Source organism: Triticum urartu, chromosome 1A, assembly GCF_056163025.1.
Source record: "Triticum urartu cultivar PI428250 chromosome 1A, HENAU_Tu73, whole genome shotgun sequence".
NCBI classification, from domain to species: domain Eukaryota; kingdom Viridiplantae; phylum Streptophyta; class Magnoliopsida; order Poales; family Poaceae; genus Triticum; species Triticum urartu.
In genome coordinates this window covers 24,210,513-24,282,023 of record NC_141873.1, presented here as the reverse complement: position 1 = coordinate 24,282,023, position 71,511 = coordinate 24,210,513, and the positions used below count along the sequence as shown (strand labels likewise).

The following is a 71,511-nucleotide window of genomic DNA, read 5'->3' as shown; positions in this document are numbered from 1 at the left end:
AGCAATACTATAAACATAAACATGATTGCTTGTTATTGCTCATGCTGATCTGCAGCACCAGCAAAAGAGATCGGTGCGCAGGATTCCTAGGCACGACTAGACAACTAGATGCTCGTGTACGCAGGATGCTATGGTGCCTTTAGTTCTGAAATCATAATCTTTCCTGCTTTCTCCTTTTGTCCCCATTTCCACGTCCAGGTTCATTTGAGGTTAATTTTACAGTTAACATGCTTGATATTTCCTTTGTCAGAAAAAACTTGTCCCTCAAATAAATGTATCTAATATCAAGTTAGTGCTAGATTCATCCATTTGAGGAACAAGCATGGGACAAGCTTTTTTGGATGGAGGAAATAGTATTATTGTCATGTAAACGGGACCACATTGAGATACTTAAATAAATGTAAAGTAGATGGGGGAAATCTGATCTCGCCCTTGCGTCGTCCAAAGGAGACTCGGGCAGCAAACCCTCTACTTCTAGTCACCGCTCAAGGCTCCTCCACTTCATCAACTCCCTCTTGTGGTCGCTACGGATTTCCGATGGGCAAAGCCCACGGTTGATGTGCCGGCGGGGCATCCCTCTCCCGCGAGTCAAGGTGTCGTATACCATGGTCAGCATGCTGACGCGTCATACCTGGGGCCTCTAGGGAGCAGCAAATAAAACCCCTCACTGGAGCGAGTGGTGACACTACCTAGTTGCGCGCGGATACGATATGCGTGCCACACCAGGCGCAGCAGGAAGACATATTGCTTCGGAGAGATAGCACCAGATCCAATATTGCATCGATGATTCTTGAGGCCGATGGTATCATTTAAGGAAACCCGACCATCTTCCTCTTGCCGCCAGCGATAGAGGTGGGGACTTTCTCTTTTGTAGGTGGTCAACTTAGGCATGAAGGCAGACGGCGTCCGCAGCACAACACCATAATTCACATGAATGCATATTACAGTGACACGAATTAGCATTTTTCCAACAGGGCGGGCTCGTGGACATTGCCCGCTTGCACCCCTAGGTCGGCTCCATGGCGATTCCCATTTGTTGCATCTGGATTTTTTTTCCACCAGTTTTGGGAAGGTTCTAGGAACTTGGGAAAGTATCTGGTGCACCGGTGCTTATGGTGCTACCGGTGGCACGTTAAAAAATGTTTCAAAAAATCTGAAAAAAATATAATACATTGACACGACATCGGTCTATGTTGTCACAAAAATTTAACTCAAAATTTGAAACATTGAATGGGATACATAAATGACAAATCTGGCATCAATGTGATAATTAGCCAAATCTAAAGCCCAAATTATGTTTGTACTATTTAGTATCAATTTTGTGATTTTTTGTATCTCGAGCAATGTTTTGAATTTCGAGTTAAAATTTGGCAACAACATAGAATGGAGTTGTGTAAATGTGCCAAAAAAATTCAGATTTTTTCGAACATTTTTTAGCGTCCGGTGCACCGGTAGCACCACAAGCACCGGTGCACCAGATACTTTCCCCTAGGAACTTGCCTAAACTGAGATTTTTTTTTCTTTTCTCTGTTTTTCCTTTTTTTTTCTTCTTTTACTTTTTTCGTTTTCCCTTTTTCTTTTGTTTTCAATTTCATTTTTTATTTCCATTTTTTTTTCATGTAGCATGTTTTTATTTTCTTTTGTATTTCTACCTTTATTTTTTTATTTGTTTTTCATTTTCTGAACATCTTATGGAATTTTGAACATTACTACCTAAGAATGACGATTTTGTCCGAAGTGTTTATGCCTTGTCGTTTCATAATTCTGCCATTCTTGTGTGAGACACATAATTCAACCTAAGAGGGGTCGAACTCATGCTGGCTAGGCGAAACCACAGCGGCACCACCACTGGGCTATGAGCCCATCCACCATTCTTGTGTATGTAGTGTACTCCACCTCTAATTATTGATGCTTTGGGCTTATTTCCTGCAACAAATTTAACAAAATTATAGTTATGTTCATTCGCGGATGGAGAGAACAGGAGATAGGACCTTCCTTTTGGAAAAAGAAAAGCTTGATAGTATCATTGATGGATCAGTATGGTTTTGATAGTCTGGTTGCAACTTCAGCATTCCAAACATGGTTGCTTACAAAAACTCATGCTGCTCTTGCGGACAGTGATCAGTCAATCCTCAAATCACGGTGTATGACGTGTACCTCATATCTGGTACACTAAATTCATACTACTACCCATGCAACATAAAAGCTATAGTACGTAGATGATCAATGAAATAATAAACCTAGAGCAAACAGACATAGAAATCGACATAACATGCGGACATAGATATCGACATAATCCAAACATAGACCAAAGAGCACCACAGTTCACCCGACGGACATAGTTTTAAATTAAAATTACTAAAAACAGAAATAAAGACAAAGAGGACCGAGCTTCTTCACCACTTTCCCGCCGGTCCTTTGCCCTTCCGGTCACTGGCGTGATCGTTTGTGTAGGCGTTGACGGCAAGATGGGGGTCGCCTGAACCATCTTCGGAGCCGTCGGTGACGTCGGAGAAGGACGAGGACTCGATGTAGCCGGCCATCCTCCGAACAGTGGTTTTCTGCTGCCTCGCGAGCTTCATCGGTCTCGCATCAGCCGCCTTGCATGTCGATTGCTCGAGACCGAGCCAGAGTATCTTGGCGTTCTTCAGATGAAGCCGCGGCGTCTGTCTCCACCGTCATCGGTGAGCGGCGCTAGACATCCGCGAGGAACTGCTCCCGTTCATTGGGCATCGCTGGTAGTCCGCGTCAGCTGTAGGATAACTGTGCGACTACGTCCGCCGCCGCCACCCTCTCACTAGCCCGCTACCTCTCACGGTGGGGGGCGCACACCTCTTATTCAAGCATCCGCGTCTGCAGTGCAGGTGTGGCGGGCCCGAGCACCCACCGATACCCTAGAGGAGCAACGGGCGGAGGGTTAGGGCATCTCCAGCCGTTGGCCCCCCAGGAGGGGCAAAAAATCGCCCCCTGAGGGCGCACCGGCGCTAAACCGCGCACTGGGGGCGTGATGCCCCCAGTCGCGGCGCCCACGGTTAGTCAAAAAAGTCAAATATGGCGCAAAAACGACTCAAATTTAACGCAAACATCGGCGAGTTCGTTCAAACTTAAACATATTTTGCAAAAAAAAAACTACCGCGGGCTACCCCGCCGTCTCCCTCGCCGCCCGCCTCGCCGCCTGCCCACGCGGTTCTACATGCCGAGGAGGCTGTAGAACCGCGTGTAGTCACCGCCGTCGTCGTTGTCGTCGTCGTCGTCGCCGCCCCCGCCTACGCCTCCGCCGTCCTTGCTGCATCCCTCCACCGATTGGCGCGACGGGTTGGATGGTCCGGGGGCGGCGTCGTCGTCGTTGTCGTCGCTGTCGAGGACCACGACGCAGTGCTCGTCCTCGCGCTCACGCTTGCGGGGGGCGATCTCCTCCAGGGCCCGGCGCTGCCGGACCATCTCGTCGTGGAGGTAGTCGTCCCGCGCCCACCGCAGGGCGTCCTCGTCGGAGAAGCCGTGTCGGGTTATCTCCTCGTACTCCGCGAGGAGGCCGGGCTCCGGTTTGGGCTCGACGAGGACGAAGCGGCCGGTGGGTGGGGAGGCATTGGCGCCGATGCGGACGCCGGAGCTGCGGGTGCGCGTGCTGACCGGCGTGCCCTGGGGCTCCGGCTTGATGGGGCGGAGGCAGGGCGAGCCGCCGGACGAGGAGGAGGACCCCCCGGTCTCCATACGCCTCGGGGTCCAGGAGCTTCCCCGGCGGCGTGAGAAGGAAGGGGAGCGGGGTACTCGAGGCGCGGCGTGTTGCCGTCCTCGATGTACTCGAGGACGGCCTCCAACGTGCGCCCGGGCACGCCCCACCACCGACGCCGGCCGACGGCGTTGAGCCTGCCGGAGGGCTCTACGCCGTTGGTGGCCTCGAGTTGCTGGGCGTGACGGCGGCGGAAATAAGGGTCCCAGAGCGGGCTGTAGGGGACGTACCGTGGCCCCTCCCCCGCCGCATGCGGCAGGTTCGAGCGGATGCGTGCGATCTCCGCACGCCGCGCCGCGCCGGTGGGTACCGGGGGCACCGGACGCCGCCGGCGCTGATCCTCCACGCCCCGGGCACCCGCATATCCGGCGGGACCGGGTACTCGGCCTCGTAAAGGAGGCGAGTCTCGTCCTCGTGAAGATGGCGGCGGCCGAAGCCGTTCGCCGCCGCGCCGTCGCCTGGGAAGCGCTCGGCCATGGGTGATGAACTGGAGACGGCGAGAGAGAGGAGAGGGGGAACGACGACGGCGAGAGAGTGTGAGATCACCGAGCTCGCTGGGGCGCGTCTTATATAGACCGAGGCGCCGCCCGTACGCGTGCCCGCCGTGTGTACGTGTGGCGGGCGAGGGAGGGCGAGGGACGCGCGTCATCCGGCCTTCACTGCGCCGCCCATGAGGCATCAATGGCGCAGGCTGACCGACGCGGCAGCGCGGCAGCTTTGGCATTGATTCGCCGCGGGAAACGAGGCGATGAGGACGACGAAGGGCCGAGAAGAGAGCCGTGTCGCTGACGCGGCGGGCCCGCAGCTTTTTCGTGCCAAAACAGTTTGCCTGGCGCCCCCGGGCGTCCCCAGCGCACCAGGTTCGGCCTGGGTCCGCCGGCGCTGTTTTCGGCTCAGGCCGGCGAAAATCGGACTCCTAGGGACGCGACTGGGCCGATTTTTCGGCACCGGCACAAAAAATACGTATGGGAAGATCTTCCTGGTGACGCGGCTAGAGATGCCCTTAGGAGGGCAGCAATACAATGGCACAGAGCGGGCCGAGCAAGTAGAGATGTGCGTGGTGCGGGACGAGCCTGTGTTGACGTCCGCACTGCGGCTTCGGGCGACAGGGGATGGAGTAAAGTCGGCATTCTCAAGTTTAAAACTAGTCTCCTACAAATCACACTGCATCTCTCTCTCACACAACTGCCCGTGTCCATCCTATGAAAGCTCTCTCAAGTTTTTGTTCGTGTTTCGTTTGTTCTCGCGAGTTAGGTGGGTGTGCGACATAACATGTGGCCTCTCAGACTCTAGCCTACTTCATACTTTCTCTGTCCCAATATAAATGACTCAACTTTATACTAATTTTAGTACAAAGTTGTAGTAGAGTTGAGACACTTATTTTGGGAGGGAGGGAGTACGTAGAAGCTAAAGGCGTCACCGTCACCCCTGTCCATTTCCATGTCCTTATTTGAATCATCACCTATTCAACTATTTTATCGGTAATCCACTTCTGAGCCCAGGCTCAGCTGCACCTGCCCTTACGAAAAAATCAAAATAAATAGTAGAAAAATTTAAAAAAATTCAAATTTTTTGTGTGTGGTAGATAATTTGATGCGTGAGGTATGCTCTAATTTTCAAATCATTTGGACATCTGAGCAGCTCTCGGCAAAAAAAACAAATTCGGAGTCTGTAAAAATATTTACTGTTCTGACCCGATTTGTCTTTTTTGCTGAGAGCTTCTCATAAGTCAAAATTAGCTAAAATTTTGAGCGGGCCTCATGTGATAAATTGTCTACCATGCAAAAAAGATTGAAATTTATTAAATTTGTTTTGAATTTTTTGTGATTTTTTTTCTGGACGGGTGCAGATGAGCTTGAGCACCAAAATGCCGAACTCCTATTTTATACCATATACTGCATGTTTTTCTTTCGAAAAGAGGGGAGCACCCTCCGTCTCTGCATCAAGGGATACTGCATGCATGCCTAGCGCCTAATCATCATAAGCATAGGTGATTATGTCATATCTTGTCATGGTCCTGCCATTGTTTTATATTCCCTTTGTTTCATAATGTAGTGCGTATAAATTTTTGAAGTCAAACTTTGCAAAGTTTGACTAAGTTTGTAGTAAAAACTATTTATATCTACAATGTTAAATACATAAAATATTAAACTACTCCTTATGATGAATCTAATGATATTTGTTTGGCATCCCACTACTAGAAAAAAGGCTGTTAGTGGCGCACCTATTTTGGCTACACTATTACCACGCCACTAGTAACAAATACTAATGGCGCACCTCTGGTGCGCCATTAGTATTGCAGGTAACAGTGGCGCGCCTTGTAGTGCGCCATTACTATTCCTACAGGTGCGCCACTGGTAACTTTCTTTATTTTGATTTTTTTCTGAATTTTGAAGGCGGGAAAATAGTTGTGGCGCACCGTCTAACCCCCACCGTGCGCCATTGCTATTTTTGAATTTTGAATTTGGATCTATTTTTTTGCTCGTTTTTTTGCACGATATTTTTTCAAATTTTTTTCTCGTTTTTGGATCTTGTACGTTCTTTTGCCGGAGAGGAGCTCGCCTACATCGTCTGAGAGGAGGAGGAGGTCACCGAAGAGGAGCTCGCCTACATCGCCGGAGAGAAGGAGGAGGTCGCCGGAGAGGAGGGAGGAGAAACCGTGAGGGGAGGGGAGGAGAGGAGAGAGGAGGAGCTCATCGGAGAGGAGGGAGGGGGAGATCACTGGAGAGGAGGAAGGAGGAGCTCACCGGAGAGGAGGGAGGAGAAACCGTGAGGGGATGGGAGGAGAGGAGGGAGGAGGAGATCGCCGGAGAGGAGGAGGAGGAGGTCGCCGGAGAGGACGAGGGGAGTATGGTGGAGGAGAAGAGGAGATATGGAGTGGAGGAGAGGAGGGGAGATGGAGTGGATGAGAGGAGGAGAAAAATGAAGAGGTAAGGAGGAGAGGACCCCGCCCAGCCATATATACGGCATAGTAATGGCGCATCGTGGGCAGGTGCACCATTACTAACTTCTTTTTTTGATTTATTTTGAATTTTGAAGGCGGGAAGATAGTAATGGCGCACCATGGGCAGATGCGCCACTACTAATTTTTTTTATTTTTTCGAAATTTTTTGCCTCCAGATCTTAAAAGCCTCGTAACTTTTTTCTGTTAGTTTTTTGAGGATTCTAGAAAATCGAATACAGGCATAGCCTATCAAATTCGGATTTAGTTTTTCAAGTAGATGATTTTTCATATAAAAAACTTTTTCATCGGAGGTCGTATGCAAAAGTTATGGCCATTTTACCGAAACACGGCGGCCTTTTGCAAAAAAAAAAATCAAAATTTATGTTTGTTAATTTTCCTAACAGGTAGAACACATAACATGTGGGCATCTATTTTTTCGAATTTGTTTTGAATCTTTTATCATTTTATTTTATTTTTTTTAAAAACCTAAAAGACGATCTAGGGTGACATTTGCTTTTAAATGATTCTTTATATTATTACCGATGGATCAGTATAATTTGGTAGTCTGGTTGCAACTTGAGCAGTGCAAATATGACTTCGTACTGTTTACTGATGCTGATCAGCAACAAGGCAAAAGAACTCGGTGCACGAGTGTACCATGGACCAGGATTCCTAGACACGATTGGACTACCGGATGCTAAATGCCTTGGTTTCTTCCATCGCATGTTCTTGCTTTCTCCTGGTTGTCCTCTCTTCTGACTCCACGTTCATTCCAGATTAATCATGTTAAATGATTGCGTGGTGGGGGAATCGGAGATGCGAAAGCAAACCATTTTCTCTGGGAATATTGGGAACTGGCCCGGCGGATAATTAAGTAGAACATAGACAGGGTTGATCGCCCAAAATAGCAACTGTGAAGTTGCACTTGGGTGGAACAACTTTGATTTGGAGAAACAGCTTTGCAGCAGGGGACGAAAGCATAATTTTCCAAAGGTTTACTTTTCAAGCAGGTCATGTGGTAGACGATTTCTTTTACTTATTGCAGACGATCGCAGAATAAAGTTAGTCATGAGCTAGTCGCGTGTGGCCGTAGTTCCTCCGTCACTGCAGTGTGGTTGCGCTAGGGAATGAAATTTGTTGTAAATTTATCGAAGGCTGACAAGCCTCCTTGGGTAACGAAAATCTCCTTTCACCCCGCAAAAAAATAAAAAGCCGGTCATGTGGTTAATTAGGTTAAAATGATTAATTAGAAATAGAAAAAAAGAAGAAGAAGCAGAAGCGGTTGGGAAAAACAAAGGGCGCTCATAACTGGCGAATGTTTGCCTGAGAGGATGGCATTTGCGAACGTTTTAGATGATATTTTTGATTGTGCATGGATGGGAATGGCAGTTTCTTCAGAGCGACACGACAGTTTCTTCAGAGAAGACATTTTTCGTGTTGTTGTTTGATCTTTCTTCACAACTAGGACTGTCATCAGTGTTCGCTTGCCACCCTCCTCCCGCCGAACGTCAGCTGGGTAACACTACCAAAAATAAAAAAGCTTTCTGAAGAAAGAAATTCTGCAGAACAAGCGATGGGTTGAGGGAGGGTACGCCACCCGCCCGTGCACGTCCGTCCGATCGATGATTAGGTTAGGAAAGAATGCTCTCCCAGAAAGACTTTCCGTTGGTGTTTTGTATGTTCTCTGAGTTAGGTAGGCGTGCGAGTGAGTGCGACACAGCATGTGACCTCTACCTCTGCGTACCTCCACCTAGCTAGAGCTCGAGAGGCGTCGCCCTCGCCACCGCCCGTGCCCATGTCCTTATCCCAATCGTCGCTGACCCAGCTAACTTGTCCTCACCGCACCGCACTGCATGCACTCCTAGCTCCTAGCGCCTACTCACCACCATGATCATGATCGTCGTGCATGAGTGCATCGCAACTGTACACAACCAGCTGCTCGGCACAGCGTTCACTCGATCGACACCTCTTCTGCAATCTGTTCGTTCTTGCCATTCGTTCAGAGTTCATCAAGGTTGAGCAAGCGAAGAGATCGATCTTCAGGTAGCCAACAGCATGCAAGAACTCCTCCCACACACCAGATCCGTTCGTTTGCACATTCATATCGATCAGGATCGCTGGATCAGAGGAGCTAACTGGTTTTCCATTTGCTGTTTATTTGCACATTCTTTTGCCAGCAGTTTCCTTAACTTGCGTAGTGAGTAGTTTAGTTCTTAGCAGAGGCGTTCAGATTCAGAGACAGTTGGAGAACAGAGACAGGATCGTTCAAAGTTGAGGCGCCATATATTCACTAGAAGTGGAGGCATGAGGAGGGACACTGGTCGAACACTACACGCGAGGCGTACAGAACTAAGGAACACATGACGGTTTTATTTTATTTAGCGCGCGCGCGAGCGCATGCGGCGGCTAGTGGTACTGATATGCTGGGTGGTGGTGATGATGATTGCTTGCTTCTCCTCCTCATCCTCGTGCTCGCCTCTGCCGGCCGGCCTCCTGGGCGCCGGCTCAGTTGCAGCTGCAGCAGGAGCAGCCGCACGCGGTGCCGCACTTGCAGGTGGTGCAGTCGCAGCCGCCGGTCTCCCCGCCGGCCATCTCGAACCCGCCGGAGCTCCTGCGCGCACGCACAACCAGGTCGATCGATCCGTCAGTCAGTCAGTCAGAGATTCATATCCATGCTTTCAGTGAAACAAGAGCGGTTAGTTTGCTGGTGCATACGTACCCCTTGTGGGAGGCGGTGGGCATGACCATGGCGGCCGCGCCGGCGGTGGCCTCCACGTCGGGGAACATCTTGCACCTGCGTACGCACACATGCATGCAAACGAGCAGTAATCAGTACCTACTATGAAACGTTAGTTTAGTTCAGGCGTCGTTCTGTGTGTAGAGCAGCACGGCCAGTACGTACCCGCCGCAGCCGTTGCCGCACTTGCAGCCGGCGCCGCACCCGCAGTTGCCGCCGCAGCAAGACATCCTCCTTGGCTGTGGGTGGTGGCGAGGGAAGGAAGCTAAGGACTGAGAGGATGCTGTGAGGAGTGAGGAGGCTGGTGTGCTTGGTGAGGAGGAAGAAGGCGAGGAGGGGGCCTATAAATAGGCCGGGCGGGGGGCGGCAAAGGATGGAGGGGAGCGCGCGGTGCCCCACCGCGCCAACTTTAATCGGGAAGAGGAATCATCGTCAACGTCGGCGTCGTAGCAGCAGTAGACGCCGGCGGTACGCAACTACGCATACGCCTTCCCTTTCTGCCTGCCCGCCTTCGATTCCATCGCTGTAGGTAAAAGAAAAGAAGAAAGATAAAAGTGTGAGAAAGATACGGTGAATGAATCACAAATCACAATGGGCGGCCGGCCGCGGCGCACTCCACTCCACAGTAACATGCATGCATGATCATCATCCTACGGCGCCACTAGCAGGAGCAGCACGCACCGAGTAGTAGTAGCAGTATTTTCGGATCAGATGAAACTTTTTTCCGGAGTTTTTATTGACTTCTAATAAATGTCAAGGGATGCAAAACACAATGGCAATATGTCCAGTCTCTGCATAATTAAAATGCACACAGCTAACACCAACGCACACACAACGGACTGGCAAAAACAAAATCATACGAGACCGAAGCTATGTGCCTAGGTGAAGGGGACACAAAATGACCATCAGCACTGATCATCTCTTAACACTGGATCAAGATGAAACCGGAGATAGATAACTGACTCACGGATTGGGCAGAGTTGCAGTGCTTAAACATTGGAGAGAAGGCTCGCCCGCTCACTCATTGAAGCGCCAATAATGCACTCACGCCCAAGGCTTTCACTGTGCCAGCCTAGTCTATATCATCAGATCATGTCAGTCACTTCCAACAGTTTTTACAGGCGAAAGCGTCACGCGCGGACAACAATTGTCAGCAACAGCGTCGGCTTTTCACGCTGTTCATTAAGGTTGCTCGCAGTGACAATTACTGTCGTTCGTTCACCGCTGCCGACGGTCTCATTCCTCTCTTTTACTTGCTCGTGCCGAACATTTCATCCTGACATTCGACAAGTGGATGGATGGATGTTGCAGTGCAGGTAGATGATGCATCATGCCACCGTCGAATCGGAGCGCCATTGTGGGTAAAGAAAAGCTTGGACGGGTGAAGGGGAGGCGGAGGGAGGACGGCTCGTCACGGGCGAAAACACTGTCCAATGTCCATCGACGTCGAGTTGCTTGCGGCAAGGAAACTGTACTGCTGGTGCGCATCAATTATTGCGTCCCGGTGGAGCATCACGCAACTGCTACTCCGTGGTGGAGTGGAGTGGAGTGGATATTTGGAACAGTGAGGCGATTCGCCACCGCCACCCACCAACGCGTACTGTGCAGTTGATCTCACCCCTTGCTTGGCCTGACCCAGCAGCACACGTTCATAATTATTGGTGCCGTTCCTGTTTATTATATACTTATGTCCCATCTCCTATGCAGCGGTTGAAGCGGAGCGTGTTTAGGCTGAAGAATAGAGTCCAACGGAACAGAGGAGGCAGAAACTGAACCCCGGAGAGGCGGAGACGTTCGGCACGCGCATAGGAAGTCAGCCGTCCGATGTGCGAGCAACGGTCTGGATAACTTCCTGATGAGGTTTATAGGGCTGGCTGGGGAAAGGAGTTGGGCATCTCAAGATCACACCACGAACTGAACCTGGAGCACCCTGTCGAACTGTGCCCTCCTCCTTCGATCTTGTATCCAAATCCACTATACACACTTCCCCACAAGAATATCCACCATATTAAGTAAATGTTTTATATTAAGTTACAGAGGGAGTATTTGAAAGCCAATGTCCCGTACTATGAGAGAGGCAAATTATAGAAGTGGGTATCAGTGTCAAAACCGGCAGATCTCGAGTAGGGGCCCTCGAACTGTGTGTCTAAGGTCGATGGTAACAGAAGACAAGGGACACGATGTTTACCGAGGTTCGCTGGTTTTGACACCGACATTGGTGCTTTCATTGAGAGTTCCACTGTCCCGTCACCAAAAGGTTTGATGGCCCCTTCGATCGTCAATAATGACGCTGTCCAGGGAGGAATTTTCCTCCCCGGACAGATCTTCGTGTTCGACGGTTTCACACTGCAATCCAACTCGTTTGGCCATCTTAAACAGATCGAAAGCTACGCCCCTGGCCATCAGGTCAGATTTGGGAGCTTGAACTACGTTGCGGACATTCGTGGAGACTTGATCTTCGCCGGATTCGAGACCGCGGTAGCTGCTCCCGGTCACCCCGATGATCATGACCTAAATCTGTCATCAGGCCGCATCCAGGAGATTGCTCCTGTAACCACTCTGGTCCTAGATGCGCCATCCAAGGACGGGAGAATCAACCTCACCACGGAGGCCACAGATTCCACGGCGTTGGAGCCGCACATAGACTTAACCTCTCACGACGTCTTTGTCACCGGAACTCCGGACTCGTCTCTGGCCGTAAGTTCCGAACCACGTGAGCCCGCGGACGCCGAACTTGATCGTTTATCGATATTCGAGTTCAGCGCCGCAGACATCTTCCAACACTCACCCCGGGGCGTTGTGCTAAACTCATTAAAGAACCTGTCCTTGGCGGAGGACTCACAGCCGAACTATATCCGGCTCGAACGAGGGGCTGACAGTGGAGAATTTTGCTTCCCACCCACCACCCACCTCATAGCCACGGTCGAGGATTCGACCGATACAGTTGATTACGACTCCGAGAACATTGACGGTATGGACGACGATGCCGAAGATAACGAAGACCCCGTTGATACAGCTAATGAATAAGACTAACGGGAAGATGGGCAGGTTAGCCCTGGTAAACAGGCCACGCACGAAGATTCGGAGGACGACAATTACCTTCCGCTCTCTGAGGATGAGGTGAGCCTCGACACCGAGGATTTCATCGTGCCTGAGAAACCTCATGAACAGGAGCGCTTCAAGCGCCAACTAATAGCCACTGCAAGGAGCCTGAAAAGAAGTAGCAACAGCTTCAAGCTGACCAAGATCTGCTCAATGATAGATGGACCGAAGTCCTAGCCGCCGAAGAATACGGCCTTAGTGGCCCAGCCAAAAGCTACCCGAAGAGTAGATTGCTACTCGAGGGCGACAACAAGGCGCTCGAGCCCGTGCCATTATCGCACAAGGCATCAGGTCGACCACAACTTGGCCCGGGTAAAGCGGCAACTCAAGCCGAACACCAGACCGCCCCACCTCGCTGTAAAGGCAAGAACAAAACAGTTCGGGGTTGTGCATACGGCCGTCAACAGGACTTGGGTAGCAGAGCAGGACACTCAAGAGCGACCTACGGATCGTGAGGACATACCTCGACACGCGACGATGGTCACCTATTCGGACGTGAGAAACCTAGCCATGCCCGGGCCGAAAACCGCAAACGGACTCCATCGGAGGTACGTCGTCGTGTGGCCCAACATAGAGACGCTGCACACCCTCTTTGCTTCACAGACGAAGTAATGGAGCATGAATTCCCAGACGGGTTCAAACCTATGAATATCAAATCATACGATGGAACAACAGATCCCACGGTATGGATCGAGGACTTCCTCCTCCATATCCACATGGCCTGTGGGGACGACCTTCATGCCATCAAATACCTATCACTAAAACTCAAAGGACCAGCTCGGTACTGGTTAAACAGTCTGCCGGAAAATTCTATTGGCAGCTGGGAAGATTTGGAGGACGCCTTTCGCGATAACTTCCAAGGAACATATGTCCAGCCACCGGACGTCGATGGCATAAGTCACATTGTCCAGCAGCCCAGAGAATCAGCCAGGAAGCTCTGGACTAGGTTCTTAGTTAAAAGAACCAAATCATCGACTGTCCGGACGCAGAAGCCCTTGCTGTTGGGTAACGTAGCAGAAAACAAAAATTTTTCTACGGTTTCACCAAGATCCATCTATGAGTTCATCTAGCAACGAGTGATCGGATGCATCTACATACCTTTGTAGATCGCGAGCGGAAGCGTTCAAAGAACGGGGATGAGGTAGTCGAACACGATGTGATCCAAATCACTGGAGATCCTAGCACCGAACGGACGGCACCTCCGCGTTCAACACACGTACGGTCAGCGTAATGTCTCCTTCTTCTTGATCCAGCAAGAGGGAAGGAGAGGTTGAGGAAGATGGCTCCAGCAGCAGCACGACGGCGTGGTGGTGATGGAGCTGCAGTACTCCATCAGGGCTTCGCCAAGAACTATGGAGGAGGAGGAGGTGTTGGAGAGGGAGAAGGAGGCAACCAAAGGCGTGGATCAAAAAGCCCTCCTTCCCCCACTATATATAGGGGTGCCAGGAGGGGCGCCGGCCCTAGGAGATCCAATCTCCTAGGGGGGCGGCGGCCAAGGGAGGTTTCCCTCCCCCCCCAAGGCACCTAGGGGTGCCTTCCACTTATGGGACTCTTCCCCTTTGGAAACCCTAGGCGCATGGGCCCTTGGGGCTGGTGCCCTTGGCCCATGTAGGCCAAGGCGCACCCCCTACAGCCCATGTGGCCCCCCGGGACAGGTGGCCCCACCCGGTGGACCCCCGGGACCCTTCCGGTGGTCCCGGTACAATACCGATGACCCCGAAACTTGTCCCGATGGCCGAAACATGACTTCCCATATATAAATCTTTACCTCCGGACTATTCCGGAACTCCTCGTGACGTCCGGGATCTCATCCGGGACTCCGAACAACATTCGGATTACTGCATATACATATCCCTACAACCCTAGCGTCACCGAACCTTAAGTGTGTAGACCCTACGGGTTCGGGAGACATGTAGACATGACCGAGATCGCTCTCCGGTCAATAACCAACAGCGGGATCTGGATACCCATGTTGGCTCCCACATGCTCCTTGATGATCTCATCGGATGAACCACGATGTCGAGGATTTAAGCAACCCCGTATACAATTCCCTTTGTCAATCGGTATGTTACTTGCCCGAGATTCGATCGTCGGTATCCCAATACCTCATTCAATCTCGTTACCGGCAAGTCACTTTACTCGTACCGTAATGCATGATCCCGTGACCAGACACTTGGTCATTTTGAGCTCATTATGATGATGCATTACCGAGTGGGCCCAGTGATACCTCTCCGTCATACGGAGTGACAAATCCCAGTCTTGATCCGTGTCAACCCAACAGACACTTTCGGAGATACCCGTAGTCCACCTTTATGGTCACCCAGTTACGTTGTGACGTTTGGTACACCCAAAGCACTCCTACGGTATCCGAGAGTTACACGATCTCATTATCTAAGGAAAGGATACTTGACATTTGGAAAAACTCTAGCAAACTAACTATACGATCTTTAAGCTATGTTTAGGATTGGGTCTTGTCCATCACATCATTCTCCTAATGATGTGATCTCGTTATCAATGACATCCAATGTCCATAGTCAGGAAACCATGACTATCTGTTGATCAACGAGCTAGTCAACTAGAGGCCTACTAGGGACATGTTGGTGTCTATTATTCACACATGTATTACGATTTCCGGATAACACAATTATAGCATGAATAAAGACAATTATCATGAACAAGGAAATATAATAATAATGCTTTTATTATTGCCTCTAGGGCATATTTCCAACAGTCTCCCACTTGCACTAGAGTCAATAATCTAGTTACATTGTGATGAATCGAACACCCATGGAATTCTGGTGTTGATCATGTTTTGCCCTAGGGAGAGGTTTAGTCAACGGATCTGCTACATTCAGGTCCGTATGCACTTTACAAATATCCATGTCTCCATCTTGAACATTTTCACGAATGGAGTTGAAGCGACGCTTGATGTGCCTTGTCTTCTTGTGAAACCTGGGCTCCTTGGTAAGTGCAATAGCTCCAGTGTTGTCACAGAAGAGTTTGATTGGCCCCGACGCATTGGGTATGACTCCTAGGTCGGTGATGAACTCCTTCACCCATATTGCTTCATGTGCTGCCTCCGAGGCTGCCATGTACTCCATTTCACATGTAGATCCCGCCACGACGCTCTGCTTGCAACTGCACCAGCTTACTGCCCCACCATTCAAAATATACACGTATCCGGTCTGTGACTTAGAGTCATCCAGATCTGTGTCGAAACTAGCGTCGACGTAACCCTTTACGACGAGCTCTTCGTCACCTCCATAAACGAGAAACATTTCCTTAGTCCTTTTCAGGTACTTCAGGATATTCTTGACCGCTGTCCAGTGTTCCTTGCCGGGATTACTTTGGTACCTTCCTACCAAACTTACGGCAAGGTTTACATCAGGTCTGGTACACAGCATGGCATACATAATAGAACCTATGGCTGAGGCATAGGGGATGACACTCATCTCTTCTATATCTTCTGCCGTGGTCGGACATTGAGCTGAGCTCAATTTCATACCTTGTAACACAGGCAAGAACCCCTTCTTAGATTGATCCATATTGAACTTCTTCAATATCTTATCAAGGTATGTGCTTTGTGAAAGACCTATGAGGCATCTTGATCTATCTCTGTAGATCTTGATGCCTAATATATAAGCAGCTTCTCCAAGGTCCTTCATTGAAAAACTCTTATTCATGTAGGCCTTGATGCTGTCCAAGAGTTCTATATCATTTCCCATCAAAAGTATGTCATCTACATATAATATGAGAAATGCTACAGAGCTCCCACTCACTTTCTTGTAAACGCAGGCTTCTCCATAAGTCTGCGTAAACCCAAACGCTTTGATCATCTCATCAAAGCGAATGTTCCAACTCCGAGATGCTTGCACCAGCCCATAAATCGAGCGTTGGAGCTTGCATACCTTGTCAGCATTCTTAGGATCGACAAAACCTTCCGGATGCATCATATACAATTCTTCCTTAAGGAAACCATTAAGGAATGCCGTTTTGACGTCCATTTGCCATATCTCATAATCGTAGAATGCGGCAATTGCTAACATGATTCGGACGGACTTTAGCTTCGCTACCGGTGAGAAAGTCTCATCGTAGTCAACCCCTTGAACTTGTCGATAACCCTTAGCGACAAGCCGAGCTTTATAGATGGTCACATTACCATCCGCGTCTGTCTTCTTCTTAAAGATCCATTTATTTTCTATGGCTCGCCGTTCAACGAGCAAGTCAGTCAAAGTCCATACTTCGTTTTCATACATGGATCCTATCTCGGATTTCATGGCTTCTAGCCATTTGTTAGAATCCGGGCCCGCCATCGCTTCTTCATAGTTCGAAGGTTCACCGTTGTCTAACAACATGATTTCCAAGACAGGGTTGCCGTACCACTCTGGTGCGGAACGTGTCCTTGTGGACCTTCGAATTTCAGTAGGAGCTTGATCAGAAGTATCTTGATCATTATCATTAACTTCCTCTCTAGTCGGTGCAGGCACCTCAGGAACATTTTCTTGAGTTGCGCCATTTTCCAGTTCAAGAGGTAATACTTCATCAAGTTCTACTTTCCTCCCACTTACTTCTTTCGAGAGAAACTCCTTCTCTAGAAAGGATCCATTCTGGGCAACAAAGACCTTGCCTTCGGATTTGAGGTAGAAGGTATACCCAATAGTTTCTTTAGGGTATCCTATGAAGACGCATTTTTCTGACTTGGGTTCGAGCTTTTCAGGTTGAAGTTTCTTGACATAAGCATCGCATCCCCAAACTTCTAGAAACGACAGCTTAGGTTTCTTCCCAAACCATAATTCATACGGTGTCGTCTCAACGGATTTCGATGGAGCCCTATTTAAAGTGAATGCGGCAGTCTCTAAAGCATAGCCCCAAAAAGATAGCGGTAAATCAGTAAGAGACATCATAGATCGCACCATATCTAATAGAGTGCGATTACGACGTTCGGACACACCATTACGCTGAGGTGTTCCAGGCGGCGTGAGTTGTGAAACTATTTCACATTTCCTTAAGTGTGTGCCAAATTCGTGACTCAAGTATTCTCCTCCACGATCTGATCGTAAAAACTTGATTTTCCTGTCACGTTGATTCTCAACCTCACTCTGAAATTCTTTGAACTTTTCAAAGGTTTCAGACTTGTGTTTCATTAAGTAGACATACCCATATCTACTCAAATCATCAGTGAGGGTGAGAACATAACGATAGCCACCGCGAGCCTCAACACTCATTGGACCGCACACATCAGTATGTATGATTTCCAATAAGTTGGTTGCTCGCTCCATTGTTCCTGAGAACGGAGTCTTGGTCATTTTACCCATGAGGCATGGTTCGCACGTGTCAAATGATTCATAATCAAGAGACTCTAAAAGTCCATCTGCATGGAGCTTCTTCATGCGTTTGACACCTATGTGACCAAGGCGGCAGTGCCACAAGTATGTGGGACTATCATTATGAACCTTACATCTTTTGGTACTCACACTATGAACATGTGTAGCATTACGCTCGAGATTCATTAAGAATAAACCATTCACCCTCGGAGCATGACCATAAAACATATCTCTCATATAAATAGAACAACCATTATTCTCAGATTTAAATGAGTAGCCATCTCGAATTAAACGAGATCCCGATACAATATTCATGCTCAAAGCTGGCACTAAATAACAATTATTAAGGTTTAAAACTAATCCCGAAGGTAAATGTAGAGGTAGCGTGCCGATGGCGATCACATTGATCTTGGAACCATTCCCGACGCGCAACGTCACCTCGTCCTTTGCCAATCTCCGCTTATTCCACAGCCCCTGCTTTGAGTTACAAATGTGAGCAACTGCACCGGTATCAAATACCCAGGAGCTACTACGGATACTGGTAAGGTACACATCAATTACATGTATATCACATATACCTTTTGTTTTGCCGGCCTTCTGGTCCGCTAAGTATTTGGGGCAGTTTCGCTTCCAGTGACCACTTCCCTTGCAATAAAAGCACTCAGTCTCGGGCTTGGGTCCATTCTTTGGCTTCTTCCCGGCAGCTTGCTTGCCGGGCGCGGCAACTCCCTTGCCGTCCTTCTTGAAGTTCTTTTTACCCTTGCCTTTCTTGAACTTAGTGGTTTTATTGACCATCAACACTTGATGTTCCTTCTTGACTTCTACCTCTGCTGATTTCAGCATTGCAAATACCTCAGGAATGGTCTTTTGCATCCCCTGCATATTGAAGTTCATCACAAAGCTCTTGTAGCTTGGTGGAAGCGACTGGAGGATTCTGTCAATGACCGCGTCATCCGGGAGATTAACTCCCAGCTGAGTCAAGAGGTTATGTAACCCAGACATAGTGAGTATGTGCTCACTGACAGAACTATTTTCCTCCATCTTACAGCTGAAGAACTTGTCGGAGACCTCATATCTCTCGATTCGGGCATGAGCTTGAAAAACCATTTTCAGCTCTTCGAACATCTCATATGCTCCATGTCTCTCAAAACGCTTTTGGAGCCCCGGCTCTAAGCTGTAAAGCATGCCGCACTGAACGAGGGAGTAGTCATCAGCACGTGTCTGCCAAGCGTTCATAACGTCTTGGTTCTGTGGGACGGGTGGATCACCTAGCGGTGCTTGTAGGACATAATCTTTCTTGGCAGCTATGAGGATGATCCTCAGGTTCCGGACCCAGTCCGTGTAGTTGCTGCCATTGTCTTTCAGCTTGGTTTTCTCTAGGAACGCGTTGAAGTTGAGGACTACGTTGGCCATTTGATCTACAAGATATATTGTAAACAATTTAGACTAAGTTCATGATAATTAAGTTCATCTAATCAAATTATTCAATGAACTCCCACTTAGATAGACATCCCTCCAGTCATCTAAGTATAACATGATCCGAGTTGACTAGGCCGTGTCCGATCATCACGTGAGACGGTTTAGTCAACATCGGTGAACATCTTCATGTTGATCGTATCTTCTATACGACTCATGCTTGACCTTTCGGTCTTCTGTGTTCCGAGGCCATGTCTGTACATGCTAGGCTCGTCAAGTCAACCTAAGTGTTTGCATGTGTAAATCTGTCTTACACCCGTTGTATGTGAACGTCTGAATCAAACACCCGATTATCACGTGGTGCTTTGAAACAGCGAACTGTCGCAACAGTGCACAGTTAGGGAAACACTTTCTTGAAATTATTATGAGGGATCATCTTATTTACTACCTTCGTTCTAAGTAAACAAGATGCAAAACATGATAAACATCACATGCAATCAAATAATAATAGTGACATGATATGGCCAATATCACATAGCTCCTTTGATCTCCATCTTGGGGCTCCATGATCATCTTGTCACCGGCTTGACACCATGATCTCCATCATCATGATCTCCATCATCGTGTCTCCATGAAGTTGCTCGCCAACTATTACTTCTACTACTATGGCTAACGCGTTTAGCAATAAAGTAAAGTAATTTACATGGCGTTTCTCAATGACACGCAGGTCATACAAAATATAAAGACAACTCCTATGGCTCCTGCCGGTTGTCATACTCATCGACATGCAAGTCGTGATTCTTATTACAATAGCATGAACATCTCATACATCACATATAGATCATTCATCATTCATCACAACTTTGGCCATATCATATCACAAAGCACTTGCTGCAAAAACAAGTTAGACGTCCTCTAATTGTTGTTGCAAGTTTTACGTGGCTGAAGTAGGGTTCTAGCAAGAACGTTTTCTTACCTACGTGAAAGCCACAACGTGATTTGTCAACTTCTATTTACCCTTCATAAGGACCCTTTTCATCGAATCCGCTCCAACTAAAGTAGGAGAGACAGACACCCTCCAGCCACCTTATGCAACTAGTGCATGTTAGTCGGTGGAACCGGTCTCACGTAAGCGTACGTGTAAGGTTGGTCCGGGCTGCTTCATCCCACAATACCGTTGAAGCAAGATAAGACTAGTAACGGCAAGAAAGTTGACAACATCTACGCCCACAACAAATTGTGTTCTACTCGCGCAAGAAGAACTACGCATAGACCTAGCTCATGATGCCACTGTTGGGTAACGTAGCAGAAAACAAAATTGTTTCTACGGTTTCACCAAGATCCATCTATGAGTTCATCTAGCAACGAGTGATCGGATGCATCTACATACCTTTGTAGATCGCGAGCGGAAGCGTTCAAAGAACGGGGATGAGGTAGTCGAACATGACGTGATCCAAATCACCGGAGATCCTAGCACCGAACGGACGGCACCTCCGCGTTCAACACACGTACGGTCAGCGTAACGTCTCCTTCTTCTTGATCCAGCAAGAGGGAAGGAGAGGCTGAGGAAGATGGCTCCAGCAGCAGCACGACGGCGTGGTGGTGATGGAGCTGCAGTACTCCGTTAGGGCTTCGCCAAGCACTATGGAGGAGGAGGAGGTGTTAGAGAGGGAGAAGGAGGCAACCAAAGGCGTGGATCAAAAAGCCCTCCTTCCCCCACTATATATAGGGGTGCCAGGGGGGGCGCCGGCCCTAGGAGATCCAATCTCCTAGGGGGGGCGGCGGCCAAGGGAGGTTTCCCTCCCCCCCAAGGCACCTAGGGGTGCCTTGCACTTGTGGGACTCTTCCCCTTTGGAAACCCTAAGCGCATGGGCCCCTTGGGGCTGGTGCCCTTGGCCCATGTAGGCCAAGGCGCACCCCCTACAGCCCATGTGGCCCCCCAGGACAGGTGGCCCCACCCGGTGGACCCCCGGGACCCTTCCGGTGGTCCCGGTACAATACCGATGACCCCGAAACTTGTCCCGATGGCCGAAACAGGACTTCCCATATATAAATATTTACCTCCGGACTATTCCGGAACTCCTCGTGACGTCCGGGATCTCATCCGGGACTCCGAACAACATTCGGGTTACTGCATATACATATCCCTACAACCCTAGCGTCACCGAACCTTAAGTGTGTAGACCCTACGGGTTCGGGAGACATGTAGACATGACCGAGATCGCTCTCCGGTCAATAACCAACAGCGGGATCTAGATACCCATGTTGGCTCCCACATGCTCCTTGATGATCTCATCGGATGAACCACGATGTCGAGGATTCAAGCAACCCCGTATACAATTCCCTTTGTGAATCGGTATGTTACTTGCCCGAGATTCGATCGTCGGTATCCCAATACCTCGTTCAATCTCGTTACCGGCAAGTCACTTTACTCGTACCGTAATGCATGATCCCGTGACCAGACACTTGGTCATTTTGAGCTCATTATGATGATGCATTACCGAGTGGGCCCAGTGATACCTCTCTGTCATACGGAGTGACAAATCCCAGTCTTGATCTGTGTCAACCCAACAGACACTTTCGGAGATACCCGTAGTACACCTTTATGGTCACCCAGTTACGTTGTGACGTTTGGTACACCCAAAGCACTCCTACGGTATCCGGGAGTTACACGATCTCATGGTCTAAGGAAAGGATACTTGACATTTGGAAAAACTCTAGCAAACGAACTATACGATCTTTAAGCTATGTTTAGGATTGGGTCTTGTCCATCACATCATTCTCCTAATGATGTGATCTCGTTATCAATGACATCCAATGTCCATAGTTAGGAAACCATGACTATCTGTTGATCAACGAGCTAGTCAACTAGAGGCCTACTAGGGACATGTTGGTGTCTGTTATTCACACATGTATTACGATTTCCGGATAACACAATTATAGCATGAATAAAGACAATTATCATGAACAAGGAAATATAATAATAATGCTTTTATTATTGCCTCTAGGGCATATTTCCAACACTTGCGGCCTTTAAACACAACGTCCGGGATGAATGGCTTGCACGCCACCTCAGTCAAGAAGGACCTAGATCCAGGACAGCCCTTACCGCTCTAATGACCTGCTTTTGCGCGGGAGAAGACAGCTGGCTCGCTCGTAGCAATAGCGCCAGCGATTCGGGCACTTCCGAAATCCGAGACGGCAATGGCAAGCCACGATAAAGCAAACAATACAGTCGCAATGATAATGAAAGATCACGCGACACAACGGTCAACGCCAGATTCAGCAATCCCAAGCCCGGTCAACGGAAAAAGCCATTCAAGGTGAATAGAGACGGACCATCCAACCTAGACAGGATACTGGACCGACCCTACCAGATTCACGACCACCCCAATAAACCAACTAATCATACCAACAGAAACTATTGGGTCCTCAAGCAGGCCGACAAGCTCAACGCCGAACACAAGGGAAGGGGGCCGCCAGGCAATAGGGACAACGGAGTGGTTCACCAGCCAAATGCCGGGGGCCAGAAGCAATTTCCCCCCGAAGATCGATCAAATCCGGAGCAGAAATAGCAGTTCAGCTTCCGTTGCCCATCTCATATACCCGTTAAAACTATACCTCGCATACATAACTACGCACTTAAGATACCATGGGCATTGGCGGAAGCATAATACGGACAAGTCTGCAAGCACTCCGGTAACATTTTTATCTACTTTCCTTTTTCTTTCTTAATTATCTCTTAAAAATAGGTGGCACAAAGGAGAAACATCTAAGACCGACTCCATCAGAGTTCGGATCCATACTCACCTACGGGGCTACTTCCTTCAAGGATTCCCCTCGCCGAGGACAGGCGGCGCAGACGTGTGACAGGAGGTCCAAAATAACTTTTTGTAGACCGCACTCTTTTTCGAGCCTGTAACATGCCTTTTTCCTTTACCTTCGACCCGGGTCATATCAAATAGCCGGGTCGTGGCCTTTATATATATCAAGTAATCATTGGCATATCGCTCAGGTCCCAAGTCGCATTATCCGAATTAATCATCCGCGTCTTTCCACAAATGAATACACCTCCTATGATTGTTTCACAGATATACCCCGGCTTAAACTTGCCAGGGGCTCGGTACGGGAACAAATGAGTTGCCAACAAAGTCTGAACAACTTTTACAACGTACTTCGGCGTCGCGAGTTTGGCCTTATATGCATCAACTCCGAATCATGTCTTGGGTCAATAGTTGGGTTGCCCGGTTCCTGTGCTTACTATCCCACATTCCACTCTATCGGCTAGGGTAGTAAAGGGAGAACTATTGCGATTGTGCTTCCGGTTCACCTGGCTCAGCACCTCAGTAGAGAAAGTCGAAACCTGATTGTCATGATGCGGCGAGAGCTGGTCAACTACTCGATGACTTATCGGAATCTCTAGCGATTCCTCCGTGTCACACGAAGGATCTCTGTTCGGTCAAATATGTACACGTATCGTATGAATAAGCCGCATACATATCAGGGGCTATGTCGTAGACCCACCATAAAACTCCTATGGCTAAGTGAAAATATTAACGCCCTATAGTCTGGTTGCCTGGTTCGCCGCATTGACACCTCCTTCACGGACCAAGACGTTGGGTCAAGAGTAATCAAATACTTTTCCGAACACCCCTGTACTTCCTACGAGGGGGCTGAAGCCGACGACTGGAAAACTTTCAGATTATATTAAAACGGCCGCACAAGAGGAACACAAACTTTCGAGCAATATATAAAAATAGATTAACTATAAAATTGTCTTGTACAATTCTCATACACCTCACTCGAACATTATGTCTTTCGAGTATTGACCCTCTATCAAGCGGGCGACCACTAGGACGTCTTCAAAATAATGCTCCAGTTCGTGGCGGTCCTTGCCCTTGGGTGGACTCTTCATCACAACATCGATGGCCTTCATCTTCCTCCAGAATGTCTTGACTCGGGCAAAGGCCATTTGTGCACCCTCGATGCACACCGACCGCGTCACAGCGTCGATACGTGGCACCGCGTCAACAAGCCGCTGCAGCAAGCCGAAGTAACTATTCGGAACAGGCTCACTTGGCCATAACCGGATTATGACGTTCTTCATGGCAGCGCCGAATATCCTATGAAGCTCGGCCCACTGGGACATCTGCTCATTCAGCAACTGGGGGCGTTTCGACGCGCCGAATTGTGACCAGAAAAGCTTCTCCGTTTCATACCCCTCTCGCGCCTGGTAAAATTGCGCCGCATCGGAAGAACTCTTCGGCAAGTCTAAAAACTCGTCTGGAGAACTCCACAATTTGTTAAGCTGAGCATAGTTTGGATCGCCGAACTTAGTCTGTAGCAAAAATGGCTTACCAGCCGCAATCTCCCCAGCTTGTCGAATCTCCTCACAGGCGGCTTTGGATTCAGACCGTGCTTCTCGCGCGTCTCGTATGGCCTTGTCAATTTCAGTCGTTTTGGCTTCATTCTCCTTCTCAAGGATTTCACAGCGGCTAGCAACATTTTTTAGCTCGAGCGCCATCATGGATATCTTCTCCTTGTCTTGATGCCGAGCAGCTCGTTCAGCTTTTAATTCAGCCGATGCCTTTTCGGCAGCCGCATTACTACACCGGGCCTGCTCCTTGGCCCGGGCCAACTCCGCCCGAAGAATTTCAATGGCGGCGGCACCATCTGCAGCTATGCATATTACAGTATATAACTTTCAGCATCATGCTTATATCATAAAAATGTATGTGCAGGGACTGCCTTGAATACATACCTTGCGATTCGTCAAGACGCATATTGATTAACGCAACGTCATCCTCGACCACATCAATCTTCGTTGCAGCTCGGCAATATCCGTAGTCTGGGAAGTAGTCAGGGGGAAGCAGCCTCTGTTCAAGTTAATCAGATTAGTCCTTGAATATTTCTTCTTGATTCTCCGTTCGCCTCCCATGGGAAGCCAACCCGAGTCTCAAGGGCTACTATCTATACACAGGTGTATTTTGCGAATAAAATACAATTGCACATATTACAGTACAAACCTCGAAGCCTCTTAGTAGGCTCACAAAGGCCTCATTCAATCCGCTCTTCGCGGACAGGACCTTTTCAACCACCATGCCCATCAGGGTACGATGTTCCTCTGAAACGGATGCCTGCCGCAGCATGTTCGTCAAGATATCCGGTGCCTCTGGGTCTGCGGAGACTGCCGTAGGAGTATGGCCACCCTTTGAAGGGATCCATTTATTCGTATCCGGCTGTATACCGAATTGTTCGGGGCCTTCATCGTTGTTCCCTGGACCCTAGGCCACCGAAGTATCACCTTCGGGTAATGTCTTCATCATCCCTTGCACCACTTGTTGGTCGGGGGAGACCCTCCGCGATGACACCTCGAAGTCGTCCGCCCTATTGGGCGGAGAGGCCAGTGGGGGCGTCTCGCTTTCCATCATCTCTGGGAGAAGGTCCCCCGAAGAAGAGGATTGTTGAAGAAGACTGCGTGCTGAGCTGCAAAAAATATATATTCCAGGCATTATAAGAAAGAAATGGGACATGTTGAAAATAGCCTTCCTCACTTACGATTTGGCATGAGGCTTGTCCTCGTCATGAGACTGCACTTCGACGTCCTCCAAGCCCGAGCCACCCACCAGAGGCATCTTGCCTCGCTTAGGAGCCTGCTTCTCCCAATCTTCGGAGGCGGCCCTTTTCTTCCTAGGAGGGAAAGAGACTGTGGCCCCCCTTCACTTTTATCTTCGGATGAGGGGATTTTGATTCCTCCGGACACAAAGTCCGATGTACCCTTGGAATAGGGGCCATCTTTGGTCCTCTCACTCTCCGCCTCGCCCTCCTTCACTGGCATCTGGTATGGTGCCAGGGCCAGCATCCTTGTTAGAATATGATTCGCTGGGCCCTCGGGCAGAGGGGCCGAACACATAATTAGTTCCGCCTTCTTTATCCAGCCCTGAAAGAGGATAGCTTGCTTAGTACCATCTTACGGTATGCATAATTACAAAGTGTTCGGGAGCCAAGTGCTTACCGGGGTATCCGGACGGTTGCAGTTAAGACCAGCGTCCTCGGTAGTGTCCGACCAATGTTTCCGCTTCCCGAAAAATAACTTCCACATTCCTTCGTGTGTGGTGTCAAAGAAGTGTTGGAGGGTTCGTGGTCCTTCTGGATCAAGCTCCCACATGCGGCGAGACCTGCGCTGGCATGGCAGGATTCGACGAACTAACATCACTTGAATCACGTTGACAAGATCGATGTCTCTCTTGAGGAGGGTTCGGATGCGTCTATGTAAAGTCTACACTTCATCAACTGATCCCCAGTCCATCCCCTTGTTGACCCATGATACAAGCTGTAACGGTGGGCCAGGACGGAATGTGGGTGCAGCTACCCACTTGGTGCTGCGGGGCTCCGTAACGTAAAACCACTCCCGCTGCCAGTGATTGGAAGTTTCGGTAAAAGAACCTTTTGGCCAAGGAGTGTTGGTGAGTTGGCTGACCATAGCACCGCCGCACTCCACATGTTCCCCGTCAACTACCTTCGGCTTCACATTGAAGGTCTTGAGCCATAAGCCAAAGTGTGGGGGGATTCAGAGGAAGGCCTCGCATGTAATGATAAACGCCGAAACATGGAGAATAGAGTCCGGGGCTAGATCATGAAAATCTAGTCCATAATAAAACATTAGCCCCCGGACGAAGGGGTGAAGAGCGAACCCTAGCCCCCGGAGGAAGTGGGAGATGAATACGACCCTCTCGCCAGATCTGGGGGTCAGAATAACCTGTCCTTGAGCAGGAAGCCTGTGGTGGACCTCCGCAGTCAAATATCTGGCCGCCCGAAGCTTTGCGATATCCTCCTCGGTAACGGAGGAAGCCACCCATCGGCCTTGAAAGCTGGGTCCGGACATGATGGGGAGGCTTGAAACAATGAAGTCGAACCTTGGGTGCTAGAACTCAAGGTTGGGAAGGCTAAGGAGAGGTTTGGCATAAAAGGACGACCCTTGGTTCCTTTATAAAGGCAGCGGGTATTGAACGCCTCCTCCTAAGCCTAAGAACCTGCCTATTCCTAAGGAATCTTTCCTACAAGACGGTTGGGTTACCCACGCTCGTATTGATGAAAATCCCGCAATTAGGGGATACGATCTCTGCTTTGACAGGACGTGTCAATGAAAGCCATGCCCCGAAACATGGAACGGCGGGACGGGAAACGGTTCGAAATAATGACCGAGAAGTGTGACGTCACATTACTAAAGTTGTCAGCAGATTGGATTCGTGTATTATTATATATATTCTCTCTACGGTTGTGTGTGGTGTGTGTTACAGGTCCGGACACGATCAATTCGTCCAAAGACTATTTTGGAGTTCGGAAGGAGGAACCCGCCTTGCAATACCGAAGATAGCACTACGCGCCGGATACCTTGTCATTGAAGCCAGGTTCAGGGGCTACTGAGGGAGTCCTGGACTAAGGGGTCCTCGGGTGTCCGGCCTATTGGCCATGGGCCAGACTGATGGGCTGTGAAGATACGAAGACCGAAGACTGCACCCGTGTCCGGATGGGACTCTCCTTGGCGTGGAAGGCAAGCTTGGCGTCGAATATGTAGATTCCTTTCTTTGTAACCGACCTTGTGTAACCCTAGATCCTCCCGGTGTCTATATAAACCGGAGGACTTAGTCCGGATAGAGGAGACTCATTATCATAGCCATGCAAGCTAGACCTCTAGAGTTTAGCCATTACGATCTCGAGGTAGATCAACTCTTGTAATACTCATATTCATCAATATCAATCAAGCAGGACGTAGGGTATTACCTCCATAGAGAGGGCCCGAACCTGGGTAAACATCGTGTCCCTTGTCTCCTGTTACCATCGACCTTAGACGCACAGTTCGGGACCCCCTACCCGAGATCCACCGATTTTGACACCGTGGGAGTAAAGTGTGGAGAATGATCTTCTTTTTCCCTCCAAACAACTTCTCATTTTAGTTCTACGGAGCTTGGGACAAGAACAGAGACGTTTCACATGGTCGAATGAACGCCTCAACCCGACAAATGATAAAGTTGGACGCTTTTTTTCTACAACGAACATTGGGACGTTCACTTGAGCATCCACATCCTTCGTGCCCTCTCCTCCTCGCTTTCGGATCACTGTCCGCTTTTGCTTGCCTCGGACCAAGGACCGAAGAGACCGCCTTCATTCAAATTTGAGAACATTTTGGTCAAGATGCCAGGTTTCAAAGATGTTGTCCAAAAGTCTTGGAACGAGGAATCCACCCATTATGAGCCTTGTCAAATTTTGTTCCATAAGTTGTGAAGGATGGTTTTGACAACTCAAATCTTACAGTAAACGTATGTTCTTGACTGCTAAGGTCCATCTTCATATGGCCCTTTAGGTGATCCCACACCTTGGCATGGCCATGGAGAACCACACCCTCACCCGAATGAAGCTGACATTAGATACATGTTGAAGCGGAGGGTTATCAGTCTCACGGTGCTTGAGCGAACAAGGAAAAAGCAATGCTCCAAACTCACAAATCTCAGAGAGGGTGACGCTAATACTAGATTCTTCCACTTGCGGGTCAACGGGAGACAGCGGGAAAACAACATTCACCGCCTTAAGCATAATAGCGGGTCAGTAATTGGGCATGATGAGAAAGAGGAAATCACCCGAAGCCACTTTGCCAACACATTGAGTCGGCCATCCCGCCGCCAAACAAACTTTGTTTAGGCAAACCTTGACCTTTCCGGTTGCGGCCTTGCGGGTATTTATGCATGTCTTACAATGGTTGTCAGATGCAATACACGATTACAAGTATGAATAACTTGGAGAGGAGTTACTACGGTGATAGTGTTGGCTACGGAGATGAGATGAAAAATGGTTGCGGCTAGGTTGGAAGATGGCTTCTTTTTCATGAACAGTGCTCTCCTCGCCATCCTGTTGAAATTCTGGGTTGACCCCTTTATAAATGTTGGAGGTTTGGGTCTCCTAAAGCTCCAGGTATCTGATACGACCATTGGTACCAGACGCTGTCTTACGATCTGCTCACTTTGGCGGCCCCTCCAATTCCTTACATTCATTCTTCATTTTCCTCATTTCCTTCATTGTGATGATTTATATTCATGTTTAGGCTCTTTTACTGCTGAAACAAAGTAAACAAACAATTTCGCGATATCTCGTATCCATTATTCAATATTCATTAGTGGCAATGTCAGAGCGATGTTCTCATAAAGACCAAAATTATCCGGTTTAAACAATGACGTGATAAGTGTAAAAATATCACTCAACATATAGCGAGCTACCCGAGATAGAATGAGAAAGATAGATAGAACCATTTCTCCCAAAATATTATTTTCAGGTTGTCTATAGCATCCACGGTAATGGGATCTTGAAGGGAGCCAAAAACGAGAGAGATACATGTTGGCCACTGCCATAAATCCGTAGTATAGTGGTGGGCTACTCATAACTCATGTTGGAACGTGATGATTGATGTTGATGAAGATGAAGACAAAATTCCCCTCGACGGAGTACCATATCGGGGCTGAAAATGAAGATCGCCTCGGATCGCAAAGTGGTGGCAATGAAAAATGCATGATATATTGAGGAAGGGTTTTCAGGGTATATAGCCAGCCACCCAGGATAGAACTAGAGATAGGATAGAATGAGAGAGATAGGTAGAACCATTTTCTGACCGAAAATATTAGTTTCGGGTTTTTTTTTCCCGTAGAAAAAAAAGTTGTTTATACTCCATCCGTTTCTTTTTAGTCTGCATATAAAATTTGATCAAAACAAGCGACAAAGGGAGTACAAAACAAGCAAAATTGAACATTGGCATTTATCATTTAGTTTCAGGCTGTTCATAATATATACGGTAATAAGGACATAAACATTTTGAACAAAAAATAATGGTACTACCTGGGAAGGGAGGGAGGAGTACAAAAAAAGAAGCGACTCCGCTGGGGATCGAACCCAGAATCTCTGGTTTCGTAGACCAGCGCCTTATCCATTGGGCCACGGAGTCCTCCATTGATTTGCTTCGAACGTTGAACTTACTTAATTAGATAGTACTGACCGAAATCACTGTGCGGTTAGTGAGGGCTTTGAAAAACTATGCTAACAAACTAGGCCAGCACAAAGGATATCTTCACAGGAAAATAAATTGTTCACAACATGGACATGAGAACGGGGCAACCAAAAAGGGAAGAACATTGGAGGAAACGGCTCCAATTATTAGCACAGAGGGGGGGGGGGGGTGATGGCTTCAGTCAAGAAGTTCTTATTCGTCTTGCTGATAAAAAAAACATTGACATGCATATGGTCACACAGCTAGGTGAGGTAGTTGATGAACTCGATGGCGGTCGCGATGGCACCTCCGGTGATGGCATCCTTGGCGATCTTGTTCCCTTTGTTGTTGCTAGCAGCAGAGATCAGGGCGCCACTTGCAATGCCTCCAATCAATGCATTTTTCTGCAGGAGTACCAAAAAGAGAGAGATTAATAATATTATCAAGACTGACTGAAAATTAGGATCTTAGTCAACTAAAGATAAGGATCTAGATATCATGTGGGCAGATAATATTGTTTGTGAGCAGATAGTATCGAGTAGCCTCCGACCAACGCTTTTTTCTACAGGAGTACCGGAAAAGAGAGGGATTAATAAATATTCTTAAGACTGGATCAAAACATGCCAACAATAATATTGCTTACGACAGGGTGTGATATCTAACCTGCTAGCACAGTATTAGAGTTACATAATCTTACGACAGAGTGTGGAGACAGAAGTAAAAACTAGCATCATGATTTATAAGATGCCAGGAATCTGACTGGTTCTTCTCGTACACTAATTAGCCAAGAATCTTAGTCAACTAAAGAAAGGATATACATTGTAAAATGAGCAGAGGCAGTCATGTAGATAGATTTTCCTCCACCTTAGGTTCAGTTAAGTGCAAGAAACATGAAAGATCCACTTTCAGAGAATCATTACCCAGTCATACTCTCCGCGGACCCTTTCCACTCCATACTCCATGCCTACATACACTCCAGCAACAGCACCTGCAGATTAATAGAAGAAGCATCCAAATTTGTCAGCGGACATAAGAAGAACGGATGAGCGATTGATGTCAATGCATTCATTTGAGCCAAATAAAACAACGGAGTAATACTCTTCTACTTAGTTACCCCAATATGCGCCCTCCTTGCACATTTTTTCCAGCTGCATAAACGACCAGAATACCATATTAGTACACTGTAGATGATAGATAGATAGTTAACTTAACGCATGTGCAGAAACAAGGCCACTGACGTTTCACTAATCCACAAGTAGAGAGCAATTATGCATAAGTAGTGGTTCAAGGCCTTAGACTTCTAATTCAGCTGTTTTTTCTCCATTTATCTATCCTACGAGGGTATGTTCAAGGCACCCCTATTGAACCAGTCTGAACTGTTGAACATTTCGTCAGCTCCACCATAGAATATATCATCTGCCTATCAGGCCACTACTATTATATATACTAGTGTAACACGTACTGACATCTCTAGTTGTTTTGCCATTCAGATAGTGGCAAGACTCGGGACAATTAAGTGCGAGAAAAACAAACGCAGTGGAAATCAGCACTTACTGTCTTCTCAAGCTTGCGCTTCGAGACACTCCCTGCAAAGCAAAAGAAGATAATTTGGTATCACATTTGTCTGCAGAGAGAAGTGCATATTTCAACCCCCAACTTTTGCCCTAGTCTAATTTACAACCCCGAACTTCAATACCATCTAAATTACAACCCCGAACTCTCAAAACTGGCCAGGATTCAACCCTCCCCTCTCTGTTGACCAGTTTTGACTAGTCAACAGGTCCAGTCAGCATGCCACATCAGAAAAAATGCAAAATTTCCAAGAAAACAACCTGTAAAATCTTAGAAAATCCAGGAAAAGAAATAAGAAATTCAATTTCGGAAAAACAGGGAAAATAAAAAAACGAATTTCCAGAAAAAGCCCAAAAACTCAAATTCCGGAAAAAAATCATTTTTTATTTTCCCTAGCTTTTTCGCGAACAATTTTTTTGGAATTTTGCCTTTTTATATTTTTTGCCTGATCTTATAGATTTTTATTTACTTCTTCTTGAAATTTTGAAAAAAAATCTGACGTGGCATGCTGATTGGACCCGTTGACTAGTCAAAACTGGTCACCCCAGGTTAAAACCGGTCAACAGGAAGGGGAGGGTTGAATCCTGACCGGTTTTGAAACTTGGGGGTTGTAATTTAGACGGTATTAAAGTTCAGGGTTGTAAATTAGACTAGGGCAAGAGTTCAGGGTTGTAAATTAGACTAGGGCAAGAGTTCAGGGTTGAAATATGCACTTCTCTCTTGTCTGCACAGCACCAACAAAAACTGATGTATGTCCCACTGTATGCTGTGAAAAACATTTGGTTCAAACTAAAATCTGGGCGTTTCTACCTTCATCATTCAGAAAAGAAGGAAAAATCCTTAATTTTCTCTGGGAATGGATCTATCAGTTACCCTACACCGTCGCCCAAGAGGCGATTTCCTGAGCGCAGAAGGAAAGAAACCGGACGAATCTGCGGGGCGGATGAAATCAGAGATGGGATGCGTGGTTACCACTTTGGAGGCAGTCGAAGGCGTCCTCGGCGGCCACCCTGAAGGCGCCGACCTGCGCACATTATCCAATCGACGGATCAGACACATTGCAAGATACAGACATTGGATGAAAGAGGAGGGAGGAAGGGGGTGCGTACGGCGCCGATCTTGAGGAAGCCGTCGACGGTGCGGTTGAGGAGCGGGTTCCCGAGGTCGATGGCCACGTCCACCTTGCTCGACCCCGCCGACAACCCCGCGCGAGGCATCCTTCCGGAACCTTCTCGGCCGATGTCTCTCCGTCTCTCTCTCTCGTCTAGCACTCTGGCACACAGATACAGAGCAAGAAGATAGGCCACATTATCCCCATTCCAGGGACCCATTTGTAGAAAACTGTTGCACACAGATTACAATTCTTTTCCAGAATGGAGAACCAGGTTTGGCCCAAAGTAAACTAGGTTTGTTAACAACATATTTAAAACATCGGAACCACTAATAAAGAAATTAAAACGTACACGTTTCTTCCAATCACTTTCCCTCTCATCAAAGAACCTTTTGCTCCACGAAGCAAACAAGGCCAACTCCAACGCATGACCCAAAAGGACGTCCGTTTTGTCCAGATTTTGTCCGTTTGGTATGGCTATGTGGCGGCGTCCGGCCATTTTCCTGGATGCACTGGCCGTGCACCCAACACACGGACGCATCAATGTAGTTAGGATCATCGGGCGCCGGCGTCGGGATTGGCATTTCGTTAAACAGGTTGTGGGCGCCGGGAAGGTTGGCCGTAGGAATCGACCAGGGCTGCTTGCTTTGCATCTCGTTGAGCGACTGGCCAGCACCACTATAGCTAGGCGTGATGTTGAGGTCGATGACAGACGTGGTGTCGGGGGTGGTCGGCGCGATCACACTGCCCGTTTGGCGACGTGGAGAACCAGGTCTGAGCATGTTGCGCAGTGAATGAAAACCAAGCGTCTCCGGTGTTATGGAGGAGCTCGACGACTGGTACTGCGGAGGGTGAACGCCCGGCGAGTCTGTGCTTGCCGCGGCCATGGCGGCGGTGGAGAGAATGGTCGGCCGGGTCGGCACAACCCTAGCATGACGTGGGCCTATGTCGTCGCTGCCTGCGTGGCCTTGGCGACGATGGCCTCATTGTGGTCAATGGCGGCCTTGTGCTGTGCGGCCGCAGTCTCGGCGGCAGCGGCTTTTCTTCTCTGCTAGAACGGTCTGTCAGGCCCTCCTCTTGGCTGATTCAATGTCGAGACGTGGGACCTCTGTCGGCATGAGCTCTGGTCGTGGATTCTTCTTCCTCTTTGTTGCGGGACGAACGGTAGTGGCGGCCGGGTCGCCGGCTGCGGATTTCTTCGACGCGCCAGCCATGGAGGAGGGAAGGGAGGGGAGCACGGGATGGCTTTTGGGAATGAGAGGGAAAGTGGACGTGTTGTGTCCTCTGTGTGCGGACCAGGAGAGGACAAGGGTGCGCGTCCCGCCCATCCGCTCGCTGTCCATTTTGACCCGAACGCGGCCCAAATTTGGGCCGGAAATACATCGATGGCGGACACAAAACGAATGTTTGTCCATTTGCTTCTGCGCGTTGGGCCACGATTCGTGTTCATTTTGTTGGGGTTCTTAGCAGAAATTCAAAAAAAATTTACGCATCACCAAGATCAATCTATGGAGTAATCTAGCAACGAGGGGAAGGAGAGTGCATCTACATACCCTTGTAGATCGCTAAGCGGAAGCGTTCAAGTGAATGGGGTTGATGGAGTCATACTCGTCATGATCCAAATCACCGATGATCCTAGTGCCGAACGGACGGCACCTCCGTGTTCAACACACATACAGCCCGGTGACGTCTCCTACGCCTTGATCCAGCAAGGGGAGAAGGAGAGGTTGGGGAAGACTCCATCCAGCAGCAGCACGACGGCGTGGTGGTGGTGGAGGAGCGTGGTACTCCAGCAGGGCTTCGCCAAGCACCGCAAGAGACGAGGAGGGAGAGGGGTAGGGCTGCGCCAAGAAGGAGATGTTCTCGTGTTTCTGGCAGCCCAAAACCCCCACTATATATAGGGGAAAGGGAGGGGCTGCGCCCCCACCTAGGTTTCCACCCCTAGGGGTGGCGGCCAGCCCTAGATCCCATCTAGGGGGCGGCCAAGGGGGAGAGAGGGGGGGGGGGGGCGCACCACTAGGTGGGCCTTAGGCCCATCTGAGCCTAGGGTTTCCCCCTTTTCCCTTCTCTCTTCGCCTTGGGCCCTGGTGGGGGGCGCACCAGCCCACCTGGGGCTGGTCCCCTCCCACACTTGGCCCATGCAGCCCTCCGGGGCTGGTGGCCCCACTTGATGGATCACCGGGACCCTCCCGGTGGTCCCGGTACATTATCGATAAAACCCGAAACTTTTTCGGCGACCAAAACAGGACTTCCCATATATAAATCTTTACCTCCGGACCATTCCGAAACTCCTCGTGACGTCCGGGATCTCATCCGGGACTCCGAACAACATTCGGTAACCACGTATATCTATTCCCTATAACCCTAGCGTCATCGAACCTTAAGTGTGTAGACCCTACGGGTTCGGGAACCATGCAGACATGACCGAGACAACTCTCCGGTCAATAACCAACAGCGGGATCTGGATACCCATGTTGGCTCCCACATGTTCCACGATGATCTCATCGGATGAACCACGATGTCAAGGACTTAATCAATCCCGTATACAATTCCCTTTGTCTAGCGGTACGATACTTGCCCGAGATTCGATCGTCGGTATCCCGATACCTTGTTCAATATTGTTACTGGCAAGTCTCTTTACTCGTTCCGTAACACATCATCCCGTGATCAACTCCTTGGTCACATTGTGCACATTATGATGATGTCCTACCGAGTGGGCCCAGAGATACCTCTCCGTTTACACGGAGTGACAAATCCCAGTCTCGATTCGTGCCAACCCAACAGACACTTTCGGAGATACCTGTAGTGTACCTTTATAGCCATCCAGTTACGTTGTGACGTTTGGCACACCCAAAGCACTCCTACGGTATCCGGGAGTTGCACAATCTCATGGTCGAAGGAAATGACACTTGACATTAGAAAAGCTTTAGCATACGAACTACACGATCTTTGTGCTAGGCTTAGGATTGGGTCTTGTCCATCACATCATTCTCCTAATTATGTGATCCCGTTATCAACAACATCCAATGTCCATGGTCAGGAAACCATAACCATCTATTGATCAATGAGCTAGTCAACTAGAGGCTTACTAGGGACATGTTGTTGTCTATGTATCCACACATGTATCTGAGTTTCCTATCAATAAAATTCTAGTATGGATAATAAACGATTATCATAAACAAGGAAATATAATAATAACCAATTTATTATTGCCTCTAGGGCATATTTCCAACAGTCTCCTACTTGCACTAGAGTCAATAGTCTAGTTCACATCGCCATGTGATTAACACTCACAGGTCACATCGCCATGTGACCAACATCCAAGAGTCTACTAGACTCAATGATCTAGTTCACATCACTATGTGATAAACACTCAAAGAGTTCTGGGTTTGATCATGTTATGCTTGTGAGAGAGGTTGTAGTCAACGGGTCTTGCCATATTCAGATCCCTATGTATTTCGCAAAACTTTATATCGTAGATGCTGCTACCACATTCCACTTGGAGCTATTCCAAATTGTTGCTCCATTATACGTATCCGGTATCTCTACTTAGAGCTATCCGGATAGGTATTAAGCTTGCATCGACATAACTCTTTACGTCGAACTCTTTATCACCTCCATAACCGAGAAACATTTCCTTATTCCTCTAAGGATAATTTTGACCGCTATCTGGTGATCTACTCCTAGATCACCTTTGTACCCTCTTGCCAAACATGTGGCAAGGCACACATCAGGTGCGGTAATCAGCATGGCATACCGTATAGAGCCTATGACAAGAGCATAGGGGACGACCTTCGTCCTTCCTCTTTCTTCTGCCATGGTCAATCTTTGAGTCTTACTCAACTTCACACCTTACAACTCAGGTAAGAACCCTTCTTTGACTGATCTATTTTGAACTTCTTCAAAAACATGTCAAGGTGTGCGTTCTTTGAAAGTACCATCAGGCGTCTTGATCTATCTCTATAGATCTTGATGCCCAATATGTAAGCAGCTTTATCCAGGTTTTCCTTTGAAAAACACTCTTTAAACAACCGTTTATGCTTTCCAGAAATTCTACATTATTTCGGATCAACAATATGTCATCCACATATACTTATCAGAAATATTGTAGTGCTCCCACTCACTTTCTTGTAAATACAAGTTTCTAACAAACATTGTATAAACCTAAAAGCTTTGATTACTCCATCAAAGCATATATTCCGACTCCGAGATGCTTGCTCTAGTCCATAGAAGGATTGCTGGAGCCAGCATACCTTTTAGCATCCTTAGGATCATCAAAAACTTTTATTGTATCACATACAACTTTTCTTACGAAAACTTGGTAAGAAAACTTGTTTTGACATCCATCTGTAAGATTTCATAATCGAAAAATACAGCTAATGCTAACATGATTCCGACGGACTTAAGCATCGCTACGGGTGAGAAATTCTCATCGTAGTCAACTCCTTGAACTTGTGAAAAGACTCTTTCCCACAAGTCGAGCTTCATAGACGGTAACATTACCGCCCACGTCCGTCTTCTTCTTAAAGATCCATTTATCTCAATGGCTTGCCGATCATCGGGCAAGTCCACCAAAGTCCATACATGGATCCTATCTCGGATTTCATGGCTTCTAACCATTTGTCGGAATACGGGCCCACCATCGCTTCTCCATAGCTCGTAGGTTCATTGTTGTCTAACAACATGATATCTAAGACAGGATTACCGTACCACTCAGGAGTAGTACATATCCTTGTCAACCTACGATGTTCGATAGCAACTTGATCTGAAGCTTCATGATCACTATCATTAACTTCCTATTCAACAGACGTAGGCGCCATAGAAAACATCTTTCTGTGTTGCATCACTCTCTGGTTGAAGTAAAGGTTTGACAACCTCATCAAGTTCTATCTTCCTCCCACTCAATTCTTTCGAGAGAAACTCCTTCTCGAGAAAGGACCCGTTCTTAGCGACAAACAATTTGCCCTCAGATCTGAGATAGAAGGTATACCCAACTGTCACCTTTGGGTATCCTATGAAGATGTGTTTGTCTGCTTTTGGGTTCGAGCTTCTCCTGCTAAAGCCTTAAGCATCGCAGCCCCAAACATTAAGAAACGACGACTTTGGTTTCTTGCCAAACCAATGTTCATTCATCGTCTCAACGGACTTAGATGGTGCCCTATCTAAAGTGAATGCAGTTGTCTCTAATGCATAACCTCAAAATGAAAAAGGTAGATTGGTAAGAGACATCATAGATCGCACCATATCTCATAGGATTCGATTACGACGTCCGGACACACCATTACCTTGTGGTGTTCCAGGTGGCTTCAACTGTGAAACAATTCCACAATGTCTTAAGTGATTGCCAAACTCATAACTCAGAAAATCCCCTTTTGATCAGATCATAGGAACATGATCTTCTTTGTTATGATGATTCTTAACTTCACTCTGAAATCGCGTGAACTTTTCAAACGTTTCAGACTTGTGCTTCATTAAGTAAATATACCTATATCTACTCAAATCGTCAGTGAAGATGAGAAAATAGCGATATCCACTGCACGCTTCAATTCTCATTGGATCACACGCATCAGCATGTATGATTTCCAACAAGTCACTTGCCCGTTTCATTGTACCTGAAAGCGGGGTCTTAGTCATCCTGCCCATGAGGCATGGCTCGCATGTGTCAAGCGATTCAAAATCAAGTGACTCCAAACATCCATCGACATGGAGTTTCTTCATGCATCTTACGCCAATATGACTTAAGCGGCAGTGCCACGAGAAAGTGGTACTATCATTATTAACTCTACATCTTTTGGCGTGAACATGTGTATTACCACGACCGAGATTCAATGAACCATTCACATAGGGTGCATGACCATGAAAGGTATCATTCATGTAAAACAGAATAACCATTATTCTCTAACTTAAATGAATGACCGTATTGCAATGAACATGATCTAATCATATTCATGCTCAACGTAGACACTTGATAACATTTTATCTAGGTTCAATACTAATCTCGAAGGAAGATGGAGCGTGCGATGGTGATCTCATCAACTTTGGAAACACTTCCAACACACATCGTCACCTCGCCCTTAGCCAGTCTCCGTTTAGTCCATAGCTTTTGCTTCAAGTCACCAGTAATAGCAACTGAACCGATATCCAATACCCAGGTGCTACCAGGAGTACTAGCGAGGTACACATTAATAACACGTATATACTTTGTTGAAGTTGCCAGCCTTCTTATCTACCATGCATTTGGGGTAATTCTGCTACCAGTGACCGTCCCCTTTACAATAGAAGCACTTAGTCTCGGGTTTGGGTTCAACCTTGGGTTCCTTTACTGGAGCGGCAACTGGTTTGCCATCCATGAAGTTTCCCTTCTGGCCCTTGCCCTTCTTGAAACCAGTGGTCTTATTAAACCATCAACACTTGATGCTCCTTCTTGATTTCTACCTTTTGCGGTCTTAAGCACCGCGAACAGCTCCGAGATCAACTCCATCCCTTGCATGTCATAGTTCATCACGAAGATCTAGTAGCTTAGTGATAGTGGCTAGAGAACTCTATCAATCACTATCTTATCTGGAAGTTTAACTCCCACTTGATTTAAGTGATCGTAGCACCCAGACATTCTGAGCACATGCTCACTAGCTGAGCTATTCTCCTCCATCTTGTTGGCAAAAGAACTTGTCAGAGGTCTCACACCTCTCAACACGGGCATGAGCCTGAAATCCCAATTTCAACTCTTGGAACATCTCATATGTTCTCTGGCGTTCAAAACGTCATTGGAATCCCGATTCTAAGCCGTAAAGTATGGTGCACTAAACTATCAAGTAGTCATCAGGATGTGTCTGTCAGGTGTTCACAACATCCACAGACGACGTTGTAGGGGTTTGCACATCGAGCGGTGCATCAAAGACGTAAGCCTTTTGTGTAGCAGTGAGGACACTCCTCGGACTACGGACCTAGTCCGCATCATTGCTTACAATATCTTTCAACTTGGTCTTTCTCTAGGAACGTATTGAAACAGGGAGCTACAACGTGAGCTATTTATCTACAACATATTTGCAAAGACAATTTAGACTATGTTCATGATAATTGAGTTCATTTAATGAACTCCCACTCAGATAGACATCCCTCTAGTCATCTAAGTGAAACATGATCCGAGTCAACTAGGCCGTGTCCGATCATCACGTGAGACGGACTAGTCAACATCGGTGAACATCTTCATGTTGATCGTATCTTCTATACGACTCATGCTTGACCTTCCGGTCTTCCGTGTTCCGAGGCCATGTTTGTACATGCTAGCACTAGTAGAAAACAGGGCTATGGTCCAGGCCGGCTCAGCCCATTAGTCCCGGTTCAGTGTAGAACCGGGACTAATGTGGGCATTGGTCCCGGTTCGTGAGCCCAGGGGGCCGGCCGGGCCACGTGGGCCATTGGTCCCGGTTCGTCTGGACCTTTTGGTCCCGGTTGGTGGGATGAACCGGGACCAATGGGCCTCGCTCCTGGCCCACCACCATTGGTCCCGGTTGGTGGCCTGAACCGGGACCAAAGGCTCCCCTTTAGTCTCGGTTCATGCCACCAACCGGGACCAATGGTGGTGCCTATATATACCCCCTCACGCAAGAGCAGAGCACAGTGCTCTGTTTTTTCTGGCCGAGGGGGAGAGGCCTTTGTGGTGCTCTAGCTCACCTCCTATGCACATGAGGTGTTCGATGGAATGCCCGAGCCACACTACTTAAGCTTTCTCCTCTCGAAACTCGACCTCCAAACTCCATTTTCCTCGAGATTTGTCTAGATTTAGCGGTCCGTCACGCCCCATCCCCGTCTTCACCGCCGTCGATCACCCGCGCCGATCTCATCACCGACACCACCGTGGTGAGCCTCTTGTTCTTATCTTCTTTCTGAAAGGAAAAAATATTCTTACTTGTATGTTTAGATAGATACTTGTATCATTTTCTTACATTTATTATTGCATCTTATATAGTGCGATGGTTTTGGTATCCGCCCCCGTCGGCCCTCGTCCTGTCTATGATTCGGATTTGGTATGTATATTATCTTCATAACTATTGGTTCATTTATTGTTTATGAAAATTATGCCGACCAACGTGACATAGATTTTATTTATCTAGGATGTATGTGAATCGGAAATGTCAACTGACCCTATTGTCGAGAGGTTAAATTTAGTTGAAGAAGAAAACAATTTGTTGAAGGAAAAAATAAAAAAAATTGAGGAGGAGAAGATGATATTGGAGTTGCATGTTGCGGATGTCGTCGATGATCACAAGATCAAGATGGATGCAATGCGCTTGAAGATTAGAAAGATTAGAAAATATGCCATTCATACCGAGGCTTGGTATCATTATGCCGTTGGATCAATTGTTACCTTGGTTGCGATTATGATCGCATTTGTTTTCGCATTGAAATGTTTTACATAGTTTTAATGTATGGTTTAATTAATTAGATGCTCTGGAGAGCTATATGTTGTTAGATGAGAACTATGTATGCACTTTGGTTTTAATGTGATGATTAACTTCTATTAATTTGGACACTTAATTATATATAATGCACGCAGATGAACCGGCAATGGATGTACGGTGACAGACACACCCGCGAGTACATTAAGGGCGTGCATGAGTTTCTCGATGCGGCTGAGGCAAACAAGCAGAATGGTTTTATGTGTTGTCCATGCACTGAATGTGGGAATACGAGGTCTTACTCTAACCGGAAAATCCTTCACTCCCACCTGCTTTACAAGGGTTTCATGCCACACTATAATGTTTGGACGAGGCACGGAGAAATATGGGTTATGATGGAAGACGGCGAAGAAGAAGAGTACGATGACAACTATGTGCCCCCTGAATACGGTGATGCTGCAACGGGGGAGCTGGTGAAGATCAAGAGGAACCAGACGATGTGCCCAATGATGCTGCCACGGGTGAAGCTGCTGAAGATCAAGAGGAACCAGACGATGTGCCCGATGATGATGATCTTCGCCGGGTCATTGTCGATGCAAGGACGCAATGCATTAGTCAAAAGGAGAAGCTGAAGTTCGATCGCATGTTAGAGGATCACAAAAAAGGGTTATACCCCAATTGCGAAGATGGCAACACAAAGCTCGGTACCGTACTGGAATTGCTGCAGTGGAAGGCAGAGAATGCTGTGGCTGACAAAGGATTTGCGAAGCTACTGAAAATATTGAAGAAGAAGCTTCCAAACGATAACGAATTGCCCGACAGTACATACGCAGCAAAGAAGGTCGTATGCCCTCTAGGATTGGAGGTGGAGAAGATACATGCATGCCCTAATGACTGCATCCTCTACCGCGGTGCATACAAGGATCTGAATGCATGCCTGGTATGCGGTGCGTTGCGGTATAAGATCAGACGAGATGACCCTGGTGATGTTGACGGCGAGCCCCTCAGGAAGAGGGTTCCTGCGAAGGTGATGTGGTATGCTCCTATAATACCACGGTTGAAACGTCTGTTCAGAAACGAAGAGCATGCCAAGTTGATGCGATGGCACAGTGAGAACCGAAAGAAAGATGGGAAGTTGAGAGCACCCGCTGACGGGTCGCAGTGGAGAAAAATCGAGAGAAAGTACTGGGATGAGTTTGCAAAGGACCCAAGGAATGTATGGTTTGCTTTATGCGCGGATGGCATTAATCCTTTCGGGGAGCAGAGCAGCAATCACAGCACCTGGCCCGTGACTCTATGTATGTATAACCTTCCTCCTTGGATGTGCAATCACAGCACCTGGCCCGCTCTCAGTAACCTTTCAGGACAGACAAACAAAGGATACCACGCATGCACGCACTGTTTAGATGACACTGAAAGTATATACCTGGACAAATGCAGGAAGAATGTGTACCTGGGCCATCGTCGATTTCTTCCGACCAACCATCAATGTCGAAAGAAAGGCAAGCATTTCAAAGGCGAGGCAGATCACCGGAAGAAGCCCGCCATGCGCACCGGTGTTCACGTGCTTGCTATGGTCAATGATTTACACTACGTAATCTTTGGAAAGAGTCCCGGTGGACTAGCTGTTCCGAATGACGCTGAGGGACACGCACCCATGTGGAAGAAGAAATCTATATTTTGGGACCTACCCTACTGGAAAGACCTAGAGGTCCGCTCCTCAATCGACGTGATGCACGTGACGAAGAACCTTTGCGTGAACCTGCTAGGCTTCTTGGGCGTGTATGGGAAGACAAAAGATACACCCGAGGCACGAGAGGACCTGCAACGTTTGCACGAAAAAGACGGCATGCCTCCGAAGCAGTATAAAGGTCCTGCCAGCTACGCTCTTACGAAAGAAGAGAAAGAAATCTTCTTTGAATTACTGCTCAGTACGAAGGTCACGACTGGCTTCTCATCGAATATAAAGGGAATAATAAATATGCCAGAGAAAAAGTTTCAGAACCTAAAGTCTCATGACTGCCACGTGATTATGACACAACTGCTTCCGGTTGCATTGAGGGGGCTTCTACCGGAAAACGTTCGATTAGCCATTGTGAAGCTATGTGCATTCCTCAATGCAATCTCTCAGAAGGTGATCGATCCAGAAATCGTACCAAGGCTAAGGAGTGATGTGGCGCAATGTCTTGTCAGTTTCGAGTTGGTGTTCCCACCATCCTTCTTCAATATCATGACGCACGTCCTAGTTCATCTAGTCGACGAGATTGTCATCCTGGGGCCCGTATTTCTACATAATATGTTCCCTTTTGAGAGGTTCATGGGAGTCCTAAAGAAATATGTCCGTAACCGCGCTAGGCCAGAAGGAAGCATCTCCATGGGCCATCAAACAGAGGATGTTATCGGGTTTTGTGTTGACTTCATTCCTGGCCTTAACAAGATAGGTCTCCCTAAATCGCGGTATGAGGGGAGACTGACTGGAAAAGGCACTCTGGGAAGAGACTCAATAATATGCAGGGACGGATATTCTTGGTCTCAAGCACACTACACAGTTCTACAGAACTCTACCTTGGTGACCCCGTATGTCGATGAACACAAGAACAGTCTGCGCTCCAAACACCCGGAGCAGTGCGACGACTGGATTACATGTGAACACATCAGGACTTTCAGCAGTTGGTTGGAAACACGTCTCAGAGGTGACAACACTGTTTGTGATGAGTTGTACTTGTTGTCCAGGGGACCATCTTTGACTGTATTGACTTACAAAGGATACGAAATAAATGAGAATACATTTTACACGATCGCCCAAGATCAAAAGAGCACCAACCAAAACAGCGGTGTCCGCTTTGATGCAGCAACCGAGAGCGGAAAGGACACATATTATGGTTACATAGTGGACATATGGGAACTTGACTACGGACCTGATTTTAAGGTCCCTTTGTTTAAGTGCAAATGGGTCAATCTGTTAGGCGGCGGGGTACAAGTAGACCCACAGTACGGAATGACAACAGTGGATCTGAAAAATCTTGGGTACACTGACGTACCGTTCGTCCTAGCCAATGATGTGGCACAGGTTATCTATGTGAAGGACATGTCTACCAAACCGAGAAAAAGAAAAGATAAGGAAGCGAATACATCATACGATGAGCCAAAGCGCCACATAGTTCTTTCAGGAAAAAGGGACATCCTGGGAGTGGACCGCAAGACAGACATGTCTGAAGATTATGAAAAGTTTCATGAAATTTCTCCCTTCAATGTCAAGGCTGACCCAAGCATCCTGATAAACAATGAAGATTATCCATGGTTACGGCGTAATAAGCAAATGACACAAGCGAAGAAAAAGTGAAGACTTTCTCCCGCAATAAGCAAATGCTATGTGGGTGAAATTATGATACCATCCCAATTTTCAACTTTTTCAGAGTTCATTTGAAATGCTTTCATGTCTTATGGTTCGAAACTTTGATACTTCGAAAGTGATTGTCCATTTTGTACACGAAGTGCATCAAGTTTTTGTCGTAACCCTCTCTACTTTTTGGAACATGCTATGTGGGTGAAATGATGAGACCATGCCAACTTTCAACCTTTTCAGAGTTCATTTTGAAATGCTTTAAGTATTTAGTTTTAAGTAGAAATAAAAAATAAATAGAAAAAATTCTAATTTTATAGTAAAGTTATTCATAAACTAGTGATTCACACAAATTTTTAAAAATTCAAATTTAAACTATTTAAAATTTAAAACTAATGGCACTAACAGAAAGTTTATAATTTTTGTGACCTAAAAGCAAAAAGAAATCACTAAAAAACTGTAAGTATTTAGTTTTAAGTAGAAATAAAAAATAAATAGAAAAAAAATTCTAATTTTATAGTAAAGTTATTCATAAACTAGTGATTCACACAAATTTTTAAAAATTCAAATTTAAACTATTTAAAATTTAAAACTAATGGCACTAACAGAAAGTTTATAATTTTTGTGACCTAAAAGCAAAAAGAAATCACTAAAAAACTGTAAGTATTTAGTTTTAAGTAGAAATAAAAAAATAAAAAAACCAAAAAAATATAGAAATAAAAAAGAAAAAACCAAAAAAAAATGCCACCTACTGGGCCTCCACGGCCTGAATACGAATAGAAACCCTACATGGGCCAGGATTCAGGCCCGCAGAAGGCCCAATAGGCCCATAGGCAAAGCAGTGTCAAATTAGGCCCATAGGCCTGCTGTTCAGAGGAGTTCAAGAGGGAGGAGGCAGCAGACCTTATAAACTGGTGTTGGGCGCTGTCAACTAGCGATGTGGGACTAAACTTATGGGCGCGGGGCGCACAAGGGCATTGGTCCCGGTTGGAGGCACCAACCGGGACTAAAGGGGGCATTGGTCCCGGTTCGTGGCACCAACCGTGACCAATGCCCCCCTTTAGTCCCGGTTGGTGCCGCCAACCGGGACCAAAGGCCGCCGCTTCCCGCCCTTTGGGCTGCTGAAAATTGGCCTTTGGTCCCGGTTCGTGGCACCAACCGGGACCAAAGGGGGGCATTGGTCACGGTTGGTGCCACGAACCGGGACCATTGCTCTGGCTATATATACAACCCTTGCGAAATTTTCGCCAACTGCTCCATTCCCCATCGCCGACGCCGCCAGGCTGCTCGTCCTCCTCGTCGCCGTCGCCGCCGCCGAGCCCTGCCCTTCATCATCGCCTCCGCCACCGCCGAGCCCTGCCCCGACGCCGTCAGGCTGCTCCACTTCGCCGTCCTCGCCGCCGCCGTCGAGCCCTACCCCGACGCCTTCCCGGCCTGCTCCCACTGTGAGCCACCGTGCCGTTCCCCTCCTCTCCTCCTCTCCCCCCGCCGCGCCCTGCCACCGCCGCCAGCCGCGCCCCGACGCCGTTGCCCGCCGTGCTCTTGCCGCGCCCCGACGCCGCTGCCCGCTGTGCTCTGCCCGTACGTGCTCCGCTTGCCGCGCCGCCGCTGGTTCGCCGCCGCCCGTCGTGTTCTGCCTCGACGCCGCCGCCTGGCCGCGCTCCGCTTGCTGCGCCGCCTGGCCGCGCTCCGCTTGCCGCGCCGCCGCCCGCCTCTGTTAATTTTTTTGAGATATATGTATGCATGTGTGTAGTGTATATATATGTGTATGTATGTGTATGTGTGTGCAGTGTATATGTGTGTGCATGCAGATATGTATATGTATGTGTATGTATGTGTATGTATGCATGTGTGTAGTGTATATGTGTATGTATGTATATGTGTGTACCAGATAACTTCGACATGAGGAGGGTCGATATACCCCCTCCCCGATAACTTCGACATCATGGGGGGAGGGGGTCGCCGAGGGTCGAGGGTTGCCGAGTGTTCGAGGGATCGAGGGGGCGAGGGTCGGGAACTAGCTAGGGTAGAGGGTCGAGGGTCGCCAAGTGTTCGAGGGGGCGAGGGTCGGGAAGAAGAGGAGAAAAAAAGAAGAGGAAAAAGGAGAAGAAGAGGAGAGGAAGAAAAGGAAGAGGAGAAGAAGAAAGGAATAGAGGAGAAGAAGAAAAAATAGAAGAAAGGAATAGAGGAGAAGAAGAAAAAATAGAATAAAATTCTATTTTTTCTTCTTCTCCTCTATTCCTTTCTTCTTCTCCTCTTTTTTTTTCTTCTTTTTTTTCTTCGATCTTCTCCCCTTCCCGATAGGAAAGTTTTATATAGAAAGTTACAATTTTAGAAAAATTTTATATATGCAAAAGTTACAATTTTAGAAAAAGAAGGATAGGAAAGAAGAAAATAAGAAGAGGAAAGAAAGAAGAAGAGGAGAGGAAAAGAAGAGGAGAAATAAATAAGAAGAAGAAAAAAGAAGAAAAAGAAGAGGAGAAGAAGAAAGGAATAGTGGAGAAGAAGAGAAAATAGAATATATTCTATTTTCTCTTCTTCTCCACTATTCCTTTCTTCTTCTCCTCTTTTTTTTCTTCTTTTTCTTCTTCTTCTTCTTCTTATTAGTCGGAAGTAGAGAGAGGTTTCCTAGTGTCAAAGTATTGAAGAAATCCATGCCTTCATCATTAGCCGGAAGTAACTAGGGCATGTTGGTACGAAGTTCTGCAAAGTTATTCTGGAATGGAGTCCCGGATAGAATAATCCGCTTTTTGGTACGAATTCAGCAAAGGCCTTCCAAATAGCGATATTCGGAAGGCTCTTGCTGAACTTTGTACCAAAAAGCGAATTATCCTATCTGGGACTCCGTTCCAGAACAACTTTGAAGAGCTTCGTACCATCATGCACATGTCACTTTCGCCTAATGATGAAGACATGGTTTTGTTGAATCCTTTGACACTAGGCAACCTCCCGACCCCTCGGCGATCCTCTTGAACATGAGAGGAAGAAGAGGGTCGTCTAGGGGTCGAGGGTTCCAGGGTCGTCGAGGGTTCGAGGGGTCGAGAGAGGTTTCCTAGTGTCAAAGTATTGAAGAAATCCATGCCTTCATCATTAGCCGGAAGTAACCAGGGCATGTTGGTACGAAGTTCTGCAAAGTTGTTTTGGAATGGAGTCCCGGATAGAATAATCCGCCTTTTGGTACCAATTCAGCAAAGGCCTTCCAAATAGCGATATTCGGAAGGCTCTTGCTGAACTTTGTACCAAAAGGCGGATTATCCTATCTGGGAGTCCGTTCCAGAACAACTTTGAAGAGCTTCGTACCATCATGCACATGTTACTTTCGCCTAATGATGAAGACATGGTTTTGTTGAATCCTGAGACACTACACAACCTCCCGACCCCTCGGCGATCCTATCGAACATGAGAGGAAGAAGAGGATAAAAAAAGAAGAGGAAGAAGAAAAAAAGAGGAGAAGAAAGAATAGAGGAGATCTTCTCCTCTTATTTTTCTTCTTCTTCCTCTTTTTTTTATCGGGAACGAGGGTCGTCGAGGGACATAGATGTAGTGTCGTCGTTGTCGATATATACCCCCTCCCAATAGCTTACTATGATTAGGTAGCTAGTTCTACGTTTGGCACTAATATATCCATCTATCATGTTTGAATAATAATTGCCATGTTGTAAATATTTGTAGAAACTATGGACACCGCCCTAGACGAAGCAACAAAAGAAGCGTTGTTGAGGGACATAATCGCAGAAGGAAGTGATGCCATCTCGTTGTTTCTCAACGAAACCGATGGTCTGGAAGGAGAGGGTGAACAAGCTGGCTACGGTGACCTAATGCCGGTGCAAGAAGAAGAACATGAGGACGGCTCCGGTGACCGAACCGAGTCCGGCCAGGTATATATATTAGTTAAGCCTATGCTGACTAGCTGATTGATGCATTCATTGTTTTGGTATGTACACATATTAATTAAGTCTTTGTTCTTTTTTCTAGCCCTCCGGATCGAGCACAACTTCGGTAAAGAGACGAGGCCCGAAGAAAAAGTTGAGCTCGGATGAAAAGTTTGAGATCATAGCAATCGCGCCCGACGGCCAACCTATTGAACCCCTGTGGACAAAGAGCGCATTTGTTGCTCAGTGCGGGGTTCTGGTTAGGGACAAGATCCCGATAAGCATCCAGCAATGGTTTAAGCCGGCTACAGAAGACCCTGAGGTCTCTTATGTCAATGATATGCAGAAAAATGATCTTTGGACTGAGCTGAAGTCAAATTTCACCCTACCGCCTGAGGATAATCCAGAGAACCCAGTTAAAGAGAAATTAATCAAGTCTTTTGCTCTGAAGAGGATGGCAGAACTATTCAGGAGGTGGAAGAAAGAGCTGAATAAGTTTGTCGAAAATAATGAGACACCAGAATTTAAGGGCAGATATGAGAATATCAGAGATCACTGGCCCGCATTTGTGGCCCACAAGACATCGGAAAAGAGTAAGAAGATGTCGGCGACAAACAAGCAAAATGCTGCGAAGAAGAAGCTTCACCATCGCACGGGGTCAGGTGGCTACCTCGTAGCCCGGCCTAAGTGGTCCAAGACTGAGAATGATCTGGTTCATAAAGGGATCGAACCAGAGACAATTAACTGGCCAGACCGTTGTCAGACTTGGTTCTTCGGGGCTGGCGGAACCTTGGACCCTGAAACAGGGAAGTGCATTTGGACGAACGAACAAATGGACATACCAGTCAGTAAGCTTAAGAAGTATATCCAAGCAGCGCAGGAAGGGACGTTCTTTGCAGACAGAGAGCACGACAAGCTCACAATGGCCCTCGGGAATACTGAGCACCCTGGACGGACACGAGGCACGCCAGGCTCCGTTCCGTGGAAGGTTGGGTTTCCGGATGCAGGCGGTTACAAATCCCATGAGAGGAGGAAAAAAGTGCAGCAGACCGAACTGCAGGCGCTGCACGCAAGGGTACAAGCGATAGAGGAACGAGAAGCAAATCGCAGCAAACGTACTGCCGAAGCCTCCCCCGAAGCTACCCCGCCATCTCAGCGCAGAAGCAGCGTGGCTTCCACCGAGCTGCTTCAGCCGGAGCATGCCTTGATGGCTCCTGCCAGCTATCCCGTGGATGCTATAACAGAGTCTCAAAATTGCCACCTTATGACGCAATGGATGAATTTGAAGGTCAAGGCGGCTGTTGGATCTGTTTTTCCTACTAAACCCGGCGCAACTTTTCACTGCCGGCCGATTCTAGAAGGATATGCTAGGGTGATGGTGGATGAGATAACGGAGGGATTTGAGGACCTCCAGCTTGACCACCCTACCGGTGAAGGGGAGACTCGGCTGGGGTCTGCTCTGAAGACTCCATGCCTATGGCGGAAGGAGCTCATCAACCTTCCGAACTGGACGCCACCGCCTCCTCCTCCTCCTCCGGCGAGTCAGGGCACTCCGCCTCCACCGCCTCCTCCTCCGGCGAGTGACGATCAGGGCCCTCGGCCGGCTCCTTCTCCGGCGCGCGGTGGCACTCCGCCTCCTTCTCCGCCTGCGCCGACGCGCCCGAGCAGCCAGCCTCCTCCTTCTCCGCCTCGTCAGCAAGGGCGGAAGAGACCTGCCGCCGCTCCAGCTGCTCCGGCACGTCGTAGTCCTTCTCCTCCGCCTCTTAAGCAAGTAAAGAAGACAACCGCTACGTCTGCTCGGTCGGCGTCTAGAAGTACAACCAGAGGCGGGAGGACATACAGATTCGGTCCTTCTCTGAAGACTCCAGAGAAGTTACCATACGAGAGGACCCAGGAGGAGAACGCCGAGATCGCGCGAGAAGAAGTGAAGAAATTCTTTGAAGGGGTGAAAGCAAAGAAACATCCACCTCCGGAGGAGAAGGTAGATCGGGTGAAAGTGAAGCGCACTCTGGCTGCCCTGACAAAACCACCGAAGTCTGATTCGCCGAAAGGAAACTATGACCGCATTATTGGAAAGGAATTTGTCGAAGCGGAGCGGTCCGGAAGTACTGTCAGTGATCAAAGGCTGAAAGAACGACGCGCTGGGAAACAAATTGCCCAGCTCGGCGAACAAGCGAAGCAATCGTGCCCCCCGCTTAAGGTGCCTAGCCACAACGTCGCTAATGATCCGAGGATGGTGCCCGGTTATAGCAATCTTGCAGATTACCTGCCCGACGATGTACATTATGAACCCATGGATGTGCAGATACAAAGATACGAGTACGGGAAGCCTCTCGTCAAAGATGAAAGATCTCTATCAATGATGATGCAAAGATTGCATGATTGGTACTTGAAAATCTGCAGAGACTCTAGGGGGAGGAGTACTTTGTATTTGAAAGTTAAAAAGGAGCATAACCTCGTTGGAATTGATCTGTTGCCTGTTCCATTTGAGGAGTTCTATCAGTTTTTCAATCAATTGGCCCTCGATAAAGAAACTGTCACCTGCTACTGTCTGTAAGTAGTACTACTTCTGTCATTAAGTTTCTCTATATAGCATAGCTCTTTCATTGCATGTATTTATAATCATCCTCACTATATTATGCAGATTGAAGATCATCGAATTGAAGAAAAGACAAGTCGGTGATATTGGGTTCATTAACACATATCTCATAGATGCAACTCAGGTTAAATTTCATGCCGCAGAAACCGAGGCCAGCATGCTAGAATCGTTGATAATAAATCAAAACAAAGATATAATACTCTTTCCTTACAACTTCAAGTGAGCGTTACTGTCTTGTGCGTATTCGGTTTCCCTTATATATTAGTCAAGGTTATAGTAATGTAATTGATGAGTTATGCATGCGTGTGCAGTTTCCACTATATTCTCCTACATATTAAGCTTGAGCAGGGACTAGTAACCGTCTTAGACTCAAGACGAAAAGATCCCAAGGACTATGCAGACATGACTCAAATACTCGAGAAGTAAATTAAATCGATCATTATCCACCATATCAGCAACTTTGTTCATTTCCTGATATATCAAGAAATTGTTTTCTTTGTCCGGCATGGTTTGGAGAAAATTCACCAGAAAAGCTCCGGGACTGCCGAAGGAGCTGCAATTTAGACACCCGAAAGTAAGTACTAGCTATAGTAGCATTTTAAGCGCATCTACTAGTCATTCAAGCGCTAGTTTCATCAATACCATTTGGCATTCTTGCTTATCAGTTTGATTAACCTCTATTTCTTGTAAAGTGGTTGTGGCAGGAACAAGGGAATGATTTCTGTGGATACTATGTTTGCGAGTCCATCCGCCACACGACCTGTGAGCGGTGCTACACTGACGAACAATATGAAGTACATAAATAACAACATTCACAATTTTATTTTATTACCATCATTTGTGTTGAGTTTCATTCATTCATATATATATGTATTGACCCCCTTCTTTAAATTAGATGTTTCGGAAGCGGGATGAACTCCTAGCACCAGCTCGCATGCGAGGAATTCAAGAGGAATTGGCGGCATTCTTTCTTGACCACGTGATCCCTGAAGACGGAGAATTCTATGTTGACCCTGAGTCCGTATGATTATATTTGTAAGAGATAATTACTGTATATATGTAGCCGGTAGTGTCAGATAGATATACGAGAACTTGTTGTTCGACCAATCTCTCGGAGAAGGAGAGGTGGTCGAAATCACTTCTCTCTGTATGCATATATGTTCATCACGATCTTCTGTTTCCTTCGTTTGCTTACTAGCTAGCCAGCGTGTCTAGTCCTCTCTATACGTATGTATAGTACGTAGCGTCGACCAAGCACGGACATAAGAGAGGACACTTCTCTCTAGTAATTATAGCTAGCTAACACTATATGAAACACCTAAATTAACCCCCCAAAACCCCCAACCCCCCCCTTTCAAAAAAAACCCAGCCACAGAAATGCTGACGCGTGGATGCCTATTGGTCCCGGTTGGTGCCACCAACCGGGACCAAAGGGTCTCCTGACTGGGCTCTGCGCACTGCCCACGTGGAGGGCCTTTAGTCCCGGTTCTGGATTGAACCGGGACTAAAGGGGGGAGGTATTAGTACCGACACTTTAGTCCCGGTTCCTGAACCGGGACTAAAGGCCCTTACGAACCGGGACTATAGGCCCTTTTTCTACCAGTGTAGGCTCGTCAAGTCAACCTAAGTGTTTTTGCTGTGTAAATCTGGCTTACACCCGTTGTATTCAAACGTTAGAATCTATCACACCCGATCATCACGTGGTGCTTCAAAACAACGAACCTTCGCAAAGGTGCACAGTTAGGGGGAACACTTTTCTTGAAATTTTAGTGAGGGATCATCTTATTTAAGCTACCGTCGCTCTAAGCAAATAAGATGTAAAACATGATAAACATCACATGCAATCAAATAGTGACATGATATGGCCAATATCATTTTGCTCCTTATGATCTCCATCTTCGGGGCTCCATGATCATCGTTGTCACCGGCGTGACACCATGATCTCCATCATCATGATCTCCATCATCGTGTCTTCTTGAAGTTGTCTCGTCATCTATTACTTCTACTACTATGGCTAACGCTTTAGCAATAAAGTAAAGTAATTACATGACGTTTATGTTGACACGCAGGTCATAAATAAATAAAGACAACTCCTATGGCTCCTGCCGGTTGTCATACTCATCGACATGCAAGTCGTGATTCCTATTACAAGAACATGATCAATCTCATACATCACATATATCATTCATCACATCCTTTTGGCCATATCACATCACAAGGCATATGCTGCAAAAACAAGTTAGACGTCCTCTAATTGTTGTTGCAAGTTTTTACGTGGCTGCTATAGGTTTCTAGCAAGAACGTTTCTTACCTACGTGAAAACCACAACGTGATATGCCAATTTCTATTTACCCTTCATAAGGACCCTTTTCATCGATTCCGATCCGACTAAAGTGGGAGAGACAGACACCCGCTAGCCACCTTATGCAACTAGTGCATGTCAGTCGGTGGAACCAGTCTCACGTAAGAGTACGTGTAAGGTCGGTCCGGGCCGCTTCATCCCACGATGCCGCCGAATCAAGATAAGACTAGTAACGGCAAGTAAATTGACAATATCGACGCCCACAACTGCTTTGTGTTCTACTCGTGCATAGAAACTATGCATAGACCTAGCTCATGATGCCACTGTTGGGGTTCTTAGCAGAAATTCAAAAAATTTCTACGCATCACCAAGATCAATCTATGGAGTAATCTAGCAACGAGGGGAAGGAGAGTGCATCTACATACCCTTGTAGATCGCTAAGCGGAAGTGTTCAAGTGAACGGGGTTGATGGAGTCGTACTCGTCGTGATACAAATCACTGATGATCCTAGTGCTGAACGGACGGCACCTCCGTGTTCAACACACGTACAGCCCGGTGACGTCTCCTACGCCTTGATCCAGCAAGGGGAGAAGGAGAGGTTGGGGAAGACTCCATCCAGCAGCAGCACGATGGCGTGGTGGTGGTGGAGGAGCGTGGTACTCTAGCAGGGCTTCGCCAAGCACCGCAAGAGACGAGGAGGGAGAGGGGTAGAACTGCGCCAAGAAGGAGATGTTCTCGTGTTTCGGGCAGCCCAAAACCCCCACTATATATAGGGGAAAGGGAGGGGCTGCGCCCCCACCTAGGTTTCCACCCCTAGGGGTGGCGGCCAGCCCTAGATCCCATCTAGGGGGCGGCCAAGGGGGAGAGAGGGGGGGGGGGCGCACCACTAGGTGGGCCTCAGGCCCATCTGAGCCTAGGGTTTCCTCCTTTTCCCTTCTCTCTTCGCCTTGGGCCCTGGTGGGGGGGGGGCGCACCAGCCCACCTGGGGCTGGTCCCCTCCCACACTTGGCCCATGCAGCCCTCCGGGGCTGGTGGCCCCACTTGGTGGACCACCGGGACCCTCCCGGTGGTCCCGGTACATTACCGATAAAACCCGAAACTTTTCCGGCGACCAAAACAGGACTTCCCATATATAAATCTTTACCTCCGGACCATTCCGGAACTCCTTGTGACGTCCGGGATCTCATCTGGGACTCCGAACAACATTCGGTAACCACGTATATCTATTCCCTATAACCCTAGCGTCATCGAACCTTAAGTGTGTAGACCCTACGGGTTCGGGAACCATGCAGACATGACCGAGACAACTCTCCGGTCAATAACCAACAACGGGATTTGGATACCCATGTTGGCTCCCACATGTTCCACGATGATCTCATCGGATGAACCACGATGTCAAGGACTTAATCAATCCCGTATACAATTCCCTTTGTCTAGCGATACGATACTTGCCCGAGATTCGATCGTCGGTATCCCGATACCTTGTTCAATCTCGTTACTGGCAAGTCTCTTTACTCGTTCCGTAACACATCATCCCGTGATCAACTCCTTGGTCACATTGTGCACATTATGATGATGTCCTACCGAGTGGGCCCAGAGATACCTCTTCGTTTACATGGAGTGACAAATCCCAGTCTCGATTCGTGCCAACCCAACAGACACTTTCGGAGATACCTGTAGTGTACCTTTATATCCACCCAGTTACGTTGTGATGTTTGGCACACCCAAAGCACTCCTACGGTATCCGGGAGTTGCACAATCTCATGGTCTAAGGAAATGACACTTGACATTAGAAAAGCTTTAGCATACGAACTACACGATCTTTGTGCTAGGCTTAGGATTGGGTCTTGTCCATCACATCATTCTCCTAATGATGTGATCCGGTTATGAACGACATCCAATGTCCATGGTCAGGAAACCGTAACCATCTATTGATCAACGAGCTAGTCAACTAGAGGCTTACTAGGGACATGTTGTTGTCTATGTATCCACACATGTATCTGAGTTTCCTATCAATACAATTCTAGCATGCATGGATAATAAACGATTATCATGAACAAGGAAATATAATAATAACCAATTTATTATTGCCTCTAGGGCATATTTCCAACACATTTACCCCCAAACAGGCGCAACCAGACCATTTGGGATCATGTGTTGGAGTTGGCCTAAGACCATATTAAAATCTCTCAGATTGGGGACACCCATCCCACCAATCTCTTTTCTTGTAGAGATAAGCCCTCAATTTGCAAGATGGTATTTATGTTCCTCCCTAAATTCCTCAGAAGAAGTGGGATATTTGCGAGGTGATGGCATCAATTGGCCATTTAAGAAATTTCATCATAGACATCAAAATTGGTAGGGATGCTAGCAATACAAGTAGTGAGGAAAATTAACTTGCCCCTATAGGATAAATTCCTAGCCAACCATCTAGCAATGTTTCTAATAATCCTATCAATAATAGGTTGGAGATTTTCCCTCCTCAGTTTTTATAATGAAGAGGGACTCTAGGGTATTAAAGGGGGAATCCCCTGTCTGACAACGGAAAATATGAGCAAAGCATTTTTGACATCTCTTCATCCACATGTATGGTGTAGAGGTCACTCTTATGGATGTTAATCTTTAATCCAGAAGGTTTTTCAAAGCAAGCAAGGATCCATTTCAAATTTCTAGCATATTCAACAGAAGCCTCTAAGAAAAGGATGGTGTCATCAACATATTGAAGGCTGACAACACCACCAGGGACCACATGCGGTAGAAGACTAGCTATCAATTTTTGATTCACAACTTTAGCAAGCATTTTAGAAAATACACCATCCATCAGATTAAAAAGCAATGGAGAAAGAGGGTCACCTTGTTCAACCCCTTCACTCCTGCAAAGTGGGGTTCATTGGTGCCATTAATCCTAGCACAAATGAGCTTTGATGCAGAGAACTACAAATCCAATTAATTCATTTTTGCACAAAGCCTCTAGAAGTGAGCATTTCCACAAGGAAATCCCAAGTCACTTCATCATAGGCTTTCTGATAGTCTAGTTTCAGGACCATGTCGTTGGTGCCAGTCATGTGAATCTCATGAATCACTTCATGCGCCATGACCACTCTTTCTAAAATGAATCTACCATTGATAAAAGCAATCTGGTTAGGAAATATGAACCTATCACAAATAGGAGAGGCTCTAGTCATCATAGCTTTACAGACAATGTTCACTGCACACTTACTTAGACTAATAGGTCTGGAGTTTTTCATATCTTTCGCATTGGGAACTTTAGGGATTAAAGTAATAGCAAAATTTAAACAATAAAAATCTAAGGTACCAGCTTCAAAATCCATCACCAAACACATAAAATAATATTTGATCAAGTGCCAGAAAGTTTGATAAAAAAGAGGACATCATGTCCAGGAGCACCACTTGCATAAGAACTCATAATGGCAGTTTGTAGTTCTTCCTCGGAAATGGGTTATCCCAGTAGGGCATTGTCTTCCACAGTCACTAAATCATTGTCATTGCAGAAAGCTGAATCTAAATGGATATCGGGTTTGGTTCTAAAGAGAAAAGGTCTTTATGAAAAGTAGTTGCAACATTAAGCATGTCATAAGTAGAGGTAACACGGCCATGAGGTCCATTAAATTCTGAGAGCTGGTTTTTACGGTGTCTATGATTAGCCAAAGAATGGAAGTAGGCATTATTACGATCTTCCTCAAGAATTTTTCTATCTTTGGATCGCTGCCATAAGGCACTCCTCTTTTTTTTCCAAATCTCACTTAATTCAGTCATAATATCTTTCATTATGTCATAGTGTGTAGTAGAAAGTGGGCTAGATTCAGATAGGACGACATCTAACATATCAAACTCCATAAGGAGGGCCTTCTTTTTCTTCTTAATGGCAGCCTCAATATTTATACTCCAACCTTTAATTTTCTTTCTAAGAAGATTAGTTTTGCATTGCAAATTATCAACAGAAGAGGTACCGTCAGAGACAGAAGTCCACACATCATGAACTAATTGAACAAAACCAGTTTGAGATAACCATCATTTCTCAATCCTAAACATTTTAGTATTATTGGGCTTTCTAGCCCCAGTATCCAACATCGGGGGAGTATGATCACTGCCCACCCCTGAAAAAATTACAAGTGAAGAAAGAGGAAATGTGCATCCCAGTTCTATCAATGACAGCAAAAATATGATCAATTTGATTATTGGACCAGGTAAAGTTTCTATTAGAGATAGGAAGCTCTAGTAGCCCCCATATGTCTATCCAATCATTAAATAAAAAAAGTGATTTGAGGGTTAATCAAACCACTACTCTTATCAGAGTCTTGTCTAACCAGATTAAAGTCACCACATACTAAAATGGGTAAGAGGCAGTATCCAAAATAGCATGAAGCTCAACTATAAACCCATCTTGAATTCATGATAAGATGAACCATACAACGCATGAGACGACTGAAGAATGAGATTATTACAAAAAGCTTTGCGGCTGAGAGCATCAATGATGACATTTGCCTTGCACGGAGTATGAAAGATACCAAGATCAAAGTTTGAGATAGTTTCCATACAACGCATTTGACGAAGATTGAGATTAAACTGAGAAAAGATATATTGAGGCTCTTGTTGCCAGTGAAGATTTCATAACGCCAGTCAAGCAGATACCGACAAGATATGAGAGTATGGACAATAATTTCTAGTTCTAGATCACGCTTCGGGTAATTATTCTTAGGAGGACTCCATCAACGAGAGATAAAAGCAACAATTTAACATTCTTACATGAGGAGACTGGCAAATCCTTAAAGAGAGGCATCATGGAAGATCTGAAAAGGCTTTGATTTAACTGGAGGAGTGAGAATCTGAGGATGTCGTCAAGGTAGATAATCATGAACTCATCAAGAGAATCCATGAAGACATAGTTTATTAAGCGGGAGAATAACGAAGAACATTGGTGAGACAAAAAGACATCACCAATAAATTCTTTGGAAAGACATCGGCGAAAACGAAAACACAAACCAACGAGACATCTTCGAGCAACGGAGAGGCACTGAGAGCAAACAAGTAAGCCAAGGAATATGAACGGAAACGAACAATGGCCTGATGGTTTTGCCTGATGGCAACCAAACCATGCCTAGAATCACATCGATTTCAGAATTGCAAAGTGGCATGAGAAAAGAGAACTCCGAGGCTTCTGCGCTGACGTTGATGACTCTAACACTTCTTAGAGGAGATTTCCTCACCATAGCCTTTGCCGGAGTAGAGCATGGTGGAGGAGGCACAAGCTTTGCCCAAGTCAAACTTTGTAAACTTTGACCAAGTTTACATAAACAAAATTTATTAACATTCACAATCTAAACCAATACCATTGAATATATTTTCACGTCATATATACCTGTTATTGTGAAACTTTAGATTGGTTTTGATAATCTTGGTCAAACTTTATTAAGTTTGACTCAGGTCAAATCTGATATGTGAAGTAAGTAAAAATGAAGTACTAAACAAAGGTCGAATGTATATACTTTGACCTCGTAATAGAGGTAATTGTTACTTTACATTTTTAGAGTCAAATAAGTTGCAAAGTTTAACATTGCCATTTATCATTTAGTTTCAGGCTGTTCATAATATATACGGTATGCTAGCACTACAAAAAGCTCCGGTCTTAACGCCCCTACGGAAGCTGAGCAGCCTTTCCTCGGGTTCGTAGAGTCGGGTTTCCTATTTACCCACAATGGAGGAGCCGCCCCCACCAACCAAAGCAGGTAGGCGACCACGGTTCATAACACACTCTTCGCACAACAGATCCACTTTGAAGTTGACTTATTCGCTTGGCCAATCGTCGGAATGTGTACGAGATACCATAAGGGCCCAATATCTCAATAGCACCCTTGTCTAAAGCTTCGAATGAGACTGAATATCCGAAATGCAGGAACGATCTGACTAGAAAGTCATTCAAAACTTGATCGAAGAACCAACGTTTATTGAAGAAGCTATAGAGTCGATTACAAAAAGTACTAGTTTGAAAGGCTTGTTGGAATTGATCCGCTATGAGATTTACATTATACGCTAGAGAAGCACCTGAAGTACTAAACATATATGCATTAGTTTTGTAATGGTTGGGGCAGCAAACTCGAATTCGGCAAGAATCTCATTTTTTGGTAGTACGAAGGGGGAATTGGCCCCAAAATTGGATAGGGGTAAAGACACAGCCGGGTGCCGGCAGCTTATTCAAGTGCCCCCCGAACCGCGCGAAATGGTCGCCTATTACACGACTCACAAACTCTGCCCTGGGTGGGGTTACCTATTATTTGTAGGCGGTACGTACGGCGCACGCAGGGCCTCGGTTTGCTGCGTGGACTGTCTATGCATTTCCTACAAAGTGTAATGGAACCCAGCTCAGCTCCGCCGAGCCAAAAGAAAAGGACAGAACAACCGGAGGCTAAGAGTAGAGTATAGCCAAGGGGCTTTCGTCATCCATAAAGGACCTGACGGAAGACCGCGCTCCGAAGTGTGCACTTCGAGTTTTGTTTTAAGAACACTTGGCCTTACCCAGTCCTGCTATCGGCTCAACCCTATTTATTCATCTCTTTTTTTACATGAAGATTTTTTGGATCTCTCTTGTTCATAGATCTTGAAAGCGGATCAATAGAAATTGCTCAAAGGATCTATCTATAGAAAGATCTAGATCTCTATCATCATCTATCTCTATATCTAGATATGGAAGAACCCTCGAAGCCTATCCCCGACGATGATGCCCCCTGGGCGAAAGGAAAGGGGTTGCCATTCTCTTTCTTTCCTCAATCGTTCCGGCCATTTCTCTCATTCATCTCTTTTTTTTACATGGAGATTTTTTGGATCTCTCTTATTCATAGATCTTGAAAGCGGATCAATAGAAATTGCTCAAAGGATCTATCTATAGAAAGATCTAGATCTCTATCATCATCTATCTCTATATCTAGATATGGAAGAACCCTTGAAGCCTATCGCCGACGATGATGCCCCTTGGGCGAAAGGAAAGGGGTCGCCATTCTCTTTCTTTTCTCAATTGCTCCGATCATTTCTCTCATTCCTTTTTGTTTGTTTTTTCGGGTTGGTTTGTTTCCTCCTCCTATCTACGCAATTCTCTGTCTTCGTTCGTGATCATCTTAGGCGAAAGGATAGGTATAAATTTTGTGGAGGGGCGGCTGTGAATGGGCGATTCCCCCTTTTCCATTGAAGTAGGGAAGGGGGTGATTGATCTTTTTTTTGAATCAGGCCTTACTGACCAAGTGGTGGTATAAGCTTCATTGTGGATGAAAAGAAGTCCTTGTGAGCGGAGTTACAAAAGGAAGTTCAAGCTCAAGAAATCCTCTCAATAGGGACTGGGCAAGCAAGCTGTTTGTTTATTTGATCTTACCCGGTTGTGAGACGGGACGTGAAGTCAACCAAGTACATTTGTGTTCATAGTGTCCCCGACACCTTCCTCCTAGCTAAGTATGGATGCTGAAGTTAACTGGAGTGTGGGGCGAGTGCGTGGTAGATGGAACTCCTATTTAGCGCATTTTTTCTTGCACTTCCAACTTGAAGAGGAAGAAGCATCTCTCTTTGCATCTTCAATAGATAGGAAAAATAATCTTGAGGAGTAGAGCATGGTGGTGGATGCACAAGCTTTGCTTCAAGTCAAACTTTGTAAACTTTGACCAAGTTTACATAAACAAAATTTATTAACATTCACAATCCAAGTCAATACCATTGAATATATTTTTACATCATACATACTTGTTATTGCGAAAGTTTAGATTGGTTTCGACAATTTTGGTCAAACTTTATGAAGTTTAACTTAGGTCAAATCTAATATGTGAAGTAAGTACTAAACAAAGGTCGAATGTATATACTTTGACCTCGTAACAGAGGTAATTGTTACTTTACATTTTAGAGTTAAATAAGTTGCAAAGTTTAGCATTGTCATTTATCAAGTTTCGGGCTGTCCATAATATCTACAGTAATGAGGACATAAACATTTCTAAACAAAAATAACAGCACTACCTAGGAAGGATGGAGGAGTAAAAAAGACAAGCGACTCCGCTGGGGATCGAACCCAGAATCTCTGGTTTCGTAGACCAGCGCCTTATCCATTGGGCCACGGAGTCCTTGAATAACCCGACGGAACGTTAAACTTACTCAATAAGATACCAGTGACCGCATCACGATGTAGTTAGTGAAGGCAGTGACCGAGCCATGATGCGGTTAGTGAGGGCTTTGAGTAAACTATATGGTACCAAACTAGGCCAGCACACAGCATATCATAACTGAAGGATTCAGACCACGCAGAAAAATAAATAAATTGTTCAGAACATGGATGGACATGAGAACGCAGGCAACAAAAAAAAAAAGGGAAGAACATTGGAGGAAACGGCTCCAATTATTAACACAGAGGGTGGATGGCTTCAGTCAAGAAGTTCTTATTCAGTCTTGTCCGATAAAAACATCGCTGCGAATATCGATGGCCTCACGGCTAGGTGAGGTAGTTGATGAACTCGACGGCGGTCGCGATGGCGCCTCCGGTGATGGCGTCCTGGGCGATCTTGTTCCCTTTGTTGTTGGTAGCAGCAGAGACCAGGGCGCCGGTTGCAATGCCTCCTATCAACGCATTTTTCTACACGAGCACCGGAAAAGAGAGGGGTTAATAAACAATCTAAGACTGACAGAAAACATGCAACAGTAATATTGATTATGAATGCAAATAGTACTGTATTTTGATGGACAAGAAGATTTCTAACGTGCTAGCACAGCATTAGACCTGCGTAATCCTAGGACAGGGTGTGGAGACAGAAGTTAAAGTTATCATCATGAGTTATGAGATGCCATGGATCTGATTGAATCTTCTCTTACACTACTTAAGCAATTAGCTCAAGATCTTACTCAACAAAAGAAAGATGTAGATTGTCAAGTAGGCAGATAATGTTGTTTGCGACGGGGAGGCAGTCATGCAGGTTTTTTTTTTCTTTTCTTTTTTTTGAAAAGGGGGTATCCTCGGCCTCTGCATCAGAACGATGCATACGGCCACAGCAGTCATGCAGGTAGAATTTCCCTCCACCTAAGGTTCAGTTAAGTGCAAGAAACATGAAAGATCCATTTTCGGAGAATCATTACCCAGTCACGGTCACCACGGGCCCTTTCCACTCCATACTCCATGCCTACATACACCCCAGCAACGGCACCTGCAGATTAGTTGAAAAAGCATCCGAATCTGTCAGCGAAAATTTAGAAGAACGGATGAACGATTCATGTTAACACATTTATTGAGCCAAATAAGACAATAAGAAATGTTCTTCTACTTAGTTACCCCAATATGCACCCTCCTTGCACATTTTCTTCAGCTGCATAAAAAAAACAGAATACCACATCAGTTGCCTGAACCTTAACGCAGGTGCAGAAATAAGGCGACATAATTTCCACTAATCCACAAGTACAGAGCAATTATACAAAAATAGTGTGCAGGGGCTTAATTAGACTTCCAGTTCAGCTCTCTTTCCTCCATTTAAACATTATCCTTTGCTAAAAAAAAGAACCTTAAACATTATCCAACAGGGTATGCTAAAACTAGGCGCTGCTACTGAAATAGCCTGAAGTACTGAACATTTAGTCAGTTCCAGCTTAGAATATATCGGCTGCCTGTCAGTACACAGCTATTGGAACCGCTGTATGAAAAATTGGCTGATTAATTAGTTAACTACCACCCGACCGAGCAGTTACCAATTAACGATTTCCTGAACAATGAGTGGAGCATCTAGTTGTTTGACACTCAGAGAGCAGCAAAACTCAGGGGAAATGGTGCGACATAATGCCCTCTAATTACACGACAGTGATGGCGTCAAGCCACCGGTGTTTACAAAACTAAGTGAGAGAAAAACAAGTGCGGTGGAAAATGATGCTTACTGTCTCTTCAAGCTGGCGCTTCGAGATATCCCCTGCAAAGAAACCAAGATAATTTGGTGTCACATTTGTCTGCACAGCACCAACAAAAACTGATGTACACGAGTGAAAAATACTGCTCTATAACACTGGATTGCAACAGACAGCATCTGGCCAGTATCTAAACAAGATCCGGGTGGTTCTGAATCTAAGCTACTCTGCGTCTCTGCAAACCTGACTATGTCCTCTAATTACACAACAGCGATGGCCTCAAGTAGATGCAATATTTCAGCTAGCACTTAGTCAAGCTGCTTTTCACGAGACAGAGACACTGCATCTGGCTAAGTGTTAATTGAAATATGGCACGCTCTGAACCTAAGCTACTCTGCTTCTTTGCGAAGATGTGAACCTTCATCAAGAAAAAGGAAATCCCCTTTTTATCTATTTCCGGGAACGGTTCCGTCAGTCGATGAGTTTTTTCTTTTCTTTTTGAGAGAGAATGAGTTGATGAGTTAACTGAACACAAACATCCACACAAATAAATCCAGATCCTGTGGCTAACAACACGGTTTCTATACTAGAGTAGGAGAGACGGGATGCGTTGTGGTTACCCCTGTGGATGCAGTCGAAGGCGTCCTCGGCGACCACCCTGCAGGCGCCGACCTGCGCGCATTATCCAGACGCCGGATCAGACACATTGCAATATATACGTCTAGATACATTGGGTTAAAGATAAAGAAGACGAGGGAGGGGGGAGGGGGGTGCGTACGGCGCCGATCTTGAGGAAGCCGTCGACGGTGCGGTTGAGGAGCGGGTTCCCGAGGTCGATGGCCACGTCCACCTTGTTCGACCCCGCCTCCAGCCCCGCGCTAGGCATCTTTCCTTCTCTTGACTGACCAGCTGGGAGCAGTGCAGAGCAAGAAGATGGAGCGGAGTACAGTGAGATACGCAGAGTGGGATATGTATAGAGCGAGACGGAGAGGAAGCAGTGGCTGTGAAGCCACGGGAGCCTTCGACCCTACTCCGCTGGGGGGACTCGCGCCATGGCCACGCGTCCACGGGCGGAAACAAAAGCGTCGCTCCCGGCGCTGGTCCCGTGGGATCCGCCGGTGGACGCACGGCGCAGGATGCCCTGCCGACTTGCTTGCCTCCCCAGGGTTTATCCAAAAAAAGCAAATCGAATGGCGCCCTTGTTTCCATTTCAATTTGGAAATGAAATAGTAAAACGAATTCCTTTTCCAGGATGGTTTTACTCGGCCAAATCTGGATTCCATGTGTTGCCGACACTCAATTTGTCAATTGACAGGACATATCTATCTATCTATCTCATGTTTGGCTGCCATTTCTGAGGTGTAACATGAACCAGCCAGCAAGTTTTGCTTAAAAAAAAGCTGCACATAATACTAGACAAACATTATCTTTTCGGATTTTAAAGTTGATGCCGGGATGAATTCAGTTAGATCGCATAATCCTTCATGAAACAGGCTGGTCCATATATACGGCACGAGGCCACACAATCAAATTTGGACCGCCATGTTCAGATCCATAAAGCAAAAATGCATGGCTGGCACAAACAAAGCAAATGTTCAAAGCTCCAAAGCTTGTATCAAGCAAGGTATGCAAGACAAAAGACTATACCTTGTTCAGGACCTATCTCTTTTTATTCCATCAAGAAAGGTTTGAAGAGATTTGATCTTGTGGCTTCTTTGTTGTCATGCAAATATGATGTGAATCATGCATGTAAGTAAACTTACTAAAGCAGCTATCAAATGTGTTAACTTGCAAGTCTAAGGTGTGTCGAACGTCTACATTAATATGAACAACATTCATTTTCAAAGAAGATACATAGGAAAAGGAAAAAGAAACATGGGTAGAAGAAATGCATATGCCAAAGCAGAGACAGCAGCAAATTAGAGCCGCATAAGGGCATCTCCAAGGGAGACTCGCAAAGCTCCGGTATATGTCTGACCGGACACATTTGTTCACTTATGCAGTCTAATGGGGACCTGTATTGATCTGCGAAGTGGTCCGGACGTCCATTTTCTGGAAAAGTGGAGACAAAGGTAGGGGAGATATACCGGAGTTCGGACATTCACTTGACCAACCAAAAGCCTCCGCGTGATCCTCCTCTCTTTTCTCTCTCCTTAGATGCATGGTCCCCCTCTCATCTCTCTCCTCCCAACCGGACACCACACCGCAAATAACCACCACATGCATGGTCCCCACCTACTTTTTCTTCTCACAGCTAGATACTTTGTAAATAGAGTTGGATGGCTCACTTTCGTATCATGTCCGTGGACCACGTCCGGACACAAAAACGGACATATACCAAAGGAAATTTGCGGGTCAGCATTGGACATGCCCTAAAGAACCCATGCTCATTGCTTATGTACATGTCCAAATCATAACGATTCTTTTAAAGTAGATTGACCAACTAGTACTCCTAGTTAAGAGGAAGACAATGCTTTCTTTTTTCAATTAAAGAAAACAAATTATTTGGCAGGTGATTCTAGTGTCCAGTCTCAAGATGTGCTAGAATTGGTCTTCGCAAATTCAATTCCCACTGTCTATCAAAAAATGCAGCACAACCAGTAGATGCATTAGTTGGTTCTGTAATCAAGGATTTTATTCCATCATTGCACCGTCAAATTTGGGCTTGTCATGCTAATAAACAAGATGAAATCAGAAAAGCTTACATGTCTGCAACATACAACTTGACATCAACAATATATAAATATGGTCAACTTTTATAAACATGGTCACAATATATAACTTGACATCAACAATATATAAATACAGTCAAATTTTATAAACATGGCCACAATATATAACTTGACATCAACAATATATAAGTACGGTCAAATTTTATAAACATGGTCACAATATATAACTTGACATCGACGATGACCTCTCAATTTACATCTTGATACCATGTTGTCTTGTCTGAGTAAAAGTTACAAACAGAAATATATAGATTTATTATTGTGTAATTTTCATGACGGCTGCTAGGCGTCATCCGACTGATCTTAGAGAAAGATCAGCCACCTGACCATCCGTTCGATCGAAGTGTGCAACGCATCTTAATTCCTTCTCTTTTGGATCTACACCCAACAAGCCCAGCAACACGGCACAACGTAGCCTTCTGCAACAACGGGGATGTTGCGAACCGCACGACAGCAGCACCGACGCCTCAACCATGACAACGACGTAGCAACCTCACAACAGTGGATGATGCGACCCAACGAGCGCAACTCCGCCGAGGCAGGACGTTGGACACTGTATGTTCATCACTACCACACATTTGCGTCGATGCTGCAAAAAGCAATTGGGCGATGCCGGCCACCGCCCCTCTCGTCGGTGCCTCCTTGATGCCACCTTACAGCTACACCACCACCACCACTCATGATGCTTTAAAACACCGTCGCCGGTTGACGGAGCAAGATATCAATCGGACGATCCGAAGAGTTTCATAATTTTCATTACAAATAGAAACCCCCAAAAAATAGATAATCACTGAGAAGTTCACAATACCAGACTTCAGGATCTGTGTAACCTCTGTCGAAATGAGTGTAGCCGTTTGATCAATGTATAATCTCGTCTGACCAGAAAAAAGAAAAAGGAAACTTCAGGTAGGCGGTTTGTGTGTACGGCAGAGTCGAGCCCAATCACTCCTCCCATTCCCTCGATGCTAGCCAGCTAAACGCATCTGGTGATCGGTCCGTCCCGTAGGGTGACGGTTAGCGTTTGGAAAGCGGCGATTACGGAGGCGATTAGGTCTCCGTCGTCCCTGTCCTTCGTCTAGCGCTAGCCGCCATACTAGTCGAGATCTACTCCGGCGACTGAGATCCAAACCCGTCTGTTCTCTGTCCCTTGTCCTCCTGGACGGGGGGCGAACCCATCCCAATCCACAAAACAGCCTTTCGCGCGTTCTGGGGCGTGCGATCGTAAACCACTAAAACCCTAGACGTGACCAGACAGCTGTGAAGATGGAGAAAATGGCGGGGCTGCTGGAGAACCTGCGGCTGTCGGAGGAGGAGAGGAAGGGAGTGAAGATCCGGAGGGATGCGCAGGGAAAAGGGAAGCAGACGGAGATCCGGGCGATCGGGAGAGTCTTGTCAGAGAGGCCGGCGCATCTAGATGCGATCTGCAACTCTTTGGGAAAGGTCTGGAGCCCCATTCGCGGAGTGGAATGCAAGGAGTTGGGCGACAACATATTCATGTTCATCTTCAACCAGGAGAGGGAGAGAAGGAAGGCCCTGGAGGACGGCCCGTGGATGTTTGACAACGACCTGGTGGTGATGGAGGAGTTTGTATCGAGGAAGCGGATTGAAGACTATGAGTTCAAGGATATACCTATTTGGATTAGGGTTTATGGGTTACCATTGGGAGACATGGATGAAGATACTGGGGAGATGATCAGAAATATGGTGGGAGAGTTCGTAGAAGCTGACACTAGAGCGGATGGAAGGGCCATTGGGAAATATCTCAGAGTGAAGGTACACCTCCAAATTGGGAAGCCATTGATGAGGGGTTTTAGGCTCGATACAAGACAGGGAGATGAAGGAAGTGAGGAGGAAGATAACCGGGTAGAGGCGGGAGAGAGGCCGGTGAAGAGCAAGGATGAGGAGGAGAAGGACCCTTGGTGCCGGTTTGAATATGAGTACCTACCAGATTTTTGTTACATCTGAGGTTAGCTAGGCCATCTCGAGCGGGACTGTTCAATCAAGCTAAAGAAAGGAGAGATGGCACAATTTGGTAGGTGGATGAAGGCGGACACGGGCATAAGGAGAGGAGGGGTGCCGGATGGGACATGGCGGAGCTCTACGCGTGGTAGCAGTGGGAGTCGGGCATATGGTTTTGGGCGGTCTGGTGTTCGGTCAGGCAGCGACAACCTATCATGGAGGAAGGATGGGAGCAGGTCAGGAGGAGGGAGCGGAGTGGAGAAGGGTCCGGAGGTGAATAGCCCGACTAAGGCAAAAATGGCTGGGGGTAAGGAGGGCACCGTTAGGAAGATCACTGTCAGCGACAAAGCTACGAATGTGCAGGAGGGGGAGGCAACACCTAAGGAGATGGAGCTCCAGGAGAATGGTGCGATGAAGGAGGCGGATGGGGTATGGAGGTTGATGCGTTGGGTAGTTTAGTGCAGAGGAAGAGAAGGGGAAGGGTGGGAAGATGAACATGTCGCAGAAAAACAAGGGTGAGAAGGGAGGTAAAGTTAGGGAGCCAGACAAATTCAGGAGGAGGGAGAGAGCACGGAAAGAGGATAAAGAAGGTGTGTCTCAAGAGGGTACATGAGGGAGTAAGAAGAGATCATGTGCGGAAGAGGAGATGGAAACCGAGGGGAGCAGGTCAGCTAAAAGAGAACGGAGGATGGAGCGGGCGATTGAGGAGAACCGTGTCGGGTCTGACAACAACAACACATCGGCCGGGCTGCAGGAGCAGCCCCGCCGGGAGCAATGAAACTAATAAGTTGGAACTGCCGGGGTTTGGGGAATGGCCCGGCAGTTCGTGCACTCCTGGATCTTGGGAGAAAGGAGGACCCCGATATCTTGTTCTTGGCTGAGAGTAGAATGACGGAGGAGGAGATGGAATGGCTGAGGTGGAAGCTAGGGCTCGCTAGCATGGTGGCTTGGAACCCGGAGGGGAGGAGTAGGGGAGTGGCGATGTTCCGGAGGAGAGGGATGGATGTTACCTTGAGGTCGATGGTGAGGAGGCATATAGATGCAGATGTTATGGATGAGAAGGGGGTATGGAGGCTTACTGGGGTGTACGGGGAATCACAATGGGAGAGGAAAGTGGAGACCTGGAGGGTTCTACGCACACTCAAACAACAACACCAAGGGGGTAGGGCCTGGCTGTGCCTTGGAGACTTCAATGAAATATTGTGCAACGACGAGAAGGTGGGAGGAGTACCGTGAGGCTCTATCTTTTTGCGAACTACAAGATTTAGGTTTTGAGGGTGACATGTTTACTTGGCGGAACCATAGTGAAGTTAGTGCAGATTACATCTGTGAGCGGCTGGACCGGGCAGTGGCAAATGATGGATGGTGTACTCAGTTCCCTGACTTTCAGGTAGTTAATGGAGACCCGAGGCACTCCGATCACAGGCCGGTGGTTGTGTCAACAGAAAAAGAAGATACAGAAACAGGGACCCGTGATACTACCTTTCGCTTTGAGGCCCGGTGGATGCAGGAGGATGGATTTGATGAAGTTATTAAGAAGGCATGGGAGGAAAGCTGGGCGGAAGGGGCAGGAGAGGTGTCAAGGGCGTTGGCGGGAGTGGCTCGAAGACTAACAAAATGGAACAAGGAAGTTGTGGGCGAGCTAGGAGCGAAGCTTAAGAAGGCAAACTGTGATTTGGAAAAATGGAGGCGGCGTGTGATCTCAGAAGAGAAAGTGAAGGAGGAGGCGTGATGGAGAGGAGAGGTAGCATGCCTAGAAGAGATCATCCATATAAAGTGGAGACAAAGAGTGCACATATGGTGGTTGAAGGAGTGGGGGAGGAACACTAAGTTTCTGCATAAGTGTGCTACAGCGAGGAAGAAAAATAACAAAATAAAGGAACTGAGGAGAGAGTATGGCTCGGTGGTGGCGGAGGGACCTGAGATGACTAACTATGTGTGCTCCTTTTTTCAGGATGTGTTCACTTCAAAACGCAGCACCAGATCGTCGGAACTGGCGCAATGTGTCTAGGCGCGGGTTACACCGCAAATGAATGAGTGCTTCATGAAAGAGTTCACACAAGAGGAGATAAAGGTAGCCCTCGACCAGATTGGCGATTTGAAAGCACCTGGACCTGATGGTATGCCATCGTTGGTGTATAAAAACACTGGAGTATGATGGGTGGAAGGATTGTGGAGGAGGTGATGCATGTGCTGGATGGTGGACAGATGCCGGAAGGGTGGAACGATACATATGTGGTGTTGATACCGAAGGTGAAGAACCCAACCAGAATAACGGACTTGAGGCCTATAAGTTTATGCAATGTTCTGTATAAGATTGTCTCAAAGGTGTTGGCCAACCGACTAAAGATTATCTTGCCCGAGGTGATCTCAGATAACCAGAGTGGTTCGTGCCGGGGCACTTGATCATGGATAATGTCCTTATTGCATATGATCTTTCCCACATGCTGCTGAACAAAAGAAAAGGAAAGGAGGGCTACGCAACGATCAAGGCTGATATTAGCAAGGCGTACGACCGGGTTGAATGGAGCTTTCTCAAGCTCATGATGGAGAGGCTGGGATTCTGTAATGCATGGGTTGGGCTGTTAATGAAATGTGTTTCTACCGTCCGGTACCAAATAAAGGTTAATGGTAGCATCACAGAGCAGTTCGTGCCCACCCGGGGCCTGCGCCAAGGAGATCCCCTCTCACCGTATCTGTTCGTCATTTGTGCAGAGGGATTGTCTGCGCTATTACAAGCGGCTGAGAGAGAAGGAAGGCTGGGGGGTGTTCGAGTATGTCAGGGGGCTCCGGCCATTTCCCATCTATTCTTCGCCGATGACTCGGTCCTAATGATCAGGGCCAACAGTACTGAGGCGAACGAACTGAAGCGAATACTTGACTTGTATGAGGAATGCTCGGGACGGTGCATCAACAAGGAGAAGCGTGCCATCATGTTCAGTGCAAATACACGGGTGGAGCAGAAGGAAAATGTGAAGAGGGGTGTTGGCATTTCATGTGAAACCTGGAATGAATGCTACCTTGGATTACCTGTGTATGTGGGACGATCTCGCAAGCAAGTCTTTGCGTACTTAAAGGATGCAGTCTGGCGACGGATGCAAGGATGGAAGGAACGACTCTTGGATAAAGTGGGAAAGGAAGTGCTTGTGAAGGCCGTGGCCCAAGCCATCCCGACATATGCCATGTCTTGCTTCTACCTGACAAAAACCCTATGTGATGAGATTAGCTCGCTCATTGCGAAGTTTTGGTGGAGCCAGCAAGATAGTGAGTCCAAAATACACTGGATTGGATGGCCAAAACTGAGAAAGCCAAGGCGCAGGGGGGCCTAGGATTCAGGGACATACATTCCTTCAATATAGCGATGCTGTCCAGGTAGATATGGCGGCTGATCCAGAAACCAGAGAGCCTGTGCGCCCAGGTGCTGAGAGCCAAGTATTATCTGAATGGCGATATCCTGAGTGCAGCAC

General features: G+C 47.0%; 3 protein-coding genes and 2 non-coding genes across 5 annotated transcripts; all 5 read right to left on the bottom strand.

Moving 5' to 3' along the window:
• Nucleotides 1-8,932: 8,932 nt before the first annotated feature.
• Nucleotides 8,933-9,746, bottom strand: LOC125542795 (metallothionein-like protein 2C). Its single transcript, XM_048706005.2, has 3 exons — nt 9,577-9,746; nt 9,394-9,468; nt 8,933-9,285 (listed from the first exon to the last, which is right to left on the bottom strand). The coding sequence occupies exons 1-3, from the start codon at nt 9,639-9,641 to the stop codon at nt 9,180-9,182; spliced, it is 246 nt and encodes an 81-aa protein (XP_048561962.1). The 5' UTR covers nt 9,642-9,746; the 3' UTR covers nt 8,933-9,179.
• A 20,424-nt stretch (nt 9,747-30,170) lies between these two features.
• TRNAR-ACG (transfer RNA arginine (anticodon ACG)) lies at nt 30,171-30,243 on the bottom strand. The gene has a single exon. It is a non-coding gene; the product is annotated as a tRNA-Arg (tRNA).
• Nucleotides 30,244-30,344: 101 nt separating this feature from the next.
• On the bottom strand, nt 30,345-33,203 carry LOC125543802 (outer envelope pore protein 16, chloroplastic). The gene is made up of 6 exons (XM_048707275.2): nt 32,967-33,203; nt 32,830-32,881; nt 31,840-31,871; nt 31,400-31,433; nt 31,206-31,273; nt 30,345-30,689 (listed from the first exon to the last, which is right to left on the bottom strand). Exons 1-6 carry the CDS (start codon nt 33,186-33,188, stop codon nt 30,549-30,551), a joined length of 549 nt encoding a protein of 182 aa, XP_048563232.2. The 5' UTR covers nt 33,189-33,203; the 3' UTR covers nt 30,345-30,548.
• Nucleotides 33,204-61,524: 28,321 nt separating this feature from the next.
• TRNAR-ACG (transfer RNA arginine (anticodon ACG)) lies at nt 61,525-61,597 on the bottom strand. The gene has a single exon. It is a non-coding gene; the product is annotated as a tRNA-Arg (tRNA).
• A 153-nt stretch (nt 61,598-61,750) lies between these two features.
• Nucleotides 61,751-64,412, bottom strand: LOC125543795 (outer envelope pore protein 16, chloroplastic). Its single transcript, XM_048707268.2, has 6 exons — nt 64,132-64,412; nt 63,974-64,025; nt 63,387-63,418; nt 62,794-62,827; nt 62,601-62,668; nt 61,751-62,103 (listed from the first exon to the last, which is right to left on the bottom strand). The coding sequence occupies exons 1-6, from the start codon at nt 64,237-64,239 to the stop codon at nt 61,963-61,965; spliced, it is 435 nt and encodes a 144-aa protein (XP_048563225.2). The 5' UTR covers nt 64,240-64,412; the 3' UTR covers nt 61,751-61,962.
• Nucleotides 64,413-71,511: the final 7,099 nt, after the last annotated feature.

What these genes read in the sequence shown, in the direction of transcription:
- LOC125543795 (XM_048707268.2), bottom strand. Translation starts at nt 64,239, where the DNA reads ATGCCTAGCGCGGGGCTGGAGGCGGGGTCGAACAAGGTGGACGTGGCC. An exon ending in CTTCGACTGCATCCACAGGG is followed by an intron (nt 63,419 to 63,973) that starts GTAACCACAACG and finishes GTTTCTTTGCAG; the next exon opens with GGGATATCTCGAAGCGCCAG. An exon ending in CAAGGAGGGTGCATATTGGG is followed by an intron (nt 62,669 to 62,793) that starts GTAACTAAGTAG and finishes ACTAATCTGCAG; the next exon opens with GTGCCGTTGCTGGGGTGTAT.
- LOC125543802 (XM_048707275.2), bottom strand. Translation starts at nt 33,188, where the DNA reads ATGGGTCCCTGGAATGGGGATAATGTGGCCTATCTTCTTGCTCTGTAT. An exon ending in AGCGCAAGCTTGAGAAGACA is followed by an intron (nt 31,434 to 31,839) that starts GTAAGTGCTGAT and finishes TCGTTTATGCAG; the next exon opens with CTGGAAAAAATGTGCAAGGA. An exon ending in TCCGCGGAGAGTATGACTGG is followed by an intron (nt 30,690 to 31,205) that starts GTAATGATTCTC and finishes GTACTCCTGCAG; the next exon opens with AAAAATGCATTGATTGGAGG.
- LOC125542795 (XM_048706005.2), bottom strand. Translation starts at nt 9,641, where the DNA reads ATGTCTTGCTGCGGCGGCAACTGCGGGTGCGGCGCCGGCTGCAAGTGC. An exon ending in TGCGGCAACGGCTGCGGCGG is followed by an intron (nt 9,469 to 9,576) that starts GTACGTACTGGC and finishes GTGCGTACGCAG; the next exon opens with GTGCAAGATGTTCCCCGACG. An exon ending in CCCACCGCCTCCCACAAGGG is followed by an intron (nt 9,286 to 9,393) that starts GTACGTATGCAC and finishes GCGTGCGCGCAG; the next exon opens with GAGCTCCGGCGGGTTCGAGA.